At 41.0% G+C, this 59,045-nt stretch overlaps 1 protein-coding gene across 3 annotated transcripts; it reads right to left on the reverse strand.

Annotated features, from left to right (window-relative positions):
* Positions 1-20,438: 20,438 nt before the first annotated feature.
* RB195_006594 (uncharacterized protein) lies at positions 20,439-57,371 on the reverse strand (the record flags this gene model as incomplete). Of its 3 annotated transcripts, XM_064179769.1 has the most annotated exons (25): positions 20,439-20,486; positions 20,540-20,668; positions 22,900-23,022; positions 27,148-27,332; positions 27,424-27,499; positions 27,554-27,649; positions 34,101-34,199; positions 34,259-34,408; positions 34,482-34,582; positions 36,002-36,104; positions 36,166-36,327; positions 37,543-37,649; positions 39,944-40,006; positions 40,062-40,156; positions 48,837-49,019; positions 49,098-49,173; positions 49,268-49,349; positions 49,909-49,994; positions 50,061-50,197; positions 50,252-50,422; positions 54,781-54,939; positions 54,993-55,125; positions 55,861-55,900; positions 55,994-56,047; positions 57,351-57,371. In XM_064179769.1, the coding sequence occupies 25 exons, from the start codon at positions 57,369-57,371 to the stop codon at positions 20,439-20,441; spliced, it is 2,679 nt and encodes an 892-aa protein (XP_064036700.1). The 3 variants fall into 3 exon arrangements, with proteins under 3 accessions (XP_064036700.1, XP_064036699.1, XP_064036701.1); XM_064179770.1 differs by lacking the exon at positions 22,900-23,022; XM_064179768.1 differs by lacking the exons at positions 55,994-56,047; positions 57,351-57,371 and having other exon boundaries at positions 55,861-55,891.
* Positions 57,372-59,045: the final 1,674 nt, after the last annotated feature.

Genomic DNA, 59,045 nt, shown 5'->3' on the forward strand with positions numbered 1-59,045 from the left:
AAGAGTGACTAATTGCGATCCAAGGTTATTTCACGACGAGACACGATGTATCGGTTCAATGTGTTTTAGTGTTTTACGAGTCTCTTCTCCATTTCTCTTCAGCAAAAAAGCAGTTACAACTTCTTAAGTTCATAAATGGGCAAAAAAGTAAGTTTATATAGGGAAATTACCAAAACGATGTTTTTCTCCACAGCAAACAGAAGAAAAAAACAATCAGGAGAACCAGAACCTGCAAAGAAAAATCTCGTATTTACTAGAAATTAACGACACAACCTACGGCTATTCTGTGGAATGCTATTTAATGCATTAAAAAAGGAAAGCATTTTTGGAAGATTTTTTAGCGATTTTGCAAATTTTTTCAGAGTGCAGAGGAGGCACATCACCAAATAATCCTGAAGTTTGTAGCTACTTGAGAAACGAACGTTTGTGAACTGATAAATTGTGATGGAATCCCGGAAATTTCTTCTGAAACCGGATGCTAGCCCCTGGTGGTAATCGATTCCAATGTTTTCTTCGTTCCGAAGGAATGCTTTACAGATTACTGCGCGTGGATATCAAAGAAGATATGAAACTACACCTTCAAAACCGCTCGTAATACATTGTACCTTATAATTACTTCGATAAACACAAAATCGGGAGCAGATCACATAAAGTACAAGAAGTCAAAGCCGATGCTCAGTGTAGAGTGAAAATTCAGAATCCCCTTCTGGGTTGTTATCACCGTCGGTGGAAAATTCCAGATAAGAAAATCGTGCTGCATATATTGATACTGGTCACAGACGTGGTCAAAGCGTCGTGTGCCCGCAGATGTCGTCATCGCTCTTTTTAAATTCCTCAAAGCATGACTACCGGGAAAAAGAAGGATACTACCAGATCGCTCTCCCGAAGTGGTTCCAGAAATCGTCTTGCTATCAAAATTCGTTCGCAAAAAACGGCATATGAGAGCAAAAGAAGCAAAAAACTATTTACATTTATAGCCTGCCTTGATTGCATCCTTAGGGTACTCCACGGTTTTTGCTGATATACGCCAATTTTTTTCAAAAATGATCTTTAATTAGAAGCATATTTTTTGTACTGAACTATTTGATAGTATTTTACTTTGTTCAAACTCTTATCGTTTAGGGAATTCAAAAAAGGCGGCGTTGATATTTGAGGGCATACCGTCGTTACTACAGAAGCTATGTTTAGTGTTGTGTGCCGGTCAGGAAATCGATTGAATGTAGAGTCGATTACGAATTCACTTTAATTCACTTATTTGTTTAATTCATATAGTAAACGCAAGAAAATAAAGTAATCAGATGAATGAAGCGACAACAGAAAGTAGTTGAATAGAAGGTAGATAAAAGATAACAATAAATAAAGATAAATAGATAGAGTTGAATGGAAGACAGAAAAAAATTAGAAAGAGGAATGAGAGGAGGGAAAAGGCAGAATAGGAAATATGACCTAGCTAAGGAAAACAAGAACAAGTTGGGAATCTGTTGCCACTGGCAATGAGGAAAGTGCGGACATGTGCAGAAGAGTTAATTTCACAGATTTTATCCTTCATCTAATGATTCGAGCGGTCAAAGCAATCGAGATGGCCGAACGATAAGAGAAGAAAAATCCACAGAAATACACATAAGATTGCAAAATTAGATTATCATGGGAGTGCTTATTACTATTGCTATTATTTTTTTAAATGATAAAAAGAGATGCAGCGATTGGCGTTGATCTGTCCGCTTGGGTTGTACCACCGCGTCCGATTTCAATGCGAAATTATTTACAATTTCTTTAAGGTTTCCTCAAATTTTTTCATTTATTATTTTTCAGTAAAATAAATATAATATAATATAATAAATATAATAATAAAAGTAAAATGGAATTACGACTAATAGTATTACTGGTGCCCGCTCGAGTAAATCGATGAACAATGGGAGCACAAGTGATACAGGTGAATTTTTTCAGGACTCTACAGAATCATTTTGCGGTGACCAGCCGTTATACCAGTGTTCTTATCCTCACAGCTAAATTTGGCACTAATTTAACCACCTCGAAGAGGTCGAAGGCTTGGTTGGTCTAGGTCGGTTTCCAACCATCAATTGAATAATCGTGGAGGAACTTCTTAGCCCTACTCTACTCGCTCAACAACGGGTTCTTTTTTTTTGAAAAATGACGTTAGAATATAGCAGTGAAATAGCTTCCCTGCTTTGGAACGTGAATTATCCTTACTGGACACTTCTTACCCTGTAAGTCGCTACGTGAGGGACTGCAGAGGAGAATTTCGAAGTCAACGTGAGGTGATGCGAATCCTTATCGCGAAACAACGCAGCGAGTGTCCTGCTGGTCGATGTAGGATCGTGTGCTTCCTCAAAAACAGTATGATGTCATAAGAGATGATTCGAACAGCATACATCTCTAATCTGGAACAAATTTGCAGTCGCTAAGCGGCTAAACAGATAGACCAGGATGCATTTTTTTGGCTGGGACACTATTTATTCGTATTAGAAAATTATTGCCCTCTAATTCGTTCAAGTTCACTTTTGCTATTGCTATTTAATGCTATTTAAAGGTTCATTTACGCATTAGTGCTTTAGCGGAAAAAGATAACAGTATACGTACTTTGACAGTGATGAAAATGTTCTATTCGGGTTGCCGCAAGTTCTGCTAAAGATCTGAACATTGTACGAGAAAAGTGTGACCACTCTTTGTTCCGAATTTCACAGAAAAAATCCATAACGAATTCACTAAACATAACGTAACGTGTGCTTGCAAAAGGATACTACGCGTTTTCTTCCAGGAAATAAATAATCTAAAAAGCTGTTTTGGTGCCGAAACGAAAGGGAACTGATAAGATAATTCTCGGGAGATGTGTCAGTGTCGAATTAGAAAAAGAGATATCTACTCCTCGCTTTTCACTACATATGTTGCAGAACAAAAGTGCTTTACGGTAGGATTTCTTGTCCTGTATGGCGATAATAATTAAACAGTGATGTCGAAGCAATCAATTATGACGAGTATTTCAAAATCTTACAAATAATTCTTCAAGAAAAGTGACTCTTTTTTTGAGATTTTCAAGTTCAGTCAATTTTTCCGAAGATTTTGCAGTTTTCCACCAGTCCTTATTTTTTCTCACAAAGTAGAAAAGATGGTTGAATACTCTTCATAGTACTATGTTAACGGAAGCTAAAAGCAACGTACCACAAAATTGATTGTGTTTCAACCTCTCTCAGGGTTAGGGGTGTAGATTACGAGGAACAGCGTGAAAAGGTTCAAGGTCCATTTCGCCCTAACTAAGCTGGAAAACTGCGTGGGAAATTCGTTCCTGTACAAATTGTCCTACAGACCTCAATTTTACAAAGAATCGATCAATGGTTTCACTTTGCTGCCAAGGAAACCTCATTGATTGTGCGCTCCATGTGGATGTAAGGCCATTTTCTAAGTCGTTTTCCAGGACAACCGAGCAATTGAGGTGAGGGGGAATTGATCGTGTGCAGCCTTATACTCATCATCCAAATCACAACCTCATCTTTCTCAGGAAAAACCCTATCAGCGTGTCTCTGAATAAGGGGATATTGCCTTAAAATGAGTTAAAAGTTACGTTGCTGATTATTTCTGGAGTTTTTTTTACAGAGCTATTCAATTTTTGCATCATAAAAGAATATTGCATCAGTTGCATTTTTAGATTTTTTTTTTTACGTTTCGTTGCGGAAAATTGATGGAAATTCGGAAATTGTCGAAGACAGCACTCCAACTTGTTGCGTCCATGTGGATGTAACCCATTTTTCGACTTAATTACTTGCGTATGACAGCGTCAAGGAAAAAAATCGATGGAAATTGGATCAGAACACGAGAATTCAGAGTTACTAGGAAGAGGAGAGAAGAGGACGACTCCGCTTCCTCCGTCCCGACATCCACTCATTGTCATGCATATTCGCCTGTTGCATAATCGAGGTATGCGGTGGAAAGAAATTTCTGCGCCGAAAATAGTCAGTTTGTGTGGTTGTACAACAGAGAATTTCTTATTGACCACATACTTGGAAGGGATGCGTGCAAGAAAACGAAAGCGAAAAGGTTTTGGTAAAGTTTGTAACTTTTTTTGTTCGTAAGACTCTCTGACTCAGACAAAGTGTGTCCCATTTTTTTACCTTTCTTTTCTGGTGCACCATTGGTGTATGTGAATAGATAAATAAATAAATAAAAGATGGTACACGAAATAAAATACGCGTGGACATGAAAAATTTCAAACAATGCAAAAACAATGGTTTGAAAAAGTAAAATATGACAATATCAAAGCTCTTATTTTCTTTGATAATTAATTTAATTTTACATCCATACTGAATATGTAGATGTGAATGTAAATATGTGAATATGATATCTATGTACATGTATTTGTGTACATATTTTCCATACTTCTACATAATTTACATAATAGAGAATATTTTTACATGTTTTTGAATAAATAGAGAGGCGCATTGCATCGATATTATATTATACTACGATTAGTTTCCGGAAACAATGGAATTTTGTTATTCCATGAAGATATGAATATAATTGGAAAGCAGTCCTATAAAAATAACTTCTAATAATAACGTTTTTCCAATTTGTCTAAAAAATCTGAGGTCTAAAAACAAAATTTATTTATTTATTTGTTCGAAAACATGCGCGGGTGTCTCATAAACAACAACAAGAAAACATAGAGCTGGCTTAGAGAATTTTCTCGTCGCTAATCCTCCTGAAGTACATATAAATTTGCCAACTTTGTGAAATTCTTCCAATTTTCAACGAAAAAATATTCGCTTCATTTCGGTCATTTATTACGATTTAACAACAGCGATGAATCTTCTCAGGAAACAAATGCTTTTCACTTCGGACAGATTGACGTCCACTCTATGAAATATGTAGTATGTACGCGCCAGGCTGTTCAAGTAGTAGTTTTTGAGGGAAAAAAACAGCACAACGAAGTCTCTTGGCTCAGGAACTCCGTGAAGATCTCTTCAAAATATCCTTAAAGGCATCACCCCAGGAATCTGGGGTGGAACGGGTTTCAGGTGGGTAATGCGTAGATGCTATGCGGGGTCGTAGATTGTGGAGAAGGGGGTGATTCCGTTCACCTCTCCCTGTATCAGTGTGAACGGACGACCCCGGAACTGCTTCCTACGACGGCTTCTGTTGCAATAAGCAACCGCGGCGCCCCTCCCCTCCTGAATTGCAATAGATTGCGTTTCCACTGATACAGGGAGAAATGGACGGGATCACGCTCACCCCCACTATCTACGACCCCGTACACTCAAAACCCACCTGAAACCCGTTCCACCTCAGATTCGTGGAGTGATGCTTTTAAGATTCATGCAGAAGACAGATTAATTCCAGAGGTTTGAGAAATCTTAAGAAGTTATTCGAGGTTTTGTGAAACTAACGCGTTTCTTCGAGACCACTAAACTGGATTGTTTTCGAATTGTGTCAAGGAGACATGCTATGAGAAAGACGAGTTCAACATGGCAGAAATAGAAGAATCCTACAAAGCTCAGCATCCACATCAAATTCAAAAACCTCTGATATTTGATCTCCTAAGCCGAGGAAATCTGGCTAGCTGTATAGATAAACTTCCTTATGCAATACATCCAATGAAGTGCAATACATCAGAAATTGCTAATTATTTGAAAAATCAACTATTTACTAATCTTATTCTATTGTTTTATTATCTGCATTTGAATTGACTTTACAAGAAGACTAACTTAATCGCTTAAGCAGCTCAATCAAAGCTCAACATCACAGTATTATTCAAAATGTCAAAAATGGTTGTTAATCATTTATATTCTTAATCATTTATATTTTGACTCAGTAGGGCCCACTATCTTTTAATAAACAAGTAGTTAAAGCAAATTCATATAACTGCCTGTGAGAAAATGTTCATTTAAAATCAGTATCCTACTAAGTTGATGAAATCTTTTCACTTAAGCGGAGAGTTAAAACAGACTTGGAGATTTTTTGGGGGGAAGAAAAAGGAGAAAAAATGAAGTACACATAGTAATGTGCGACGAAAGGAAATTATTTCGGGACGCTTCGTAATTATTTTACACTTCAGCCATATGCGTACGAGTTAGTATGGCCATAAATCTTTCGCCAGCGCTAGATCGGTTCATTTGCGGGAACGGCCGGGACTCTGAGATGAGAGATGCGTCAGATTTTAGCTCTTTTTCAAAATTTATTACTCATACCACAAATGTGAAGCGCAATATATTTTCCCTCTTTCTTTTGTAGTAAAACAAAGAAAAGGTCGTCAAAACTTGTTAATGACGAGGCGAAAGGAAACCAGGAAATGATGCCAAAGAAAAAAAAATAAAAGAGAAAATCGAACAATCAAGAGAATTTCTTAAAAAAACAAAGTTTTCCTAACAAGGCCAGAGTTTTCCAAAAGTACTAAAGATGACGAGGACGTTCACAAAAGAGAAATCATTGCCGAAGTGACCTCAAGTTATTTTTGACATTTCACACATAATTCTACGCTTATGATTCTACAAAAAACCACACGGGATAAAAACGAACAAAAAATACAAAAAAGACTGTGAAAAAATCATTCATTGATGAATTAAAAGGAAAAGCTGCAGGATAATTATTTATTGGCATAATAATTCATTACATAATATTGCAAGAAAGCTAGGAGAATAGAAATTTCTTGCATTCAACGGTGACAACAAATTGAAAAGAGATGTAGGGGCATGTGAAAAAAGGTTTCTGAAAAATATTAAAAAGAAATTAGGAGAAGAAATTTTAAGAAGAAGTCAAAGAAAGAAATCAAAGGAAATAAAACAAAAAGAGGAAAAAATAAGAATAAAAATTGAAATCCGTAACAAGAAATGCTCTTGTGTTTGATAAAAGAGAAAGAATATAGATTTGTAGCATTGGGGTTGAGAGCTTTAAGTACTAGAGAAATCGCAATTATACGTCCTGTACACGTGGTCCTAGACGTTTCCAGAACTGCTACAGCCAACCAGTTATCATCGTAAGACGGCGGCGCTCAGCGGAGCGTCGTTCCCCGAAAACTCCTCTCTGATCCTACGGTTTGCTAAATACAAGCCAAACGAGTCCCCGCCGGCGACTTACATCCGCTGCTATGCGTTTTTTTACTGCGAACGACTGTCTCTAACAGTACGATCCCTACTTCTGCTATTATTGTATAGTAGCGACACGAATGTATACCCCCCGTCCAATGGAGAATTGAAAAAAAGAAGGATGAAAAGAGACAGATGGTGGCCGGAAACGAACGTTGAGTTGCGGTGAACCAGTCATATATACTATGTACTTAACTGGTCAATTGGGCGGTTGGGAGGACGAGTGAGTTGGCCTCGAATGTCGAGACCCAGGGATTAGGCATTTTCCGACACGCCAGTTGTTTGGCGGACCAAGAGATCGTGTTTCATGTAGTGAAAAAGACAGAAAAGCGACCTCAGAAAGCTGAGGAATCGACTGGATTCGAGTGAGGTGAAATAAATGAAACTATGGATGAGTTAGTTGAAAGGTTGAGTGGCAGTGGATTGAATGACCCTCGGACGAGAGTGACACGGTTCTACGCCTTTCAGCGTCGCCCGCACAGCCAGCCTTTCAGCGCGACGTTTTCAAAAGTGGGTTGAATGAGATCGAAGCGTTGATCAGGAAGTAACCGCATTACGGTCCTAATGAGGCTGGAACGGAGCTGAAAGCTGCAGCAGGTCCGCACGACGAACTGCTGCACAGGTCGTGCTCACCGGCTCAAGGACCGGCTTCACCGTCAAAAACACCTACACAACAAACGATCGATAATGTAGCTGAACAATGAATGAGTGCCCGAAAGTGGCCAAGTGAGGAGTCAACCGGCTGGCTGTACCGTTATGCTCCTCCACTCCTCGCCGCCAGCGCTCTTTCTCGGAACGCAGCCCTCGGTCTCCGTGGAGCGCGCGCTGTCTCCGTGCGCACCTGTCCTACGCTGCTCCCTCCCGACCAGGTTAATCCCTCACGGCTCGCATCGATTCATACGTTTAACGAGCGCAGATTTATACTGCTTCTACGCCGCCACGTGCTCATTTGTTGCGTTTGCTGCGTGGGTTCTTTCATGGTCGCTTTACGCCGCATTTCAGGACGCGATCGAGTGGCTAACGCCAAATCGCTGCTTCGATCCACTCCCTGATATCTGGAGCAAGAAACAAAGGCCGGAACTAAGCGAAAACAACACTTTCTAAATTTTCAGATCTAAGATTTGAAAAAAATTAAAATTAAAAAAAAATTAAAAATTTGGAAATAAAAAAATTCCTTCGAAATTCCAACCAATAATATTCTTTCCTGGATGGTTTAGCTTAGTGATTTTGTGTCTGTTAGCAATTTTCTAATTCTTCATTCTTTAAAATTCCTTCTCACAGGTTGCAATTTCTTCAAAAAAAAAGTCTTGTATCTTATCTATTCTGACTGCTGGAAAGAGTACGAGAGTATGTTTCAAGATAACCTGATATACGGGGACCTATCCTGTCCTTGAAACTCCGGTTTCTTAGAACATCGTAATACACCGATCTTGACTGTTCTTCTAATAGTTCTTCTAAAAACTTCTTTCGAGTCCGATCTTATTATTTCGGTTTTTTTAACCTCTGAAAATACATTATGTGCTTTAATAAATAGATGGATTGGCGAGTAAAGATTACAAGAGAGTAAAAGTGACGCGAATTTCTTTTTTTCTAGACAACAGTACAAAGTTTCAGCTTAAATGCTAATTCTATAAGAGTTGTAAGGGTTTTTCAGACGTTAATTTTGATTGCAAATATTACAAATAAAATTTATGCGTTTATTTCCGCGTTTTTAAACCTCGGAAGCATACGCAATGAATTTGCTGCCTACAAATTGTCTTATATTGGATTTTCCGCAATGTCATCAAGAAACGAGGATCAAGAAGTGAGACTTTACTATGAAAGGGTAAAGGATGGGGTGCACGCTTCATTTAGATACCAGATATATTTTGAACTCGCAGAACGTTGTCCATAAAGGCAAATATGCGTAGAAAAATTAGATAGTAACTTCGTATTGCGGAGCTTTCCCGGACGAAATGCCAGGATTTTAAAGAAGTGATGGAGAAGAGGTGAGTGCTTCTTCATCATTATTGCTTGTTTAAAGGATAAATAAAGAAAAGAGCGATTGACGTTGATGAATCCCTATGGAGATGCGCCTACGCGTTCGACATCAACTCAGACTTCGTTTGAGGTTTATGAAGGCGCTTGCAGCCCTACAGCGACTTGCTAGGGTTAGCCGATGTCTCAAGTCAGTGTATCTACCCTCCCAGGCAAGACTGGTACCATTTTATCGACTGCGAAGTGCTTGGTTGTGACGGTAGGGCGGATTCGAACCATCCATCGTGCAGTCATCGTTGCCGAACGTCTTACGAGCATTGCTAGATCCGTCCTGACAACTTACTATCCGCTGTGAGAATTTCCGAATAAATCCTTTTTTCAATTCAACAGACTGGATTGGATTTTTTTTTTGGCGGGTGGGAGTAGGTAAAACGAGGAGGTAATTGCAAATCTGCAGCACAAAGTATGAGTTTCAGAGAGTCGTGCTGTCGCTTGCAGTTCTTACTGTAATGCGTTTAAGTGCATTAATACTTCAAAAAACTCAATGGATTAGAGAAAAAGAGCATGATTTGGGGAAAAAACACTTATAAAGTGATGAACCCTTTTATCGTCAGCTGATGCACGGATGGATTCCGCCGGAAAAAATGGAGCTAAAGTGATTAGCGCATCCGAAAGGGATTGATCAACATCGTGCACCTAATACTTTTTTAGAAGTATAGGCAAAACCTCATAATAAAAGCTAACATACGAGAAAACGTTTTCATGATTCAAGTATCAGGACAACGGTGCATTCGAAGAATAGAATCCTGTTAAATTTGAAAGGTAAAGGAGATTTCCATGGCTTTGAACAAAATGGAGGAGTCGAATGGCGAGGTCGCAAATGAATGAGTGAACTACGGCAACAATTTCCACGGCACAATTTTTGAGGTAACCCAGAATGGACATTTCTAAGGAACAGCAAACGTTGAATTTACTGTAGAAGACATGTTCATGTAAACATTGTAGCTACAGTAAGAAATGGTGCGCTTAGGAAGCACGGATGACAGTAAGCCGAAGACATAAACCGGGCGGATTGGGACCGATTATGGTAGTGGCGGTAGTGGCTGCAACATGTTAGCGGCATCTTCTGAACAGGTGTCTTGAAGTGCTCGAGATTTCAAGTGCCGCAGTGCTTAATTGCTCAGCAATTCAGGATCTGACATCTCACAACGTATAGCTGAAGAGGCGGAGGACGCGTGCCTGCTAATTTTCCGAGGGGATGCGCGTGTAGTCGCTCAAAAAGAAAAATTACGCAAAACCTCAGGAATTCGTTGGAGAACAGAGCAGTTTTGATTTATTCACCATCTAATAATAAATTCCGGAATGGCACATAAAACTTTTTAAGCACAAATGGTTTGTGGTTTTCGAACTGCTTACGTCAAGGTCTCCCTTTTTAAACTGGTATGATTTGGATGTACTAATACCAATATGTATTATAATCAATATTTATTTCGAGTAACATTGGACGCTAACGGTAGGGTACCACGTAAAGTCCCGCACAATGAAAAATATTACAAGTTCCCACCATGCATACCACTTAAATAATTTTCATTTTGATTTTTCAGAAGTTTCGATGAGTCTCTGGGAAAAAAGCTCTTCAGAAGAGAAGGGAGTCGTTCAAAGACGCCTGATTCCTCCTTACTCACACTGTAGAACCCCGCGAAATGATCTCTATCATAAGTAGTAGGGTTATGTCCTATAAGTTACCAAAATGGGTCGCGCGGTTTCATCGGGGGTGTAAACCTTATTCGAGACCAAAACACGGTCATTAATTTCCTCCTACACCCATCCAAAGAAAAAACCTGAAAGGAAGTTGACTGACTTTGCCATCTAGTCAGTCACTACTCGGTGTGTAGGATAGAAAATACTTGTACCACTCAACAAGTTCGTCGAAGCTCTCACTTATCGTGATAGTTTTTATAGTGTCGATTAAAAAATTTAAATGTGTAGCTGACATCCTAAAAAAATTCGTCATCGGAACGAGCAAACACAATCGGACCAACACTCAACTGATGGCTGAGATTTTCGGCCAACAACGTATTTTTCAGGGCGCTGATTCAGTACGAGTTGACAACTGGGCCGTTAGCGCGAAATTTAAGAAAAACTCAAATGTAATGATTAATAAGGTAATATTTATTTATGTAATAATTATTGATAAGGTAATAAGGTAATGCTGCAATATTTTAAATAAATACTCGAAAGTAGGAGCGAGAATCTTTTCAATAATGAGTTCCATGTCAGGATCATTCGTTTTTCGATGTATTTTATGCAGTAATTTACAGACAGTCAACATTTACTCTTGGAAATTTTCTTCCAGAAGGTGCATGAGTGATAATCACAGACATCGCAGCGTAAATTGATGCAGTTTGTTGGTTAGCGCTCGGCTAAGCAAAATTGTTAAATGCCTCCTTCAGAATGCCCTTCATTTTTGTTCGGAAGGAGAATTTCGTTTATTTTGCTCGGTAGTACTGCACATATGTGTACCTCATATGAATGAGTACGCCGAGAACGACTTGGACGAGATTCCGTCTGATTGCGGTCGGTTTTTTGTCGATGTTCAATCGATCAAATCCACTGTCGTACATAATTCACTCGACGCTGAACTGATCTCATCACTCAACGAGCCGAATTTATATACGACTGCCGAATTGCGGTGCAGGTACATATGCTAAAAATAAATAAGAATCGCAGCCGATGTGGACCAAATATCCATGAAATTTCCCGTGCACGTGGGAAATATTGTCAAAGAGAACTGTAGCGAAAGAGTGATTACTGTTGAGTTTGTTGGGTAAACATCATACTAATAGAATTAGGTGGCGATTTCTGCTGAAACCGCGCAATACAAATAACTTACTACTGGACTCATGGACTGTGTACATAAATAATGAATACCAATATAATATAGTGAATAATATAATGATGCAATGTTACAATTATTATTATTATTATTAGTTGATGTTTTGCGATGTTTTGCGCTTAACTGTAAAATAAATTTCAGAGAAAATTTTTGCTGCGAAAAAAAAAACACTCGAACGAGAACGAAATGAACCATTTCGAAAAGTATCCATTCTGTTTACTAAATAAAAAATATTCTGTTTACTAAATGTAAATAAATATAATATAGAGTTAATAGAGGACCATGAATAGATCTACTTTAATATTTTCAAAACAATACGCAATTACATGATCTTTTATATTTTTTTATATTTTATATATTTTTTATCACTTCTATCTTCATCTTTTAATTCTATTAGTTTGTTTATTTTTCATTTATCTTTTTCGAATTCAAGGAATAATTAATTATATGTTAGGGACATAGTTTAGAGCGTAAAAGATAAATTGTCTGGCGTTAATCAATCCGCTTAGGACCCTCCACCGCCTTCACTTCAATTCAGAATCGTCTGAGGTTTAAAAACGCACGTCAAGCCTAGGCAGGGGCCAACCGATGTATCAAAGCAGTGTTTTTATCCTCCCAGACGCGTCGGGTACCAACTTATCCACCCACGAGGGATGAAAGCTTTGGTTGGCGATAGGGCGGAATCGAACCTCTAGTCGATCATGCTGCAGAGGTAGCGGGATCTCTTACCGTCTACGCTACACCGTCCCAGGACCATAATTTATTAAATAAAATTTTACTAGGAGCAGCGTTAGAGTTTTATTTATTATTTAAACTAAAAATTTTATTAACATCAAAAAGCGTTTTTAAGCAGTAGCCTATACAGTTTAAGGACAATCAACAATTATTATTTATGTTTCTTTCTAGGAAGAAAAGAAAACAAAAATGTATGCCGATCGTAAACGTTATCACGCAAATTTATTTGGTGCGCTGTGCACTCTATACACATACAGAAAAAATACACGTTGATTTTCCTGCACTGTTTTAACGAGAGTTTTCAACAAAACTTCTATCGTCTGTGGCATGATTTATATGGGAGACCATACGTTTTGTTAGATTTTCTTTTTTTCTTTAAAAATTCTCTTTTTTCACCATTCAATCTTCACATCATCCATCCCTGGCCTGAACTGCACCAGTTGTGAAGTTTTGATAGGAGTCACGAAATTTCTTCGGTATAAGAAAACATCCTGCAAATCTCCACCGGGACGCTAGAAAACATCAATTCAATTAACTCTCTTAAATGGTGAAATGATAAAAACTTTTGCGAGCAATAGAATCACAAATTGTGAGGGACTCTGTGAAGCAGAAAACATGTCCGATTGCGCTGAAAAAAAGGAAGCTAAAATAAACTGTGGGAACAAGAGAGAAGTTTTGTGTTGTAACACAAGCAGCCGCTTTTTTCGCGCGTGCAAAGCCATGGAAAAAAGTGCTGGCAAAGAAAATACCCGAATTTCTCCGGCAAAAAAATGTACCGTAGCGATTCTTTTTGCATTTCCACAAAAGTGAGGGACGAGGAAATCAATTTCGGAAGGTCAATGAAAAGTCAGGTTTATTCTTGAAGGCAACGCTCGCGAAGGTGCTTATTCTACCCAGCGAAGAAAGTCTTCACATTTGTGCAAGTGATGAAGTGGGATCGGGTGAGGTTCATATGTAGATAGTTACCAGGTGTACAGGCGTGAGGAATTCGTCGCGTGAAGCCGATGCTGCTGTTTTCTGGATCTGACGAGAATGTTTCCCATGTTGAAACCATTTTTTAAAGCAATTTTACGAACTCTATTTGATATTGGGAAGAGCCTCACGTCGAGAACGACAGTTTCAGTCAATGCTTCCTGTGATCGTCTTAAGCGATTCTGTTTTTCATTTTTATTTTAACCACTCTATCTCCTACTCCTGTTCATTAATTGAATCAAATAAACTAACTTGTGGAGTCATAGGGAATTACAATACTAAGGTTCGTTTTTTTTTCTCCAACTCCTCTACACAATGCAAAAAACCTCAAAATATCATTTTGAAAATCTTCCTGGGTGAAATGGTCTAATTATAAAATTGCAAATACTGTTTTTCTGAAACACAGTTCTGAGATAAGTTTGGACAATGGTTTCCTAAAAAAAAAATTTTTAACTGCAAAACTATCAGCCGTAACAAGTGCTGCACCAAATTCCTATTTTTTTTTAAATTAAAATTTTTACTATTCCTATTCCGATTTACAGTTTGAGCGCAACCTCTCATCACCTGTACTTTGCAAGTTCTGTTCTCAAAAATATAAAAAAAGCAATGTAGACACATATGAGTGAGAAAGATGTCCTGTTTTGCAATCATGATATATAATAACGAGCTTAGTCCGTGTGTCTGTGTATGTGCGTGTGTGTGTTTGTCTGTGTGTCACGAAATTTGAAAAAGGGGGTGCGACGGGCCCATCCGGCGTTGGATTGGTGTGCCGGCGCCAGATAGCTATAGAAGGGGGTGCAACGGGTCCACCGGCCCCAGATACCTATAGAAGGGGTGCAACGGATCCACTGGCGTCAGATTAGTGTGCCGGCACCAGATACGTATAAAAGGGAGTGTGACGGGTCCACCGGCGCTACATACCTCTAGAAGCGGGTGCGACGGGTCCACCGGTGTCGAATTGGTGCACCGACACCAGATAGCTTTGAAATGGGGTGTGATGGGTCCCACGGCGTCAGATGAGTGCGTAATAACTTTGTGCGGATGTTGCGAAAGGTAAATTAGACGTTGCAACCGCTCTTTATTCATGACCACTGCACGTGTTGCATTGCACCTCTATGAATCCTCCACGTATCTATTTCCTTGCACGTTTGCCTCAACTTGGTGCCATGCCTTCTTCAAAAAGTGGAAACACCCACACAAACGGCTTCTTAAATAGTACCCAACAGCTTACATGATCTGATGTGGAACTTATCTTTATCAGCACAATGATACTGTTTACGTTATTTTATGTTAAAACATCATTCTTTGATAGCTGTCGGGGAAAACAGGAGGAACACCCATACTTCGAGTAATGCTTTAGAATTGTGTCTATATTATGTAGAAACCGAAGGAGTGTTTGAAGCTAAAGTTCGAATATTCTCAAAGTGTAGAGCTGACGCGTTAGAAAGAAGACTATGAAATCTTTTGTCTTTATTTATAGTAAAAAAAGAAAGAAGAAAACGTTGCTAGAAGAAGAGAATTCTGATTTTACAGAAAATGTCACTACTATGAACTTCCATTGATCATTGAAGGGGAGCAAAGCTAAAATAACAGAAAGTCTAAAGTCCGGCTTTAGCCGGACATTCAGACTGGTAAGAGTAATAATTATGTAACTCGCTTTAATTGGGTTATAATAACAGTTGACTGAAATGTTCGCTAAGAGACTTATAAAACCTACATATGTTTGAGCTACACCTGATTATGCTTATCTTTATTTTTTTGTATTTTCTAAAATTTCTCCTTTTCTTTTTCTTTTCTTTTTATGTTATGCTTGTTTCTCATATGCAAGGAATAATAGGCAAGCTTGAAAGTTTGGAATTTTTTGTACGAGAAAACTTCTAATCAGGTCTTATGGATCTGATCATACTGCACATAACTCCTGATATCCAGAAATAAACTGGCATAATACTGTATAAATGAATAAATTAGAGGAGGAATGTACGTGAACACAGTTCAAAGAAAGAGTCCATCGTACTTTAATGTTACTTCAGGTGTGAAATATCCACGCATAATTTTTGCAATGGTGTAATTTATTCGAACCCCTTAAGACCGCAAAATTCGTCGGAATTTTCGAATATTCAAACTGATTTACCTTTTCCTGAATGAGTTCCTGAGGTGCTGGGAGCCGATGGAAAATGCTCCACTCCGAAAGGAGGGGAAGATGGACAAAATAGTTCTTCAAAAAATTTTAGTATGATAAAATTTCCACTCCACCGTTTCTTAATTCTCCTTTCTTTACACTTTGACGCTGATTATATCCATGTTTTTAGTGTTAAAATTTATGTTTTTTTCCCAAAACATTTCGCTTTTGAGCCTGATGTTAATTCGACAAAAATTTATTTATTACTGTCTCCGTGTCAATTTCTATCGTTTACACAGTTTGCTGTAAATTTTATCTTTCTTGTCACTTTTATTTTCGGCACGTCTCCGAATACTGGAGGACTTTTTCCACATATTTATGTTTACAAAAGAAAACCTTTTTGTCCCCTCACAGTTTAGATTTAAAAAAGTCTAGAATATTCGAATTCCCTAAAGAAAATATGGTCGGAGCCCCAAAATAACCCTAAAAGGATAATGAAATCGTACATTCAAGCCGTTCTTGAGAAGAAAATTGTTGCGAGCCAGAAAGGAGGCAACCCTCAGCAATAAACAACTCACCTGCGCTTTTTTTTGGCAGGTAACTGAGACAAATCGCCGGAACTCCACCAGAGTTACTGGAGCACATTCGTCATAGCACAGGTGCCGGGCAATAAGACAACAATACTCTACATATATACACCGCGGGATCATCCGAAAAGAGCCCCAGAAGTTCCCAAAAACTGCAGTAAAAAATTGCAATCGTTCCCTTCGGTATACTGTATCGTCGCAATGTTATCGGTAATCGAAGGGTTTCCCAGAGTTGTTCCTTTGTTGCAGCCAAAAATCCATGTTGATGCTTTAATAGTACACTGAAACAATTTATTCTTTCGGTCTTTTTCTATTCCATCGAAGATCTATTTCTACTGCACCGAATTCTTACAGAATAAGCGTCAACAAAAACCCGCGCCAGCACATCAATCAACCCAAAAAATGCTATTTTATTATTACTTATTTATTTTATTGGTTTCTTCTCGCTACAGTATGAAAATATTCTACTTTATTAAATTTTATTTTAGTTTTCTTTACTCAGAACAGCAAATACAAGACAAAAGTTATTTTAAAAGAAGAAAAAGAGCGCAGAAATCTTGCAGAACAAAATACATGTTTGGGTAAAAAGATGGAGATAATATTGAAATGTTCACTGTTTCAAAAATCTTTCTCACCAAAGTAATTACCTCCTCGTTTTCGAATTTTTCACCAGAATTCTCCGCAAAAGTTCTGGCTGCTCTCGAAAGGGATAAATTCCTTGCAGGGACGTTCCCCACACGATCTAGGCAGGGTTTCTGAGGCGTAAGGCAACTGAAACTTGAGTTCCACAGGTGACACAAATTCAGAGTGCACTGTAGGTTTCCACGCTAAGCCTTGGTCCTTGACAAAATAAGAAAAGGGCTAGGCTTCTCAAAATCTTGGTAATTCGCCTGAAAAAGCTTTTTAAGACCAAGTTACTACTGAAAAGCCTTCCCACCCATATTTTCCTTCTTGGGCGCTATCGACGTAGGCCTAAAATAAATCCACAAGAAAGTAGCAGATCTTACAAGGATACGATAAAGCTCTAGTGCAGGTGGCTTGTCCGATACGAAGAACCTGGAAATCGTCTCAGCTATCACAAAAAACGATGTGTCCTCCACACAAAGGGGGTGGCCAAGTGTTGCCCCAACAATGAACAGAACTGGCTCTGCTTCTCGTCTTTTTCTCTTTTTTGCTCTTCTGAAAAGTGGCACCTACAAGGTGGTGATGGTGCTTTGTTTGTTCTTGAAGGCGACCTCGACGAATCGTTGGGGATCGGTCTGTTGAAGCAAAATATTTTAATTATTCAATTCATTTAATCATTCAATTTTTATCTGTCACCCATCTAAAAGAAAATGCTAAAGCACCCTTTATCTACGTTATTTTCTCGAAGAATGATGGAGTAAACTTCATTGAACAGAACTACACTCCAGGCCTTGAATGCCGTTTTTGTCCCACTGCCCCAAATAACTTTACAATCATCCAACATATATTATTATTCTACTGCCCTAAATTCCTAAGGATGAGTCCACCCATAGATAAGTCGTAGATAGAGACCCCATGGCGTATTCCGCAGACACTTTGCCGTGGATGCCTTTGCAACAATAAGCAACTCCAAGATATTCTTTTTTTTTTGAGAAACTAAATGGGATTTCTGAAACTACCGCGTCATTGCAGCTTATTTCATGGTTCGTACTGACATGGAAAGACCAGCTGGGAAAACTTTCTAAACCGCGCGAAAAAATATAAGTTAGGTTTTTCAAGGGTTTTTCGTGCACGTGAAAAATGATTTTAGAATTTTAAGTTGGTACGTTCAGAATTTAACTTGACTCACTCTCAAGAAATCAGATGGTTCGCGACGAATTAATCCATCCGATTCTGATTTTGGGGCACGAATTAGTCGCCGTGTTAGTTATGATCAAAATTAGCACAGGAACACGGGTAAAAAAAATCATCTATACCATCCGGAACCGTGGCTAAACGATTGGGACCTCTTCGACTTCTGACATTCAAATGCATTAGCAACTAATCTCTCTCCAACTGTCGAGTTTAGAGAAGAAAAATCTGAATCTGGTGGGAAACGCTAGATTTATGATCTCTAGGTCGATTTATGTGTTATTTCGAAGGTGATGATGTGCTGGTAAGAATTTACGTAGATATTTGTCGAATAAACCTTGAAGACGGTGTAGCAGAAACGTATTCGAGAAAGAATTCCACAAAAACATTCGCAGCCTGACGCGCATGCGGTTTATAGACGCCAACGTAATGAGCCAAGGTCTTCACTCTATACACGCAACATTAACGCCGCTTGTTTTTCCGACCTGGATCAAGGCCTTCGTGAGTCAATGCAGTTTTCTTCAGCGAAGTTCCATGGAAAATGACGCTGTATTTCTGGGGGTCGTATTGGAAATGACCAAATTTCAAGTGACTATAATCCCCTCTTGTTATGACCACATGCCTATGAGTCCTAGAGTTAGGACCATTCACTGCACAATGCCTGAGGTCATCGTCCTCAACCGATAACTATAAAATAAGGGGCTTCACCACAAAATACTTCACATCTCAGCTCAACTGTGCAAATGCACAGCAATTTTCCTGAGAACCCGTTGATGACTGGAAGTTTTTGAAGAATGCGTAGTTAGCTAACGAAGAGACTAGTGACAAAATAAACTCACCACATATTAATATTCGATTTATTATGCAAATCAATAGAATAAATCAATAAATAGTGGTTTTCTCTGATTCATTGTGGAAATATCTTCTAATCGATCTATTCGCAATCATATTTTCTTAGGTAGCTGAAAGAAACGCCCTTGTCCCGCCGAATCCACCTACGAGACACCAAATAACGTGCCACGTCTGCAAAAGCAAGCGCACGTGCCTCGTCTATAAACGGGCGAAATCTATGTGCTGCTGACATCGTTCCCACCGCTCGCTGGTGGCTCATGACCCGTTTATGTCGGCGCCCACAAACCTGGCATGTTACTTGATGTCAGATTCATTGAAGAGTAAAATACGTAGGTATGGGAATATTACCGAAGAACTTAGAGTTTCCAAATGTCTGCGTATCACTGATGACAGTTATTCTATCATTTCCTCCAGCTTGTAAGTGTAATCAAAGATTTGTTTCTACAAAAAAAAACGAGAGAAACTACAGACCGCTCGAAAAAAAACCATGATGCAATCCATGATCCACAAGTCCTGATTTGTAGGAAATTTCCCATTTGAAAAAATTTACTTGTACCTTGATTAGTGGTTTTTGTCCTTCTTTTTATTTTCTTTTTCTTCTTTTCTCTTTTTCTTCCTCTTCTTTTTTTTTGTCTTCTGATCTTTCTTTCTTATTTTCCTATTCTTTTGTCTAGTGCTAGTTGTCATGCAAAAACCACCAGGAACAAATCCAAATCACTAACTAGAGGGAGAATCGATAACGGCACGCGTATGGTCGGCGTCAGACACGTTCACTCGGATAATCGCGACGCATCCGCCGCTACACGCGCTCTTCCAGGTCTTGACATATTCTGTCAGTTCCCTCGGTCGTACTCCCATCACCTTATGTGCATTCGACCGGGCGCACTCAGAACATACCCCGTAGCCCCGTGAACACAATTGATTCATGGTTTATTGTGGCTAGGCAGACTTATAACACAATTTCGGAGGTTCCGGTGGTTGGTTTCCAGGTTAGCCAGAAAATTGGGCGAGGGTGTCGCCGCGCAAACGTCTACTGTGGGTCCAACGCAATGAAGGAGCACGGGAGCTACGGATTTTTGACACGAGTGAGCGATCAATACTCACCTGAGAAATATTTCACGGATCATTCTTTTGTGTAACAATCAACCTGAACACGATCTAATAAACTATTTATTAACAGTGGTCAATGGTAACTCGGCCTCAATAGGAACTGAAGGATTATCTATCAATTTTTCCCATGGTGAACAAGTACGACAGGAACACGGTTGTGAGAGACTTCTTCCTGAAAGATCGATCCTCTGAATCCACGACTGCGCCAAGTGGGTCATGATCACTAAAAAAACTCACCCCTTCGGTGTTCATAATCGTTGAAAATGACTAGACCAACGTACTTATACCCAAATGGTCCAGTCTGTAGCTTGATCTTCAACTTCAGACTCCTGAAGAGAACTATTGGTGTTGGGGTACCGTGCTGAGACGGAAACTGACTCACCTTAGATGGAGGTCGTTTAGATTCAGGCTTGGGAATGTCGTGCTCCAATTCCACTGACTTTCCACCTGTTCCCTTCGACGAGTCTCGCTCTTCCTCTGCACCATCCGCTTTTCGTTGAAGAACAGCTTTCTGCAAATTGTCCTACTGAATTTCTTTCTTCGAGAACTACCAGCGTGAAAACCCCTTCTCTCATTATTTTTGAAATGCCAATTCTGCTACTGCACTTGTTTTTGTGCGATTTTCGAAATTAAATATATTCATCGCTCAAGACTTCAGAAGTTGAAACAACAACGGGAAATCCAGCAACAAAAGAATACAAGATCACAGAGAAAGCTCAGTTTTATCTATCGATAACTGTGATTAGGGAAGTTGTCGATAAACCAGTGAAAACTGTGTTGGTTATTCTGATCGTAACACTTCCAATCCAACTCAGAAGCATTGCGGGACATGCACACTTCCTTGATTTGATGCCACTTGATGTCCCAGATGTAATGTAAGAATAAACTGAAGTAGGTCAGAATACAATATACACATAGTCGGGTCAGAACGACATGAAGCACGGACAGTAGCGCAAGCGGCTGCGCTCGAAGTGGCGTGGTGGAGCGCTGCGGTAGGGACCGTGTAGGGATCCTCACTACCGCCATCCATCTCTGCACTTCACCACGGTCCCATCTCGATTCCAACCGTTGTCTCCGTCGCGCCGCTTCGAGCGGAGCCTCTTGCGCAATTGTCCGTGCTTCATGTCATTTTGACCCAACTATACAAACTTCGTAATCCTCAACAACGACCTAAAAACTTAGCTGTTGCAATATAATCGGTTCAAAGTGAACTACTGCTTGGAGTATTTGCGTAACGGCTGCTCTCGAAGCGGCGCAGTAAGGTCAATGGTTGCAATCGTGTTGGGGGGTAACCGTTTACTCTGTAGGTAGAGAGTAGAGCTAACAATGGCCCCACCTCGATCGCAACCGCAGGTTCCACCGCGCCACTTCGAGCGCAGCCGCTTAGGCTGCCTGCTGAGTTCGGAGCGGCGCGGGTGCGCGGTTTGGCAGCTCTGCGGTTTTGGTGGTTATTGACTATTCACAACGGTGCGCCCAACTACCACAAAAACCTCAGAGCTGCCAAACCGCGCGGCTCTGAACTCTGCGATCAGCCTTACGCCACTCAACCAGGCCTCGCGGTCGCTTTCGCCTGACTATACCTGTTTAATGTTTTACCAAGGCACCCTTCCTTTCTGGAAAATTGCAACAGAATTTATGTAAATCTTTACGCATAGATAATTACGGAAGTAATTGTCTCCTACGTACAAAGGGTCACCATCTCAAGGAAGTTTCAGTGGTTTGGTTAGATGCTCGAAACATAAACGATAATCCCAAAGAACACCTCCCTAGCGAGTGAAAGGCAGCATACCACGAGTCTGAGGTGGTGCGGATTTCAGGTGGGGTATCCGTATGCGGGGTCATAGATTATGGAAACGGGGGTAGTTCCGCTCATCTCTCCCTGCATCACTGAAAAAACCGCCTCCAGAACGCTGTTTTGTACGACGCCATCTATTGCAACGCTCCACCTCTTGCACCGCCTCCGCCCTGCGATTCGTCGAAAATCAATTCCCCCAGGCCCATAGGCAGTAAGGGACGCTACACGTGCAAGGGTGGCGCGCTGCAATAGATGGCGTCGTACAAAACAGCATTCAGGGGCCGGCTGCTTGCAGTGATTCAGGGAAAGATGAGCGGAACAACCCTGGTCTCCATAATCTACGACCCCGTATACGGATACTCCACCTCAAATCCGTACCACCTCAGATTCGTGGTATGCTGCCTTTAAGAATGAACAAAAACGATGTCTTGTTGAACAAAAGGACAGAGCGGTTGGTCTCCGATGGAAAATTTTGAACTGCAAGTTACTCCATACGAATTGAGCTCTCCTTCACGCCAAAGACAGCTTTCGTGTAGATTTTCATTGTTCGATTTTCTACAGCAGTACATATGGTTCTGAACATAGTATGCGTTTCTGTTCTGGTATGCACATAGCATACCAGAGCAGAAACGTGAAACGCGTCCAAAAATCTGAAGTCCAAATACCTCAATTCGTCCAACGAGGCAACTCTTTACATACGCAAGAGCGGCGGAACGAAAGCGCATAAAACGGTTTTTGTTGTTTGCAGCTTGCTGTAATGTATTGTTGTATCGGTGGATTTCACCACCAACTAATTAGTTATCCCACTAATTCTACAGAATTCCAGTGAGCCATTGCAGCAGTGTTTCACGTTTTGTTGTCGTTCCTGAATACATGTCAAACCCTATCTACCAGTGGAAGGAGCCCAACATCGAGAACCCCCTTTAACCACAAGATTTAGGGCTAACCTTTAGCCGTGAATTCGGATTCCTTTGTTTAGATGCTATTACGAATCGCAATGCTCGTACCACTTTGAAAAGTGATTTGGATGCACGAGATTTTTCGGTAATGGGACCACCGCTCTCTTGTTTCTAAAACCATTTGATTCAATAAACTCAAAGGAACTCAAAGAAACTCAAAGAGCACACTATATTAAGAGAAGTACAGGAAATCTCTGCACGTTTTAACCTTTCGCCTTGTGTCTTTTCTAAAATGAAAAGCACCGACAACCTTGGTTTATAGTTAGCTGCAAGTGTGTTCAACTGAATGACAATTTGCTATAGTCGGGTAAAAACGACATGAAGCTTGACGCAACTGCGAAAGGGCGCGGTGAGGCCAGCGGCTGGGATCAAGGTGGGACCGTCGCGAACGGCGGCGATGAGTGGTGCTACCAAAGGTTCCCTTTCGATCATAACAGCACCGCTTCAGGTGCCGCTTGTGGAACTGCTCCGAGCTTCATGTCGTTTTGACCTGACTATATCAACGCACGCCCTCCCTCCGCTATACGTGCAGCTTCGTTTCTCTGCCTTGTTTCTGTAGAAGGCGCATCATTTTCATTCGGTTAAAAATAAAATTTAAAAAAGCGTAGGAGCAACCGACTTCTCTTTCATATAGATCTTAAAAGCTGCGGAGAGAACAAAATAAGGATACCCGAAAGCACACTGAGGATCATTCAAGTATTCCATTGTTCATGAGGTTCCATTGATCATTATAATTCTTATTACACACTACGATTCTTAAAATGAAGTTCAGAAAGAGATAGTTAACTCAAATCCTTTGAGAAAAAAAGAAGGTACTGTTACTCAAAAAATCACATTGCAGACCAAAAAGAGTTTAATGCAGCGCCTTACAACACGCTTTAAAATAAAGTTTTTTTTAAACCATAATATCCAAAGAATAAAACAGAACCCCCATAATCTGAGAACGACCTAATAGAAGAACACCGTCTAATCTCGATAACATTTTTATTTTGAAAGAAATAGAACTACTGGACCTTGAGAATGAAGACCGCGAAGGCAATATGTGCAGCTTGCGCCCCGTCCCCACCTGCGATTCGTCGGATGAAATGAGTTGCTCATCGAGCCGTCTGAATGGGTTTCCGATGAACCGCAGGTGGGGGCGGGGCACCAGGGTGGAGCGTTGCAATAGAGAACGTCGTAAGGAACCGCATTCCGAAGCCGTCTGTTTACAGTGGTGCAGGGAGGGATGAGCGAGATACCACCCGTTTTTGCAATATACGCTCCCGTATGGACTTTGGCTCTCGGAAATCCATACCACGTCAGAATCGTGATATGCTGCCTTTAAACTGGTCAATACAGTTTTTGAACCGTGTCGTGGAAGAAAAGGGAGACCCACAGATGGGCAACGAAGCACCACAATTATCATTCGAAAGAAAGGCAATCCGGCAAGTGCTCAAATTATAGGCCGATCCGAATGCTGTATCACACTATGAAGATCTTTGAACGCAACATCAACCGCAGAATTCAAAGCACTGTCCATCTGTCCACTAATCAGTGCTGTCAGATTCGTGATATGATGCATTTAAACTGGTCAATACAGTTTCTACATACAGGTCTCGGCACCAACTGTAGCATCACCGAAGCTATGCATGCGACACGACTGCTGCCTCCAAGCAAAAAGCTGCTGCTTCTCGCGTCCCTCGATTCGGAAAAGCATTTGATCGCGTTCCGCCTGAAGTCATTTGCTACGCTTCACGACAACATACTGTCCCAAGATAGCATATAAGTCAAAATCCTCTACACTTACTCTCGAAACCGAATGCAGACAACTCCAGGAATGCAGGCGGACTTTCCTATCTCCGTCGGCCTGCATCAGTCCTGTTTCCGATGCTTTTCATAGTCGGATACCTCAGCGGAACATTTTCTGGAGCCTACATCATGGAGGCCAATTTACACCAATGACGTCATGCTGGCGTCTCAAGACAAGAAAGGACCGGAACAGCAAAATCGGTGTACCACGACAAGGTAGCAAGTTTGGGGTTACGTCTCAGCTGCAAAAAGACCGAGTTCATGATGACTTAAAGGCATCACCCCACGAATCTGAGGTGGTGCAGATTTCAGGTGGAGTATTCGTATACGGGATGGGAGACTATGGAGAGGGGGGTGATTCCGTCCATTTCTTCTTAATTGCCGTAAAAAACGGCACGGAAGATGCGGCGCCGCACAGGGCTGACGCGCTCCAGTCGAACTCCCTGCAGAAAATAGTGCGCCAAAACGCCTGAAGCCGTATCTTCCGGGCCGTTTTTTGCTGCAACTAAGAATAAATGGACGGAATCACCCCCTCTCCATAGTCTCCCATCCCGTATACGAATACTCCACCTGAAATCTGCACCACCTCAGATTCGTGGGGTGATGCCTTTAAGTGGACGAAACTGGCACCGTCGGAACTGACAGAACACACCTCCGAAGACAGCCTTTTCCAGACATCTCGTTTCGATAGTCGCATCCAGCGTCACGAGAGATTCTCGCTCAAGTAAGAGTGACATGCCGATGTGGCGAGCGACCACAGCTGCGCCCTGCGCCATTTGATCCTACCATATGTAAGAATAACGCGATTTGAGATGGGCTACTTTTGCAAGACTGCAGTTTATTGCATGCAAGCATGTTCTAGTTGAGAAATGCGATGACTCAGTTGGCCAGCTTTCTCGGTGCAACATTACAGTGATGTTATAGTAGTTTTATGTTTTTCCTCAAATTCCACCTTCATTTGAGTGGTGCGTCCTATTTCTAGAATGAAGCTTTAGAAAAACTCTTGAACTTCAATTCTAAATAGGAAACAAACTAAGAATAGAAAATGCATACATGGGCAACATACATAGCGTCGGTTTGGTGCGTTAGAGCCCAAACGCGTTAAAATTGGGTGAGACGGGTCCTACGGCGTCGAATTCATGCTCCGGAGCCAAATAGCTGTAAAATGGAGGGGAACGGGTCCCGCGGGCTCGGAGTGGTGCGCGGAAGCCACAACGCGGTAGAATAGGTTTCTGTTCCTTTGCATATTTTGACGCGATCTGACGTAGGACGTTGCTTTTTATCACTACGATAGTGATATTCACCTCATTCCATGTTAGCACATCATTCTTTGCTAATAGCTGAGAACGGAAGAAACTCATCCTACGAATAATGTTTCCAAATTGTGGAGATGTGAGAGAAACATAGATGTAAAATCAAGTTTGATTATTCTCCAAATATAAAACTGACGCGTTTATTGAAAAACCATAAAATCTTACATCTGTGCTTAAATTTTCGGATAAAAAAAATTGAAGAAAGCGTTGATAGAAGAGAAACTATTGTAACTTTTAAAAAAATCTCACTACTGTTCACGGTTACCATTTTCCCTTATGTAATTTTTATACTTTTACATGATTTAATTTGTATTTGTTCCAGGTCACGTTGTTATAAGAGTTTTTTTTTCATTTTTTTATTTCTTATTTTTTTTATTTCTTATCGATCGGTGAAGGCGAGCGAACCAAACACAAAAAAAGCCTGAAGTCCGTCCGCAGTACGTTCAGGCTGGTGTCTATATAAACAAAATAAATGAAAGTAAAAAAAAAAACTCTTATAACAACGTGACCTGGAACAAATACAAATTAAATCATGTAAAAGTATAAAAAAATAGATAATGGAAAATGGTAACCGTGAGACAAGGCGGCTCAACGTTGAGCCGAGATAGCGCGATGTCTTAAAACGTGCGCTTGCCAGACACGTGCGCTGTCGTCAATGGATTAAAGTCATCACCTCACGAATCTGAGGTGATACGGATTTCAGATGGAGTATTCTTATACGGGATAGTAGATTATGGAGAAGGGGTGATTCCGTCCATTTCTTCCTAATTGCCGTAAAAAACGGTCCGGAAAATGCGACGCGTGCCAAGGCTGGCGCGCTCCAATCGAACTTTTTGTAGAAAATAGCGCGGCGAACCGCCTGAAGCCGTATCTTCCGGGCCGTTTTTTACGGCCTCCAAAATCTGCGATACCGTAAACGAATACTCCACCTGAAATCCGTACCACCTCAGATTCGTGGGGTGATGCCTTTAAGAACCAAATTTTTTACTTTACTAATTTAGACCGAGTTCAAGCAACAGAATCTGATTTTGACGTTCACGGATCCGCCGAAAGCCAATACGTTTTTTGTGAGTGACGCTGTCATCATACTAACCAAACCTGATTAAAGCTCTCTATGAAAGAATGTGAAACTTACGCGGACGCCACGAGAGTTGCGTGACGATGCGCTAGAACTTGTGGAGGTATTTCGGAAAACCGTACGTCGCGTAGAAGCAGTGACAGAGGACCGATCCGTCGTTCCCGATCCCACAGTGAGAACGTCAGGCGAATGTGAACGCGGGCTATCGCCGTTCTCCATGGACATGGATCCGTTGGTACTTGCTGGAATTCGTTGAAACCTCTACTACTCTCGTCGTAACATCAAAGCTGTTCCAGCCAGCTCGACCACAATCACAATCACATAAGCACTGACCGACCGTCTTCCCTTCGAGTTGATACCATACGGGACAAGTGGTGTCCCAGTCGTAGTCACGGAGGCTAATTGCCGCCTTTAATATAGTTAGGAAAAAGAAAAAAACAGTTACAAGTACGGATTCCCCTACCTCTGCAATCGGTGCGTTTTGTGTAAGAAGATCTTTGTGCCAAACACTTACGACCAGCTGATACTGCTCCAACTCAGATTTCGTTATTCTTGGAAACTGAAATCAGTTTTTTTGCTTATACTTTTTTTTAGTGCTTTTGCGTCCAAAATAGCAAAATTTCTCAGAAAAAAAGGAAACAAATGCGGTGAGGTCCGCTAAAATAAAAATCATTTACTGCATCCAGGTTTTGAACAAAAAATTGCTGAGACTCTCACGCTTAAACTAGACATAAGAAAAAGATTGTCGGAAAGAATTCGCGTGGTTCAAGTTGCATCTTCTATGTATTTGGTATGCAATAAAAAGCAGACATTGATGGAAACTTCGTTCTGAAGCAGAAAAGCACATCCACGAATCGAAATGTCGAGAGAAATATTGACGGAAAACGGACACAACAACGGACATGGTGGAAGTTTTGATAACTGCGACTAAACGAAAACAGAACTTTAAAGTCAGCGTATCACAAAGGTGACGATCTTGGGGTTTCTGTAGGCAAATATAGAATTCAGATGATTACGAGTGTGAGTATGGACCACTCAGTTCCTTCTGGTCGTTATACACGTGGTGTCAGAACGGATTTTGTCCCTACGAAGTACGTGAAAGGGCGCCACTTTTGTACACGAGTCGGTTTTCTCAGTCGCTTATCGCTTTTCTCAGTGCCCAGTCGTTGGTTTTACTTGAATAGGCGGCTGATTAGACCTCATTGATCCTTGACGGTTCACCCGTTGATGCGGCGCGTGCGCAAGGGTGGCGCGTTTCTACGTATCGCGTGCGAACAAATGCCGTTTTTCGGACGATTAGGGGAAATTGAACGGGCCATGTCCATGCTCCACCTCGAACAATATATTTCGCGACTGAAATCTCAACATCGCCAGTTTCCTGCTGCGCCGCCTTTAAAGAATACTGATGAGCAAAAGAAGTTCAAAAGATTTGTTAGCCACTGAGAAGTTCAGAAAGCCAAGAAAGTAATGAAACCTCAATCAGAAGAATTGTAAGATAATAGTGTGCCAGAAGCAGAAATAAATAATACGAGCTGATATTTGGCAACATAAGGGACGTCTTGAAAGCAGAAATCTGTGGAAGCCTGCCTTTGATATACATTTATCTATAAATTCCCACTGTGAAGGAACAATCTATCCTCCTACTGAGGTTAGGGTAGCGATTTTTCCAACTTCGTAAACACTTCTACAAAGAAAGACGGAACTTAACTTCAAAAAATAGTGAAAGCAGAGTTTAACGGGAGTCCAACATGGCAATGTGGCGACGTTATGCCTTAAGTGAATAGATCCTGACTGGAACAGTCTAGATCCTCAAAGCCGATTATAGAAATTCGAAGCCAACAATTACGTCAATCGAAAAAGCCCGCAGCGCGGAGAACTAGTTTGACCGGAAGAATCAAAGTGGAGAAGAAAAGCAACAACAGTAGAGCAGCGTTGGATACTAATGCGCTAATGTGCACTCTTTTGTTATTTAAAAACAATAACAAGTCATTGCTGGCAATAGCAGAACAATTTATTTTTTGCCGAGTGTCAAATGCTAACATTAAAAGTGTAAACAAAGCATGCAGGAGTTAAGTCGTAGCTTACTTTTTTGAAAACTATGAAAAGTTCTTATGCAAGTAATTGTTCGTTCAATCTTGAATTAAACCATCCATTGGGTTCTAGTTATTGTGATATAGAGAAAACATACCGTGTTTGTCATGAGACACCAAAAAAACAAATTTTCAAGCACATGTGTTAGTTTGTAACCTAACAAACAGTTAGATTACTGGAGTATACTCTGATCAGTCGATCGATTATGGGTAAAAATTAATGCGTTCATAGATGGCACCAAGTGTGTTCAACCTGGCAAACGCGACGCGTCAACCGCAACGCCCACTCTCTTCGTTGTTGCGCACATATTCCACGTTGACTAGAGTGACTATGGCTTTGCGTAGTGACACCAAATGAGTGAAATCCAAGACCTAGGACTGATGAGTTCTGTGACTTTTTTCGTAATCTCAAATGATTTTCTGTTCTCATTTATCATTCACATGTTGCTGCAAGAAATACCATCTTTGTTGTTGTTTCTCTGCACGCACTCGCTGCACACCCTGCATAACCACCAAATTTATCTCTGGACGTGAGCAGTGGACACTTTGAGTACGCATCCAATATACTTGCTGTTTGAATGAATAAGATGCGATTGGAACGAAACTATCGACTCCGTCTATTCACACCGCACAGTCCACAATTATTTGTTTACCTGACGTAAGATAGTATAATCGGATTTAGTTTAGGGACCTGACCCCTCATCGAATGGGTATTATCAGTCTTCAAGCGACTGGCTATGTTTTACCGCTGTGTGAAGGATTTCCGTAGTCAAATTGGAAAGCACTTTATCCAATCCAGATGGATTTGCCCGTCGCGTTTAACCAGATGAATGAATGATATTGGGGTCGTGGACGGAACTCGAGATTTTGGCGCGCTGTCCGCTGTCAGGATACCACGAAATTGGCGGTGTTCGGATCTCTCGAGAAAAAGATGCAATTCGGGACTGATGTCAGCGTGACCACGCTGAATCTCCCCTCTTTCCTCTCTAAGAAACAGCGTGAGAAACGTCCTTCCGTTACTATTTTTCCTACGAAGCGTCCAACAACGCGTCATACTCGTATACGAGCCGGTTCGTTGCTGTTACGTGGCTTGGCTGCACGTTCGCGGACGCGGTGCGTGCGAGATTGGCACGTTGCAAGGTGCCTCGGAGAAAAAATCGTAGTGGAAGGCCGTTTCTTATGCCGTCTTTAAGAACAATTAAGTGGAATTGAGCGTGAATGCGCGATTATTTTATCTGCACCCTCTAAACACTATCTTTTCTCGAAGAGATCCGTTAATTTCGTCAAGAGATTGTCAATTTCGTGATGTGCTGTTTTTAAAGCCAAATCACTGTCCTGTTCCTTGCGATACCTTCTCGTTTAACTTTATAAAGAAGTCATTCTGGAGCATCATCTTCTCCACATAAATACTACTGCTTGCTGACAATCTTTTTTGCGTTTGGAAATGACTATCAAAATATTTCAGTCCCCATTTATCCGTTCTGTGATATTTAACCGGATAGTTTTTACAGATGGCTGCTAGGCAGAAACGAATGTTTCGATCTCAAGACGTTTCTTCTCTTCATATTTTTCATTCTCTTATCTTCTTATTTTATTAACTGCTAGTTTCATCTTCATTGTGATCGCACTTAATCTATTTTTCGATGGACCAAATCGTTTGGCGAGGTGCTCTCCTACTGTGCAAACGTTGTCCATCAGGATTTAATTAATCTCTGCGCAAAAAAAAAAACTCTTTGGAAAGTAATGACAACGTAGAATCGCAGGCATTTTGCACACTCTGTCGGTGTTCGGGAAAAATTTCGATGTTTAACTTTCTCCAGTCGAAAAGGACCCGGTTTGCAACCATCACAGCAAGATCACGAAAAACTTTCTACTAATCCTAAACTATGACAAACGTTGTTTATCTCTCTTACACAGATATTTACATGGTTGGAAAACTGAGTAAGTCTGATGTTCCTGACATCCCTGAAGTTCAGGATTCTGATCGTATTCCTCCTGGTGGAGGTGGGCCGATCCCAGCAGCAGTGCAACGCTGGGCCGACCCGTGACGAGGGGCGAGCAAGCCCACAACCTCATCCGGTCCCAAAAATCAAATAACCTTAACGAGACTCATTCGAATCTCTATCGAAGGTTAATTCGATAAGAACAGAAACTAAACTTTGATCTTAGCCAAAAGGCCGAGAAGCGATACAGGTAGGTGCCACCACCTGCTGCCGCTCGGCCGCTGAGTCGTACTCATTGCGGGGACGCTGCGCTGCACTGTTGCACTCTCGTAGCGAAAACAGATGCATGTGAGAAAAAGCCATGACAACAAAAAACAATGGAGAGGAAATTAATTTGATGGCCATGTCCTCGTAGTGTGATGATGGTTGTTCCCACACCAAACTAAGCAGAAACTCCATGCCTACGTTGCGTTAGATCCACAAATATCCCTACGTTTACCTGTGTTCCTCATGCGTAAGCGTCGTTGAGCCACCCCCAGCGAGTGCGACTCATCTGTTGAGAGTGAGCAGGTGTTGACTCTTACTTGCATCGCTTCCTGGCCTTCAGGCTAAGATCAAAGTTCAAGTCTAGTCTCAGTTCTTATTGAATTACCCTTTGTTAGAGATTTGACTGAGTCTCGTTAAGGTTAATTGACTTCTGCGGCTGGGTCACGGGTCGGGTCATCGCGCCGTCGCACCAGTGAAGGTACCGGTTGTAATCTACTTCTCTTAGTTTCAGTGCATCCAATCCCGAGGTTGTGGAAAGATCACGAAAGTGTAGCTACGAAAAAAAAAGATAAAAAGTTAATCAGTATGAGTGTAACTTCCTACGTCATGCAGCACAAGAAAAAGTAAATCAAGACATTTTTGGTGATGTGTATATGGACATTGATACTATAGTTGTATTCGGCGACCACAGCTCGTGCTCGCAGTTAAGAAGCATCAATTCATTATTCTGATTTGACCAATCTAGGGATTGGATGCACTGAAACTAAGAGAAGTAGATTTCAACCGGTACCTTCACTGGTGCGACGGCGCGATGACCCGACCCGTGACCCAGCCCCAGAAGTCAATTAACCTTAACGAGACTCAGTCAAATCTCTAACAAAGGGTAATTCAATAAGAACTGAGACTAGACTTGAACTTTGATCTTAGCCTGAAGGCCAGGAAGCGATGCAAGTAAGAGTCAACACCTGCTCCCTCTCAACAGATGAGTCGCACTCGCTGGGGGTGGCTCAACGACGCTTACGCATGAGGAACACAGGAAAACGTAGGGATATTTGTGGATCTAACGCAACGTAGGCATGGAGTTTCTGCTTAGTTTGGTGTGGGAACAACCATCATCACACTACGAGGACATGGCCATCAAATTAATTTCCTCTCCATTGTTTTTTGTTGTCATGGCTTTTTCTCACATGCATCTGTTTTCGCTACGAGAGTGCAACAGTGCAGCGCAGCGTCCCCGCAATGAGTACGACTCAGCGGCCGAGCGGCAGCAGGTGGTGGCACCTACCTGTATCGCTTCTCGGCCTTTTGGCTAAGATCAAAGTTTAGTTTCTGTTCTTATCGAATTAACCTTCGATAGAGATTCGAATGAGTCTCGTTAAGGTTATTTGATTTTTGGGACCGGATGAGGTTGTGGGCTTGCTCGCCCCTCGTCACGGGTCGGCCCAGCGTTGCACTGCTGCTGGGATCGGCCCACCTCCACCAGGAGGAATACGATCAGAATCCTGAACTTCAGGGATGTCAGGAACATCAGACTTACTCAGTTTTCCAACCATGTAAATATCTGTGTAAGAGAGATAAACAACGTTTGTCATAGTTTTGGATTAGTAGAAAGTTTTTCGTGATCTTGCTGTGATGGTTGCAAACCAGGTCCTTTTCGACTGGAGAAAGTTAAACATCGAAATTTTTCCCGAACACCGACAGAGTGTGCAAAATGCCTGCGATTCTACGTTGTCATTACTTTCCAAAGAGTTTTTTTTTTGCGCAGAGATTAATTAAATCCTGATGGACAACGTTTGCACAGTAGGAAAGCACCTCGCCAAACGATTTGGTCCATCGAAAAATAGATTAAGTGCGATCACAATGAATATGAGATGGTGATAATTAATTATTCTGCTTGGTGAATTCATTCGTTCGGATTCACCGAATTAGTGTTGAAGAGAAGAAAATGATATTGTATCCGAACCAAAACTGGATTTTGACCATTGCTTTTCACTCACTAGGAGTGTAAGTAACAGCTCTTTTTTTCCTATGGTGGTTTTTCCAGAGGAAAACACGGAAAAATAACAGATAAATTAGAGCTGTTCGAATTCATGAGACAAAACTCACAACTACGACAAGGAGTTGTCCGGAGCAGCCAGCGCCGATGGTCAAATGAGCGAATTGTCCATGTTTTCGCACAAGAAACGAGATGACAAGTTCTTAGTTGTAGCCGTAGAAAAATTGCTTGTTAATTGCACGACGAGCGTTAATCGCAGAACCAATTCAGAGAATCTTCAATGCTTAATTTTCTGCGTCCCATTTCTATTCTCAAGCGCCAACAAATCACTTCATTGCAAGAAATTGAACATCCAAGACTCGAATAGTTTTTTTCCTGGTAGCACATAAAAATAAGGAACCTTCCATCGAAGCCAAATGGCGGCATTAGTTGGATCTTCAGAAGTAACCACTACTAAGCTCCTTCTGATCCTATGATTACCTCACATTATCACAATTAGAAAATGGCGTAAAGAAATAGGGAAAATAATGAAACTAAGGAAATTTCTTAGAAATTTGGTACTGATAGAAAGGAAAATAGTTCTGAAAACCTATTAAAACGTTTAAAATAAAGTTAAAATCGGCAAACTGATGTGGGATGGCCTTGATCTTATCCCATAACGACAGGAACAAATGAAGATAAAGAAGAAAAAAGGAAAGGCAACGTTCGGTTCACCTTAAGAATTTGGTCGAACACTGGGTCAGCGTCAGCTTTGCGAGGAGTCGTCTTGTTCTTCAAGACTGTCGCAGAAGAATCTCGAGGGACGAGCAGCACCTGAGACTTTTTCGCTCACGCATTTCTCATTTTCTCCGATATTTTTCGTGGACGGTTACCTTCACATACGGATTTGGCCTATGACTACCGAAATGTGGCAGAGACCTGCACTGAATCACGTGCACACAAAAACATGCCGAACGAATGTCGTAGCTGAGAATCAGCTGTATCTCACCGAGGAACGTCGTTTTTTCGCAAGTTGCTTGTGACTAAACGATTAGTTCAGGACGAAAAGCATTGGAAAGTTCTCGGAATCATTCCTAAAATCGCCATAAAACATACCGCAACACTTGACCTCGTACAAACGTCGCCGGAGACTTCGGTGGCGAATGAAGTGACCGAAAGCGAGTCGCGACTGCTAGCAGGAGTGACATGATCCACTTCTGAAGGAGTTACCAGTTTATTAAAAACATTTAGAAGCATTCTCTCCTACCGTACTATTTCTCGTAACAGTGCTATGAGCGGAACTACGGTGAAATACACACGTAAAAAGTTCGCCAATCCGTATAAACCTTTGAATACACTTTTTTTTTGTATGTGTTTCTTTTTGTTCTTCTAATCTGTGAGAATAACTTTAAGAAAAGACTTCTCAGTTTTGATACCTCCCAAGTATTATCGCAACCCATAGCTAAACGGCTGCGCAACAGTAACTCTTCATACCATGTGCAGCCTCTGCAAATTTGTATTTGTCTTTCGTTATTTCCTCAGAATTTTTCCTGAACAGATCAGAAACTGTGATGCGTAGCATCGATATGTTCGTGGTGAAAATTTCAAACCCATTCGTGATTCAAAAACTACGCAATTAGTTTCAGTTGGAGAAGGAATTAGTTAAAGAATTTGGAAGAATTTCAATTCCATTATTATGATTATATTATGTTCTGAACCGAGCTATGTCAATGAATGGATAACAAATGACAAGTTGAAAATACAATAACAATATAAGCGATGATAAATAGCATATATTTGTAGCAAAACGCTTCGTTTCCCTCCCATTTAGAGAGGAAATGTAAGAAAGAAAAAAGAATGGAAGTCGGAAAAGTGCCAAAAATTTGCGCACGCAGACAGAATCGAGTTGGGCCTTTGAGAGTTCAGTTCTTTGTTCTCTTTCGATCTGCGGTAGTTCAGTAATTCACCATTGCATCAGGAACAACGTGCATACATATGGAAGAAAGAAGTATGTGGACATTGTTTCTCAGGAAAACATTGCCATTTATTTCAACTCTCATGCTCTCTCCCGTAGATTCATACTCGCGAACACCCACTTCATTGCTATTTCTTACTTCTCTGCAGTAAAATGTTCTGAACAAAATTGAAGGAAGCATCAGGAGAAAATTTTTGATGCTAGATTCGTTCCACTAGCGGGATGGTTTGGAAAGCAGTTTATTCATGCAGTAGCAAAACCACCCATAGATCCAAGAAACACAGGAATGAAGAGCACCTGATGAATAGGATCATCCAACGAGGCAACTCTTTACAGTCATAGAATTGAAGAGACGGAACCTTGTGAAGTCAAATATTGGTGAAGCTACTCGACAAAGCAAGTCTCAACAACTGTACGAGTAGTACTTAATATTACTAATAATATTATTTAATATCCAGCGTAAACAGTTGCCTCATTGGTAATCTGATACTTCTGATGATCCTGATCCCTGTGATTCCTGGAGTGCAGTGTTCTGTGTTTTCACTGTGACCTTTGCAAAGTGAGTCTACCTGGTGGCGATTAGGTCCTGGCAGTGAACAGGACTCTACATTGAAAACTTCCTCGTACTATGCCTTAAAAGGTCAAAGAAATGTTTCCTCACTATACATTCTTCCATCCTGACTCCCGGATCGTGATTGTAGTGAAATTCCGGACGACCGGCGTGACTCTCTACCAGAAACGTCGAGACGATCGGATGCTTGTGCCTAGCGAAGATTAGCTGCATAATTGTAATGAAATTCATATTACACAGTCATAAATCCTCACCTTCACTTTCCTCACGGTAACAGGACCCTGTGAAGGAAGTCGTTGTCTTCTCACTGCGTTATCGCAGACAGGACTCGAAGGTTCAACGGCCTCATATTCGCCCGCTGCTGATGTTCGTCCAGTTGTCCTGTTCGCACACAAGCGGTCTTTGCTTGTGGGACGCTGAGATAAATTTGGATTCGTTGTCGTCTGCGAGTGCGCACCGCTCTCGCCCTCTACTGAGTCCACCTAGGATGAGCTACGTGTCTACGACGAAGGCAAGCACTCTTGCGTTCAAGGCAATGCGTATTAGCACGGCGGAACTGCTCTACATGGTGATGCAGGCCGCCTGCACCGTAGACGACGAAGACCACGGCTGCTATTTGTCTCGGGGAGGGAGTCAGGGTTATGGCAACCCGGAATTTTGCACATTAAATCGGCTATTAAATAGTTGCAGCCAAGCTTCCACAGAGTTTTCCTTCGCAATCCTCCCTAGCTTAACAGAGTTTCATTCAGCTTCAGTTTTCAGGAAACGCATGGCAGGTAATGCGGCGGCAAATCTCACCGGAACGCTCCCCTTCTTTTACCCCCTCCTCCTCTCACAAAAATCTTAGCGCCGAATCATATATAGTGATAGGAAAAACGCAACTAAAGGATGTATGAATCTCTACATAGCAGTTAACCTCACACTATATTATGTCCCGTTTGATCGAATGCTTTCCGTAGCGACCACATTTATAGTCTGGTGAAAAACTCGCCATTTTCGTGCTAGTTTCGTGTTTCTTTTTCGCATGTCAGGATTTAAAGGCATCACTCCACGAATCTGAGGTGGTACGGATTTCAGGTGGAGTATTCGTATACGGGATCGTAGATTATGGAGAGGGAGGTGATTCCGTCCATTTCTTCCTAATTGCCGTAAAAAAAGGCCCGGAAGATACGGCTTTGGGCGTTCTGGCGCGCTATTTTCCACAAGGAGTTTGACTGGAGCGCGCCAGCCTTGTGCGCGCGCCGTATCTTCCGGACCGTTTTTTATGGCAATAGGAAGAAATGGACGGAATCACTTCCCTCTTTATAACCTACTATCCCATATACGAATAGTCCATCTGAAATCCGTACCACCTCAAATTCGTGGGTGATGCCTTTAAACATGCGGCAATCCCTCAGTTTCGTGCTCCGCACGTCATCGAAGATAATCCGCAATGATAAAAATCCCTTTAACGTTCACTATGAGGGGGAATCACTTATAGTGACGAAGAAAGCGGTGCGGCTCTGTTTCTTTTCGTAAGTTACCACTCACGCAATATTACACTACAGACCAGAACCCCCGAAAAGACCATGGATAACAGGAATGAGTAACAGGGAATTCTCTGGAAGTATATTGGACAAGGAAATAGATACCATTTGGGCGTGCTGCCTCATGTCTGGATTAGGTGCACCTGTGGCATGAAGATTCGTGACTTTGTCGTTTCGCATTTTTGCGCCTTGCGCGTTTCCACTGGGATGAGCTGAAAAGAGTTCACCATGGATTGAGAAGATTTGATGTTGATCTCAAACAAAAGGACGTGGATCACACTTCATAAGCCCAATCATGAACTACAGAAATATTCAAATAGTCGAAAAATCTGATGGATGAGTATCTAACCCCTGTAGTAAAGTAGGAACGAAATGCGTTAATACCGAAGGAAGAAAAAGGAAAAGAAGGAAGAAAGGTGAGGAATCAGTATTATGAGGAAAGAAAGAAGATTATGACTAAGTGATCAAAAAGAGAATAAAGTGGAGCAAAAGCGATGAATCTAATTAAAATTAAATTAATTAAGAAAATAAAGGGTTGAACGAAGTAATGTGCAGCACGTTCTAAAGAAAGAAAGAAAGAAGAGTAAAGGTGAATAAGTGTATCTGTAAATATCAGGCCTAACAAAAATAAATGGCATCTATAAAAGCAGAGCGTGTACGTTGTAGCATTGTAGATTTGGATGTTAAAACCAAAATCGCACTGCAAATCCTGGAAAGCACGTTACTGGAGATGTGAAGTGAATTTCACTATTGAAGAAAATCAAATTTCTCCACGAAGAAATTCCAATAAAGATGTGAATTATGCCAAGATATAATAACCGCTGTCAAACCAACAAAGAGTAAAAACAATTTCTCTACTTTCTCTCTCGGATTCGTGGCCGCCGTTAGGAATGCGAAATAGATCTCCCTTTAACTACAATAAAATTATGACCAGTTTGTTAGTTTTTGAGCTCTCAGGCGCTTGCAGTTTCATTAAATTGTCCACTTTCGTGCAACGTTCCCTTTCATCGTCTCTATCAGATCAAAGGAAACGGATTTCAGAAAAAGAATCGTAACAGGCTCAACGACATTTCGCGCTGGTCTCGGCAGGACAATGATTATTTCCAATAGAAACTAGGAAATTATAAAAAGAAGAGCCGAGCAACGTCATAGAGCTGTTAATGAGCTCTCTACGGCATACCAGATTTCCGAGCAAAGTTTCGAAAATAAGTCTAAGTTTAAAAAAAGGTGTAATGTTTTCAACTTTGAGGTCCGATTAAGAATAAAAAATATTTCATTACCATCATTTTCTGCGAACAAAGTAGCCAGTTGTAAGAAGGAAGAACTAATAAATGAATGAGTGGATGAATGAGTTACTGATTGAAAGAATGAACGAATGAGCGAATAAATAGGTGAATGGACGAATTAGTAAATGAATCAATGAATAAGTGGATGAATGAAAGGATGAATGAATGAATGAGTAAATAATTATGTAAATGAACGAATGGTGGTTGTATGAGTGAGGAAGTGAATGAATGAATGGATGAATGAATGGATGAATGAAAAGATTTGAAGTAAGTGAAGAACAGGAAGTGAACGGGCACCAGAGATCTTTTCATGTCCAACTTCTGGACAGCTGACAATCATCACGCGTAATCTTGCTCAACGATCTCTGCGTACACGATTCGTTAATGGCAACATCTACAGGAGATCTGGAATCGTTTCAAGTTTGAAGGACATCACGTGGTCCAGTTACGCTAGCGTTTTGAAGTTTACTACATTAAAACGATATTTATACATATATACATATTCGATACGCTTGCACATTTTTGAATATATATATACACATATATAACTCTAAAATATAGATAGATATTTAAACGAAAAATTTGTCTATAATAGAAAAATCACCTTAACTAAAAAGAACGAAACATACTAGGAAGAAGAAATCGATGGCCATGCGGTACTCTTTAAAATCACGATGTAATGTACTTGAATGTTATTAATACGTATCTTCAAAGATCCAAGAGGATGTTTTGGATATTATTCGGAAATTTTCTCTAAAAAGATGATGTTTACGGAAAGATCCAACCATTAAAAGACCTTAAAAATTTTTAATTCATCTTTACATCAATTATTTTAGAAGAAACTATTAGCTTCTGAAATATCAGAGGTATTAGAAAGCAACGTTTTTGTTGATAACAATCTCAGTTTTTTAAATCGAAACCACCTTAACTCTATAAATCTCGAATTGAGGTTTTGCTTAACAAACTAACTGACAAACTGGTTGACTGCGTTATTGATTGAAAATAAAAGTATACTTGATAAAAGTATTTAAAGTTTTGCTTCAATTTAACGAGAACACTTTTCGGTACCTGTAATAGAAAACCTTACATCTCATTATCACTGGATCCACCCGAAAACAAAGTTAAAAACAAGTAACATTCAGCATCTCTACACTTCCGCAGACTGACCCAGATTGAACCAGTTTAGACCATGCAAAAACCTCCGTTAGCTATTCACTCACCTCTGTAGGATTGAGGAGAAGGAAGAGTGCCTGTTCGAGGTTCTCTCGGCCGTTGATCGAGCTCTAAAATAGGCCTATTTTTGAACAATTTTTTATCACGATCAGTTCCTTTATGCACCTTCCATAGAATCAGTCGGCGGACCCCTTTGCAGTCGTTTATCAACTGGTTGCAAGTATTTCTCGTTGTTATCCGAAGTGGTTCTGGAGCCACTACTGAAGAAGTTCATTTAGGGGCTGTAGATCCTTGGTAGCAAGTTATATTTAAAGACAGGTTCTATTCCTGAAGTTTCTCTGAGTCGCATTGAGCATTTTTTTAAATAAATAAAATGTTGCAACCTGTTTGGTACCTTCTAAACAACATGCTGCGGTTAAGAGTAGCAGTGAGCTCAGGAACACAGCACAAACACATACGTACACATATATTTCATTCCTTGCTGGACAGTTATCCGTTGAAAATTAACAACGAAAAATGAAGAAAAATGAAACATTTTATTTCTTTTTTCTTCATTTTCGCAGTGATCAAATTCTACCATAAATAAATTTCTAAGTTTACAGGAAGAAAGTTAACAAAATTAAATTCAAAGGCGCAGTGAAAGCAGCGAGCGAGAGAAGTAATCTGCCTTTGATGTCGAAAAGAAGGAACGCTTCGTTATAACCGTTTTATCATGTACATAAGCAAGTAAACTTCACAAGGAAGCTGAAACGTCTCAATCCGTTGCCCTCTTCGTTACTTAAAATTCCTAACTAATAAATAGTAGTAGTGCATCTAGAAGACCTACGCAATCAAATTCACTTCAATCTATAAATTCGAGATTTTAAGAGGTCAGCAATTCCATGAAGTTCCTCAAAGCTCCACTAATAACGGGGTAACTGCACGGTTGAAAATAATCGCATAGCGGGAATCAGACGACGGATAAAGGTTTTTAAAAAATACATTTTTGTAGGATAAGATTCTGTACAAACAATGGAAAGGGCAGAAGCGTGATCATTATTGGGGCGTGACCACCTTGAGGAAAGGCTTTTGTATGCCGATGATTACCTTCGTATTAATATTAAAAATCCTGCCTTAATGGCCCGAAAATTCGGGGATCTGACAACAGAATACCGTTAGTATGAGTGGGAATTTTTCCTAACTTCACCGTCAAATTAATTTCTTTCTTTTTCTAAAGAAACTCAAGATCGCCTAGTAATTTTATCAACATTCTAAACTAAGCTGTATTCAACTGTTTGCTGTTGAAGAACTCGATGGATTTGCTTCCAAAAAAGCCGAGCTAGCCTTCCCAAATGCATAACATGACGCTAATAAGATGTTCACGGTTTTCGAATAATCATCCTATGATTCTGGACGACAACTCCGCATACGATGCTCTCATGGTACTTCTCTTGTCACCCTCATAGAGCCATGTCGGCGCTATGAGGGTGACAGAACTCCTTGTATAATCGAGATCTTCAAGGAATTTTTGGAGAGGAGAGACGGCGAAATTGGTTAACAGATTCCCAGAGGAATTTGCTTCTTCTGCGACTCTCCACCTCTATTGTCAGATTCTAATAGAAGAAAACAAAAATCTTTTCGTGTCTTTCAGATCTTTTCGTAGGATTGGAAAGAACTTTTTGATCACATCAATCCAACGAAGAAACAATAATTTTCTAAATACTTTCACAACCTTTCCGCAGCTCATTCGTAATCAACCAAAACATTCCAAAGCTGCCTTTTGAGGAAATATTAGGAACGCTAATGTTCTATTTTCAGAATTTGAAACAAAACTACGCACATCTGCTTCGTTGTCTTCAGAAGACGAGAACCAAACCATGATTTCATAATTTTAAATAACTGATAAAAAATGTACCATGCTGCGATTTTTTTTTGTGGTTATGTAATTAATTTGCTTATATTGTAACTGACAATTTATGTTCTGATAAGTCGAAAAAATTGAGTCGATGTCCTAAATCAATCACCTTTCGACTATGTTCCTGCTGAAGTTCCGAAACTATCCTCAGAAATACAATTTTAAACGTGGTTTGGCGTATTGCGTATCACGCCTTAAATGACCGCATGAGGAAATCGACCCTACGTTCCCACTGATCTTCGTTTGTCCGTGAGAAAAATTCAGCCGACGTAACGAATGGCTGCTAGCAAAGATCCTCCCCCTATCTGGGAATACATAGTGATCAGCGCAGACGCTGAGGTTCGGCTGTAGCTGCACGATCGATGGGTCGAAACCCCTGAGTGTCAACCAAACCTTTCACCACTTCGGAGTCGATAATTTGTTACAGTGGTGGCCCCCCAAGCCATGTATAGCTCCACACTCGTTCATAAACTCCTGAATTGTCCATGAAATCCTGAAGTGAAGTCGAACGAGTAGCTGCATCCACCTAAAGGCAGCGCCTAAATTTTACCCTTTTGTAGTGCCCCAGTCCGAAAACTCGTGGTTTCGACGGGGACTGGAGACAGCGCATCCGTATCTCAAGGCAGAAGAAAAGGAAAAGAAAATAGAAAACAAAGTGTTACACGATTTTTGCAACATGCGAAACAAGAGAATGAAATGAAGTGAAAGCATGTGGTATAGTCGTGTTCCCTCATTTAGGTGATTTCTTCTCGCGAAACGAGACTGTTCTCGACGGGTCCGATTCTGGCGATGGTGGTGGCTGTGGTGGCAACGACTAATGGAGCGACAACACAACGATTCCACATATTACTAGTGATAGTGTCATGCAATTACAGGCAGACAGAGACCCACATAAATAGGTACAGTGCATTTCATAGATCATGTAGACACGTTGTACTGCAGACGAAAAGTGATTCGGTAGCAAATGACTGTCGGTTTTGTACCGCTAGCGGCATTCAAGGAAGGAGGAGGAACATCACGATTTCGTGGCTATCAAGGTGAGCGCTGGTCTGCTTTTCTGACGTTGCTTTTAAATAATCTGTTTGCTAAATCATATCTTGTGGGATGACGAGGCGTTTGAGAGAGTAGATTACACGTGTCTTTGATTTTTCCAGGCTCTGAAGAAGGCGACGACGCCGAAACGTTAGCCAGAATAAATATCAATAACAATCTTGGTTTTGCTAAAGAAAGTAGTACACAATCAAACTCTACGATGCCAAGATTCAAAGAAAATCGAACTTGGAACTTATTCAAGGAAGAATTTGGAATAAATAAGAACGGAGATCGAGACGAACGCAAACAAAAAACCAAAGAGAAGCGTCTAACCACATACAGGCTTTATGGGGTTGGGATTCAAAAATGAGCCTCTTAGAACTTGTTCCTATGTTTTCGAAAGCACTAAGATAAAGCGAAAAGTCCTTGGATTCCATCTGTAAAGCCGTTACATTTTCATAGACAGTGTTCCGGTGAATGGTCCATGCAGTAATTAGCAATGAAATTACAATCATTTATCCCTTTTTTTCTAAGCAGAATTGAGTTCCCATTTTATTACGATGTGATTTTCTTTACTGGCTTTTAATGTGTTAAGACACTAAAGATTTTTTCTTAGCACCTTTCCACAATGTATTTCAATGTCTAAAGTATTTGATTCCATTCACAAAATATCGAGCTTTAAAAAGGCAATGAATGTGCTCTCAGTTTTTTTCAATAAAACCTATAAGGTTACCTCATTTGGTAAAAAGTACCCATTCTATTAGGACAACAACAGAAAAATCGGTTCAAAACTGGTTTCTGACAGATTATAACTTTTGTTTGAATTACTTAGACAAACTTCATAGTGATGTTTCATTCTGCCGTTGTAAAATTAAGCGAAATAATAGCTTCCAAAACATCACTACAGGCATGAAGAGGGCAAAAGCTTCTTTTTCGTAAGGTGTTATCGCGTGCAACAGCCAAAGTACGGCCTTAACGAGGAATACTACTGCTATTATCAATATTTTATGTTAACTATTAATATTTATATTTGCATTTATACTATTTTTGTACCTTTATTGTTCGTTTACTTACCATTATGTAGTTATTTGTTTTTTATAGTCTCGAGGGTTCAGAACCGCCCTAGTGTAAACTATGCCTTTCATTCCTCCGTGGTCGATAAATTGGTACCAGACTAACAAATATAAATATCCTCCCAGACTTGCCTGGGCCTCTCCATTACGCGGGAACTCGCGCCTTATTTAAGGCTGATATTTGATTGCGCTAGTCACCTCACATCAGGTATCTGACAGTGGCAGGATAGTCAGCTGATCCTAAGGTACGATGTTTTCTTCCACTGGTAGCTATGAGGCCCAACGGTTAACGTAGGACTTTCTTTGTTGGGCGGATAAGGCGTTTGATCGGATTAGTCACGTTCGATTTCACCCCTTTCAGGCTCTGAAGAAGGCGATATTGCCGAAACGTTAGCCACGAATAAAGGACTATAACAACCTCGTGTACGGCTCTACTAAAGAAAACAATTACTGTTATATTATGTTTAAAATTATAAATGATACTACTACATGATATGATACTCCATTATAATGCTAAAGTCACCGTCTGGACATATTTTATTTCGTTTAATTTTTTTTGTTAGATTCTACAAATAGGTGTATTATTCGATGTATTCGTGACGTAGCCTGCAAATATCACATCGAAAACACCAACATCCGGAACCAGTCTGGGAAATTATCAAACTTTTACCAGGAATAGACCTAACATGACAAGGGAACGATTTAAACCCATTCGAATGACGAGATTATTTTACTTTTTATTCTCCTAATCGCTTGTGCGGCTGCAAAGAGTTGCTTCATAGGGTAAAGTGATCAGCATAGTAGGTTAGGGAACACAAAAAATATTTCTGCTAGCCATGCGACTTTCTCAGTTGTTCTAGCAGGAGAGGTTCTCTTTAACAGATATGAGGAACCTTTAAGCGGCTGTGAATTGTTTTAATAAATTAGGCAGTTTGATAACGCATTAACTTGGTGTTAATTTAGTGTATTCTAAACGAGGGTACTCTGATCGTAGTATCGTTTCAAGAAGATTTGTAATTGAAAAAACCTTGAGAAGAAGAGAAGGAAGGAAAGAACGCACGAAGGAGAGGAAGAAAGAAGGAGAAATGGTGTTCTGCTTGCATGAGAATTCATATATAATACTTTGAAGCGAAAATTTGTCCATACAGAGAATTTCGCATCAAATAAGCAATAGTTCGAAAGTCAGTGCTTAATTAAGCATTTTCAAAGTGAAATCACCAGACAGGTTTGTATTTTCGAATAGAAGAAAAAAGAATGTAGATGAGCCACTTTATTTTCTTTTTCCATGGCAACTGACAACAGCCATATTTAGCACAGAAGAAGGAATAGGCATTAAAAAGGCACTCTTACATGATTTTGTTTGATGTGCATTGATTTTAATGAACATTTCAGGTGTAATTTCGAAAGGAATTGTTCTAAATAAGGTCCTTATCGAAATGAAGGCAACATAATGCGTTTTGTTGTCTAATTATTCGAAAATGTTGACCATTAATGAATTAATTAACTAATTAACTGAAATCGACAAGAAAATGAATTGAGCGAACTGATGCGTTTTAAATTGATTATTCCATTTAGAAATAGAACTCCTAAGTAATATCTAAACCAGAAAAGATTTGCGATTTGGAAATGCAGTATGTTCTAGCTGACAACTTGGAGAAATTTTGCTCCTGGAAACGGTTAGTAACCTTTGCAAAACATTAGGAATTCCTTCGTTTTACGAAGCTATCCTTGAAATTTTGATAAAAATAGGAACTCAGGAGAACATGCATAAGCGTAAAGAGGAATTCTGCAAAAGTGAAAATTCTGGAAATGCGTCTTAGGAATGATATTCCAAATGCCCTAGCTTTCACAACGCTCATAATTATTTTTTAGGGTTTTTGCTCGAAGCCATTCGTTGCTTCTTCGTTACAACTAAAACAATCATTCTGCTACTTTATACGTGAATTTTTTTATTTACACAAATCCACACGAAAGAGAATTGGAACAACAACAAGACGCTCTACTTTGTAATTAAGTTTTGGTGACCTGGTTTGGTAATGTTCTGCTATTTTCCTTCAGAAAACCCTCAAACCCCTCATCCACAACCTTCCGGATGGACTACCAGACACGTTAGGCCGGCTTAAGCTTAGCTTAGGCTTATTTTGCCTATGTAGAAGCCTTAGAAAAACCACGGTAGCCTTAATTCCATCCAATAGTTTTATAAATTAGATTGTTATGTATTGTATTGATCGAACTACATTCTATTCTTTCATTACGTGGAGTGCACAGTCGCTGCGTTTTCGTTGTTTTTTTTTGAAACGACAAAAATCACAGTTTATGTGCTGCACGACTAGGAATCACTGCTGGGCATCACTGGGCTCCGAAGGAAAGATAAGCGTAAAATTAGATGAGAATCAGTAACAGAACTTCAACAGCCTACGTACTGTTACAGCATAGATATTTACGGTGTAAAGCAAAATAGATATCATATTTGATTTCGCATTTTCCAGAACCTCAGAGTTAAGTTTGGGAGAAAAAAGGCTGGATGAGGTCTGAGACTGTCATTAAATAGAAATGTTATATGCCCAAAATAGGCGTTTCTCATTTCTTCTTTTAAATTCGACCGATGATTCATGAACCAGAAGAATCGATACAAATGTAATGTACAAATGAATCAGGAATCAATGAATGGCGATATTGGCACCTGAACCAAAAACTACTATTCAGACATGTTTCGTGTGTGACGTAAATAATTTGGTGATATTTCCGGACTATTTTTTTTTTACAATCTGTACACTGTACTGTAGCCGATAGAGTGGTAATATACAGCACTGATGTAATCTCCACGATCTCAGTTTTGGAATTCTAGAGTGGAAATTACGTGGAAATTTCCTAGATCGCGCCTGCATGTCACCGATCTGTGCACTTCCAGAGATCTAACGCAGTGAAAACTCACAGAAGTTTCGATAGACTATTCGAGGCAGCGTATCATGTAAATGATGTGTGGAAATCACAGGGAAACCATAGAAATTAGATTGTAGATGAGGGAAATCAACGTGGCTACGTCGTCTAATCGTAGTAAAAAAATGGCGTAGGAACGGGATTTGTTTCTACAAGTTACGTAAGAACGCATGCTTTAGTACGCATCTCTCTTCTCTTGCAGCCTAATCATTGGTTTTACTTGAATAGGCTGGTGAAGAGGCATCATCCGTCTTCGACTGCTCGCTCGTGAACGAGGCGCGTGCACAAGTGTTGTAAGGAAAGGACAGCTTCTTCCACAAAGATTTTTACTCGAACTCTACGGTCTCCTGCGGCTGTTTTCGCACTAAGTTTACGAGATACCTTGGCTTTTAAACTGTTGATCTCCAGGGTCGCGCGAGAACTGCTGAAGTGAGGGAAATGCGAAGGCTAGTTGATGGTACACCTGCTGATAAGTGTTTCCTCTAACTTAGAGATGGATAAGATGTTATTTTAGTGATTCAGAATTGGAGTGAAAAATTTCGACTTTGTTTGAATCCTGTCATAGCGATTCTTTTTATTTTGCTTCTGGGTGAAGCACAAAACCAAGATTGTGGATGACACTTTATTTCGGCTAACTTTTCGTTGTAGTCGCCCTTTTCCGAGCTAACGCTGTGCCCCGCTCCGTTAACACCATGGCAACACAACTGTTGAAGTAACATTAATAACTTTGTCATTGTCTTATCCAATTCTTACTCTATTGTCGTTGAATGGAAACTTGTTCTGTGATGAGGAACTTCGGAGGACACCTTTCATAGATCTCTGACTTTCCAGGCCCAGCAGTAGGGAGCTACGTCGAAACGTCACCCGAAATAAAATGCCGATTCTGTTTTCCAATTCTGGTTTTGTGTTCCACTTTGAGCAAAAAGAAGGAATTCAGGATTGTGTTAATTACAAAGTTGATTGTCATACTTATTAGCATTTCCACCTACGTAGGTTTCGCCCGGAAGATGCGGCGCCGCACAAGGATGGCGCGCTCCAGTCGAACTCCCTGTAGAAAATAGTGCGCCAGAACGCCTGAAGCCGTATCTTCCGGGCCGTTTTTTACGGCAATTAGGAAGAAATGGACGGAACCACCCCTTCTCCATAGTCTCCCATCCCGTATACGAATACTCCACCTGAAATCTGCACCACCTCAGATTCGTGGGGTGATGCCTTTAAATGGAAGTCGCAGATACGCAAGGAGCCAAAATCCCTCTACAACGCCCTCTATTTACTCCTACATTTGTTGAAAGTTCGCTATGGATTTTTAGATGAAACAGCGGATGCGATTTTATGGATGGATTTATGAATGGCTAATCTCGCCGCACAACAACGTCGGAAATAAAAACATAATCCCTAGCAAGTTTACACCTCTCATCAAGTACCGCTCCTACCTGCAATTGAAGACCATGATGGGCCATTTTATGCGTGAAATCCGCACAATAAGCTAGCCCACCATAGGAAGAAATAAAGTTCAAAGACTTTGATTCTAATGTCGATAGTTAACTGTCAATGGAAAATCTGGTAAATTACCGTACTGTGCAGCCACAATCGGCGCAATATGCTGGCAGCCAACCAACTGCTCCGCTCATCTATGTACAACCAGGAGCATGTTCCCCTCCTGGCGATTTCTCGTACTGCAGAAAAAGAAAAGCATGCAGAAACCCGAAAAAAAAAACAGCCCAGTAAAGCCATGCCCGAAAAAAGCTTCATTCAAACGAAATAAAAAGCACGAATAAACAAAAAAAAATTGAGCGAAAAGAGAACATGAAAAATTGGAGTATGAAGGTGCTTATTGCAAGTTCTGTGCTCTGTAAAATCTCTCGTACACGTTCTGATAGAAATAAAATTCAATCAACTCCAGCAAACTGCATCATCCTCATCATTTCGCGTTTTGGTCAGCAGGAGGTCAAATGAAATGTGGGGACGGCGATCTCACTATGACGTCGCGGTGATTCGTACCTTTTCGAGTTGGCGAACGCCAGACGACGAGTTTCGCTCAGCGGTGATCTGATCTGACCAGGTGTTGTTGGCGTGGGCGGTGCGACTTCGGTGATCGGAAGCACACCTATTCTTCCGGTAGGAGAGCTAGGAAGCGTGAATGACGGAGTGTGACGAGGTGAAGGACTCCCAATCGTTTCTCTGCTAAATATTCGGGGAAATTCATTTTCCATAACGGTTGGAATCAGAATGAAAAGTTTTTATTTTGAATTGTTCTCCCACCTTCCGTGTGTGCCTGGATTAAGCCTGCTGGGTGATGGACTCGATTCTGTTACCCTCACGTAGTTTGGCGACCCGGCTAAAGATATTTTATGTAGTGTAAGCGAAATTAATTTTGAATAGTTTTCCTGTTTACTACCGTTTATTTACTTCCGATATTTTCTAGAACTCACGAAGATTTTGATGAGGACTTCTCGGTGATGGACTGCCTCCCCAAAACTTTTGCGATGCCGCTTGTTTATTGTTATCAGCTATCTGCAACGAGGCTTACAAGCTTTCAGTTGATCGCTCGATTCAGGTACGATTCAGGTAGCGCCTTCTAATCTGAGGTACCATAATTTCTCATTGGTTTTTTCTTTAACTTTTACAAAATCAACTCAGATTTGCTCATTTCAATCACAAACGAGGGTCTGGTATGGAAAAGATGTGCTTCGATTTGCCACTTTTTAAAAGTGTATTGAACATTTCTTATTAAAAAAATAGCAGATCAAAAAAAGTTGTTGCGTTTTATGGAATCAACGTGCTCAAAAAGGAACACTGAGTTTGTCCACACATTTTAAATAACGAGTGAATGGCATGGTTAGCAGCTGCAAAATTGCTTCCATCCATAGAATCAGCAGTCGTACCGATTATTTTTCGAAAACGGAGCACAACCTTCCAAAAACGTTGTGTTTTCTTGTTTTCTTCAGGATTTTTTTTTCAAGTTCATCCATAAATCCTTCATTGGAATGTTTCTTGGACATATTTTCATCGAACGATAACAGTTGGATTGATTGCTCTGAGACGTAATTAAAGCAGTCAAAAAATCACAAACCTCTGATTCCGAGGGAACAGCTAACAAACTGGGAGTGGCGATTGTTGGTAATGTAAGATTTCGCTTTGAAACCATAGGGGTTCTCGCTTAAATTAGAAAAATTGTGTGGCACAAGCAAATTCAGCAGTAAGACCGAATCTCTCAGGTCTCACGTTGATCTGTGTCAGTGCACTTTTCCTCCTGCTTTTCCTTCTCCATTGCAGCTCTACGCATTTGTGCGAGTAGAACTTCGGATATTTCGGCAGGATCACCGCCCTCTACCCATTCTCCAGATGCTGCTTTCAGTTCTCTGTCGAAAGAGCAGAAGTATTGGCCAGAAAAAAATCTCTATCAATTCCACTACCTCTGTGCGTAGCATGACTGACAAAGCCATTTTGAACGGGCCGTTCCTCGTCGACAATCGCCGCACAAAAGACGACCACACTTCGAGCATCTCGTTCCGGCATTGAATAGGATTCCAAGCCTAGTGTGGCAATGGAAGCACACTCTGCCAGAAGGTGGTTCCGGCACAGGTCTGAAGAATGCCATACGGCATTTATGTACGTTTTCGAGTTGAAGTGAAATCAGTAGCTTTGTAACTGGTTACGAAGGTTTTGCAGCCGCGTGTTCGCTAACGCGACGCTTCTGCGGCGAAGTGGCCACCGGTGCTCTGTCTGGCCGACGCACGTGCCCGCTCCAAGACCTGGAAGTCTCCCCGGAGCACTAGCCGCCTCGCCACGGATGCTTCGCGTTGTCCTGTCTGAGCATCTCTGGCGCTCACAGTATTCTGTTTTTTTTTTTGTATAGACACGGAAAACAGTTAGTGGCTAAATCATTCTGCAATTCAGTTAACTACTTCATATTTTCGTTCTCTGCTCCTGAGAAGAAATTGAGTCCACTTAGGAGCTATAAAAAGATCGGCAATAGAGCAGGAGTCGCGATGGGGCGACGAGATGCTGCTGTTTAATCCGCATTAGTGAGCAATTAAGAGAGCTGCGCATTCTAGATCCTAAGATGAGAATCATGCAATTCAAAAAAAGTGGGACGAAACTTCCCTCTCTGAAGTCAAAAGTCTTTTAGCTATAAAAAGGATTTACTTCGACTGGAAAAAGCCTAATGTAGGACATCTCTTGGTCACTACCCTGTTTACTTCCTCGATGTTCCTTACTTTTTCCCTTTACTACTTATTCCTCAAGGCACCCATGAGGTCAACTGCAGACTAAAACTCGCGCCCCTTTACAATTATAACTGTGTGTAATCGAATGATGGGACTCCGGTCAGCTCATTCCCAGCTCCATTTGCCGGAATGTGCCATTACATATCATAAGAATAGAAAACGCAAGGACATTATGCCCAGCCATTTCCGAAAATAAAAAAGGGGAGTTGATTCCAATGAGACAAACATTCCGCAACTATAATCGCGAGGAAGTCGACCAAGGGTGATCTAAGGCAATTGGAACAGTATAGAGTTGCAGAGGAGTGTGAATTTTCTTAAGCAGTTCACCTCTCGGCCGCTTTGCCGCTATAAGGAGCCAGCGACAAAATGGAGGGAATGGAGCAAGTAAGCAATGTAGTGATCAAGAATTCCCTTACATCTTGGGAAGAGCAGGACATGCCTATTCAGAATTCAGGATTCACCTATAATGTTGAGAATGGGTACGGTGTGTGTAGCTTATATGGCCAATTCAAAATTTACAATTGCGAACGGTCCGTGAGTGGTCCTGGCAGGAATGAAGGATTCTACTTCACTATTTTGTAAATGAAGCTCAGATATCTTTGTAGTAGTCGTCTTAGTAGTAGAGGACTAACGTGCATATTTCTGGAATAGTAGCTATAGATTCAATCGAATAGTATGTAGATAAAGGATAGATAAGTTTCTGGCGTTAATCAATCCGCTTGGGATGCGCCCCAAGTTCACTTCAATTCGGAATAGTTTGAGGTCCACGAACGTGTAACTGGCCTATACAATGACTAGCGGTGGCTAGCCGATGTGTCAAGTCAGTGTTTTTATCCTCCCAGGCAAGTCTGGTACCAATTTATCGACCCCGGAGGGATGAAAGGCTTGGTGAGCACTGGGGCGGATTCGAACCTCCAATCAATCGTCTACGTTAGTAGAATATCAGATCATTACGTGAGAATATAATGCTTAGGATTGCGGTTTGCTCTGGCCTAGGATTTTGAGTTGTGATAGTCTACATGAAAACTGTCAGTAAGCTGATGGTAAGAAACAAAAAGGAACAGAACAAAAAGGAGATTGTGACAGGAATATGGACGGGTGTAGCGCACTCGGTAGGAGATCCGACTGTGACTGCGCGATAGCTGGTTTGAAACCGCCCTAGTGCCAACCAATCCTTTCATTCCTCCGGGGTCGATAAATTGATACCAGGCCTGTCTGGGAGGATGAAAGCACTAAGTTGAGACTACGGCTGGTCTCTGGAATACATTGTATGGAACAGCACGTGCTTAGGAAACCTCAACGATTCTTACTTCGAGCCAGAACTCGTTGACGCATTCTAAGCGGATTGATACGCAAGAGTTTTAGACTTTGGTAGTAGTAGCTGTACTCTAAAAGAAAATTATTAGCAGAGCGCGATACGAAACCTACATATGATGGCTAGTACTTCCCATAAATCATTCGATGCTTTGCAGAAATGACGGATGCGGATAAGGAATCACCAAGGCTAATCGGCTTTTTGCAGGATTTCTTTGGTTTGAACTATGATATTAATGTAGAATTCTTGCCCTTTTGTAAGTAAAGTTATTGATTGTGAGCAGTAGAAGCAGGATATTTTCTAGTTGTTCAAAATAATTCTTTTTTGGTAAGAAAACTTTTGGAGAGAAAGTTTGGAGATGTGGAATGTACTTCCGAACCATCTTAGAGCATTCTAACTTAAAAAAAAAAAAACTAACACAAATCACAAACTTTCGCTATCGAACTGTTTTTTTGGGGATACTGTCACTCCTAGTATAATGCACCATTACATTTCAACAGCAATAGCAATAGTCCCGAACACAAAAAAAAATAAACTGGGAATCACTGAAATTACCGATAACGAGGTTTGTGGACATTTTACATCATTAGTCCTAAATGATCCGTGAAATCACTTCTAGATGACGTTACCCTGAAAACCTAAACCTTCTCTGTGGAGAAGGTCTCTTTTTTTCTGTGATAATTGCATACAAGGAAAAGGAAGCTGAAAGCGAGCAGCAACCTTCTAGTAAAATTAGCTTTTGTAATTTCCATAAAACGTGAAGGTTCTTGCCGCTGAAGATGTGGACGTGAACTTTTAGAAATTGTTAGGACTTTTTAAATACTCCAGCAATTAAATTTAATTAGAACGCAGCGTTGTTGCGCCTGCAGCTGCAGTTCCTCAATTTAAGCGGGACACTTAGTCAATGACGACATTAATTAAAATTCAAATGTAGTGGAGTAGTTAGTGGACATGAAAAGAGCTAGCTGGCAATGTCACCGCTATTCAGCTACAGGATACTGTATCTACCAGCCTCGGGTAGGAGAAACATGGTCAATGCAATCAATAATCTAATACGGTAATTACGGTTACGAATCAGAAGTACATAAGCTGGCAATTACTACAGAACATATGTAACACGTAGCGACAGACCTCACTACACGTCGAAAATAATTCCTCCAGATGTCCCCCCCCTCCCCTTTGGATGCACTGTCGAAGACAATCCTGGAAGGCTTCAGTACCGCGCCTTAACATGTCCTGGTAGAGAATGAATGGCGCTCATTTCACAACTAATGGCAGTCTTGAGTTCGTAAATTGTATGTGAACGAATGCCAAAGAGTTCTCGGGAACAGCCACATGGTGACCACCATTGTTCTACAGCAGTGCATGCTGAGCCTGACAGAGCCAGTGTGGATAAAGACTTCCATCGCAGCAGTTACTTGATACGTTGGCATGCCACCGTGTTGGCTGGGCATGCGTTCGTAAACCTCGAACGATTCTGAAGTGAAGTGAACCCTGGCACATCCCAAGCGGATTGATTGACGCCAGACTATATTTATTCAATTTATCGCCGCGTCTGCACAGATCACTGCTTCACTTGCATACTACTAATTGCTGTCGCTGTATAGACGCGTCAGAACGACAGGAATCACGAGTGTAGTTGCGGTGCCTTTGCGTACGCGCTCGGAATGGCGCGCTGGAGGCAGCGGTTGGAACCGAGGTGGAACCGTCGCAGCGATGGGTAGTGCCAGTAAGGGTTTCACCGCGCTCCTAGCCGCTGCGCTCCACCGAAGCGTCTCGAGAGAAGCCGCGTAGGCAATTGCGTAGGTGCTTCATGTCGCTTTGTCCCAACTATAATTCAGCGATCTACGCATGCGCAACATTCGCACACGCGTTTGATCAGAGCTTCCAGCTGCAACTGGTAGATACAGTACCCTTCACCCACTGTGTCCTATTGTTAATATCTTGTGGAAAGGAGACAGAGACGATCACACGAGCAGAACCTTTGGCACGTCAAATACAGTCAACCCGAAATGTTTTGATCCATGTAAGACATTGGGTAAGTTGTCGATAGTCAAATTTAAGCAACAGCCAAGATTGTTTACAAACTTTATTACGGTTAACGTTTCGGCGTTGTCACCTTCGTCAGAGCCTCAGTAGCCGCATTGCCGTGATGTTAGCGGATATCCGCGTGGTGCAATCGCTCATCGGGTAAGTGACTACGTGGAAGGCTGTGCAATTCCCGAACCGATCGTAAGAGACCTCCTGCAGAGCAGTGCAGTGGGTGTCTGTGTTCGGAGAGTTACGGGAAAGTTCAAGCGCTGCTGTAGATCCGTTGAAAGCACAATGGAATGCACCAAAGAGGAGATGAATTTCCAACCGAATTGTACTTTCGTCTTGTGCGGTGGTTCACAAACCTTACCTAGGCAGTGCTGGTTTGTTGCTCCTCAAGGAACACACGCTCAACATACTGTCCGACGACATACTGTTCATCAATCCATACGCGGATTTCCTTCTCGCTGACATCGGTGGTGGTTGGCCTTGGTCTATTAGATGCATATCCACCATAGATTTAAGTTGTCTGCAAAGAAAATGCTCAGCAGCACTTTGGAAAACTCTGTTAATTTCGCTTACCGTACTCTAGCCTTTTCCCTCCTCTGAAATTCTAAATCGCGTTCCAGTACCGGTCGAATAATAGCCTGTTCGCGAGGGCTTAGCCCTTTCAGCTGTTCGAAGATCTCTTCGACGACCTCGACTGACATCACAGCTGAAATGTACTGAGTTTCTCGAGACGACCGAAACATTGGAGACGGGCGAACCACATATGCATGCTTTTAACACTTACAACGCATAAGAACGACATTTACAGTCTGCATTCTTATTAATTTGGCATACAGAACTACATGATTGCCACTTATAGTGAGAAGTGGAAAGGAAAAGAAACTGCTAGGGACGCACTTAGGCAGAATTCCAGCGGAAAAGTGAAATATCTTCTATGAATCCAGGTATCACAAAACTCTGAACTATCAGAGACCCAATTCACCCAACGAGGCATCTCTTTACAACTACAGGATCGTCACAGTTAAACGACCTAAAATGGGCCATTCTTGAAACTACCGATTGAGCAAATCCCTACATCTTTACGAGTAATGAAATCCATTTCACGCGGTTTTATTCCGTCGATCCTATTTTGTGGGTGTAAAGACATGCATCGTTGCGTAAATTGATGCTTCTCACTTCTGGCTTTGTAGAGGTTTTGGGGTTACGTTTCGCATTTTCTCTGCGATACCTGGAAATTACGTCCCGCACCTTGTCTTCTATTGGGAAAACCCAACATGGAAATTTCACTACTTTCGAAAACCCCGACGGAGCTTCAACGGAAACAATGACAGCATCCAGCACATTCAGAGCATTTCTAAGCTTACAATAAGATCTGTGACAGGACAAGACGTTACTTTAACGACACGGACAACACGTGCCAATCGCAACTTAATCTCCTTACATGGTGGTAGGGATTTGGATCGCTTCGACATCGTTATCTCCTATGAAAAATTAAGTTCCAAAGAGGAATGGTTAAATTATGAAGCAGAATGTGCTTGATTTCAAATGAAATATAGGAGAATTTTCAGGCTTACTTTTCGGTTTAGAAAATTATCGATTCGTTCCGGATGTCGTGAATATTCGATATTCTGAAATCAAAGATTAATCACTAATGGTACATCAAATGTCGAAGGGAAACTGTTACTATGGATGCAGTGAGCTTTTCAGCCGAAAACAGAATAGTCAGCTATGTCGGCAGAAAACAGAAACAATAGAGGATTCTAAGTGCTTCCATCGTCTTGAATGTACACGCGATCGGAAGCAAAAAAGTCCGAAGTTGCTGATCAAGAATGTAAATGGCAACCAATCGCGCCGAATGAGTCCCCAATATAAGAGGAAAGCTGCTTTTTATGTACGTGAAAGTACACTACATATTTATAATTGGAAACAATCTGGATGTCGCGTAGCCCCGTGTATACAGTAACCACAGCAATTGTTCAAAGGATAACAAAAACAAACAAATAATGAATCTGCATTTCTAAGAAAGTATCAGGTAGTAAATTCTGCAAACATTTTGTTTACGACCACGCTCTCTAAAGCTTTACTCATCAAAATACCACAAAATACCAAATAGTAACTTGAAGTTTCTAATGACCATACGATAGACACGTCGTGCTTCCTACCAAACAGTAGAACATGATTGATACGTTGACGTAACAGAATAATTCAGTTTTCACGGAATCTTTCTCGGATAAATTTTCTTGGGAGAGATGAAAAACTATTGAGAATACTTCAGATTGATCAACCCCAACCCTCTGTTCTTTATACATAAGTTCCGATTCCGATAGGGTTCCGATTCCGATCGTGGAATTTAAGTCGCGCTCGAACCTCCTCGGAAAGCCTTCACGAAGTTAAACGACAGGTTGAGTGCCTTTCTGGATAAATGGAATGAATGCGGCTGATTGCAACAGCTGAGAACGTGAGTTTGCAGCGTTGCTCAAGAACGCTCCAGATATATATCAGTTTCTTAGAAACCCCTGTAGATACCAGCTTAGAAGCAGCGTATCACCGAATTGACGAAGCGAGAAAACCTGGTAGGTAACATGGAGTTTGAGGTGTAGATTACGGATATGAGCCTGCACCCGCTCAACTCCTCCTAATCGTCGTGAAGAACAACGCGGGGGAAAGCGTTTGCTTTTACGAGGCACATGAGAACGCTCCACCCTAGTGCACGCGTCGTGTCCACGAGCGAGCGGCCAAAAATCAATGTGGTCTCCTCAGCAGCCTACTCAAGTAAAACGGATGAATAAACTGCTGAGGGGACTGGAGCGTGTACAAGGAGGCGCTAACGTATCTCGTGGGGAAAAAACTCCGATCTCACGCCTTTTTTTCAGGACGATTAAAGGGAACGCACAAATTGAGCGTTGACACGCACAAATTCGTAATCTACACCTCGGTTTCCGTGTTTTCCATCAGGTCTCCACACACCGTCAATTTCTTGATACGCTGCCTTCGATGTGATAGCTCTTTAAAGTTATTTTCCTCGAAACTACAAAAGTCCACATTACAAGGAAGGCGTGGGAAATCGGCCAAAGCTACTGTTTTGGTAAAGATAATTCTGAGGAGAAAAAAGTAGAAGCGCAGAGGAAAACATACAAAACCGAACAAAATTCCTTGGTTAGTACTTTCGAGTACCGCAAAAAACTAACAGCAGTGATTCCTGCGACGATAGTTGCAATTAAATAGAAATATTTACAGTATTCATGATATTCGTGAATGGTTAGTAATTCTTGAGACCAGAGATCATATCCGAGCAATGCGTGGCCAGCGATTGTAGCAGAGGTCCATACACTAAGTAGTGGATGCAAACGCTGCTGAGAGCACAGATGCATAATATGAGTGTAGATTTTGCACCGAGTGTGAGGTGCATTACGAAGGGACGTCTCGAGTGTACAAGGATCAGTAGTCTCCGTGATGACAGCAGATTATGAATGTGCGGCGGGATGTTGCTTGTTTCGAGGATATTCTACGATGACTGTGCGTTCCCGCCATCGTTGGCGGATTAGCGCTTAGCTTAGCAGCAAATCCCGGCCACATAGTTGTTAATCGAATGCAAAATCCAAACATGTTAGCATACAGAGCAATTCATTGTTTGAATTTGGAAAGTGCGCCGAAGCTGCAAACTTTTTGAAAAAATTCCTATAATCCCTAGTGCCCTTAGTTCAATTGCGCTAATGTCGGAATTAGACATTTCACGATTTGTGAGAACGATAGATTGCAATTTAAATTGAAATCTAGTGAACTGAGAAAAATTTTGAAGAAACTGTACCAGTAATTAGACCAGCCAGAATACAAACATGAACGTTTCCCCTGCACAGCGGAGCTTGGATCCCGCAAAAAAAAAAACAGATTTTAGGATTTTCTGAAAATCCTCGGACACCCACTTCCTCTCATCGGAGGAAGATTTGGGCGAACTGTGGTGCAGCAGTTACATTCGAGAAAGAGTTCACCCGAAATTTTAAAACATAACATATAGAGCGAAGTTAAATTAGGGAAGTTATGGAGAAATCGTCCGCATCTGCGACTACGAATTAGCCGACAGGATTTATGGATAATTGCATTCCGAGGATGTGTGCCATATAAATCCACAGCAAGCGAGGAATATGTCATACATCAAATGCATTCCTAATATAGACATCAAAAGTAGTTACTTAGTACACTAGCAGCTAACTTACTTATAGTTTATGCTGTCATGCCCAGAAAGTGCATCACTATGCGTATTACTAGTCTGTAAGTCTGTTAACAGACGAAGTTTTTCTTGTGAAACTACTGATAGAGAAAAACACGCAAGTAAAAAAATAACAAGCACTGATGTCGATGTGTGATTAACGTGATTACAATTTCTTTAAATTGAAAATGAAAGAAGAGAAAACCTGTGATTTGCAGGATCAAACTACTTCCACAATGCCTGGAGGCTGTGAAAAAGCAGGCTTCAAAACTGAAATCTGAATAACGCCGAAGATTTCACTAAAAATTTAATTTATGGAAGGAGATGCACGCGGACACGAATTCATAGAATTATCGGCATCAAAATCCTTATCCTTATATTAATTCACATTTTTTATAACATTTCGAAAATAAGGGTTT

This window comes from Necator americanus, chromosome I (genome assembly GCF_031761385.1).
Source record: "Necator americanus strain Aroian chromosome I, whole genome shotgun sequence".
NCBI lineage: Eukaryota > Metazoa > Nematoda > Chromadorea > Rhabditida > Ancylostomatidae > Necator > Necator americanus.